General features: G+C 40.5%; 2 protein-coding genes and 1 long non-coding RNA gene across 4 annotated transcripts in view; 2 read left to right on the top strand and 1 right to left on the bottom strand.

Annotated features, from left to right (window-relative positions):
- CCT4 (chaperonin containing TCP1 subunit 4) overlaps positions 1-8331 on the top strand; it is a 14636-nt gene extending 6305 nt beyond the window's left edge. Inside the window, exons 5-14 of the mRNA XM_082672166.1 lie at positions 1-12; positions 1305-1426; positions 1776-1908; positions 2914-3053; positions 4077-4173; positions 4256-4366; positions 4459-4589; positions 4731-4965; positions 7038-7151; positions 7385-8331. The exon at positions 1-12 is cut by the window's left edge and continues 131 nt beyond it. Coding sequence (XP_082528292.1) covers positions 1-12; positions 1305-1426; positions 1776-1908; positions 2914-3053; positions 4077-4173; positions 4256-4366; positions 4459-4589; positions 4731-4965; positions 7038-7151; positions 7385-7399 — 1110 coding nt within the window. The 3' untranslated portion in view covers positions 7400-8331. The remainder of the gene's footprint in view (positions 13-1304; positions 1427-1775; positions 1909-2913; positions 3054-4076; positions 4174-4255; positions 4367-4458; positions 4590-4730; positions 4966-7037; positions 7152-7384) is intronic.
- Positions 8332-23769: 15438 nt separating this feature from the next.
- LOC309833841 lies at positions 23770-25778 on the bottom strand. Its single transcript, XR_014297821.1, has 4 exons — positions 25739-25778; positions 25025-25268; positions 24451-24542; positions 23770-23894 (listed from the first exon to the last, which is right to left on the bottom strand). It is a non-coding gene; the product is annotated as an uncharacterized lncRNA (long non-coding RNA).
- On the top strand, positions 25499-57123 carry FAM161A (FAM161 centrosomal protein A). Of its 2 annotated transcripts, XM_082672330.1 has the most exons (7): positions 25499-25833; positions 44018-44256; positions 46515-47681; positions 48023-48190; positions 49828-49927; positions 55808-55962; positions 56425-57123. In XM_082672330.1, exons 1-7 carry the CDS (start codon positions 25645-25647, stop codon positions 56558-56560), a joined length of 2154 nt encoding a protein of 717 aa, XP_082528456.1. In that variant the 5' UTR covers positions 25499-25644; the 3' UTR covers positions 56561-57123. The 2 variants fall into 2 exon arrangements, with proteins under 2 accessions (XP_082528456.1, XP_082528457.1); XM_082672331.1 differs by lacking the exon at positions 48023-48190 and having other exon boundaries at positions 25503-25833.
- The last annotated feature ends 14698 nt before the right edge of the window (positions 57124-71821 follow it).

The raw sequence follows: 71821 nt of genomic DNA, 5'->3' as shown, positions 1-71821 counted from the left end.
TTGAACTCAAAGGTGAGACAAGCACTATGGGATCATTGTAAAATTACAGTTTAAGGTTCATTAAGAAGCACAACTGTGATTTTTATTTTTATTTATTTATTTTGCGTTGGGTTGTCATTGCTGCCTGCTGGCTTTCTCTAGTTGCGGCGAGCAGGGGCTACTCTTCATTGCAGTGCACGGGCTTCTTATTACGGTGGCTTCTCTTGTTGAGGAGCGCGGGCTCTAGGCGCATAGGCTTCAATCGTTGCAGCACGTGGGCTCAGTTAACCACTGCGCCACCAGGGAAGTCCCTACACTGTGATTTTTGGTGCTGTACAGTTCATAAATGTTAACTCTCAAGAGTGACTAGGTAGCTAATTTGTATAACTGAATTAGTTCAAGTAAAATTTACTCCTTCAAGGCTTTCAGGTAAGTTGTAGTATCTTCATTTTACAGATGGGAAAAGAGGTCTAGTGAAGTTATATAACTTACCCAAGACCCACTAATAAGAGGTAGAGCTGTGATTTGAACCCAAGATAGGGCTGGCCATCATGGTCCATCTCTTACTAATATCTATGCTGCTTTTCTTACCAAACTTAAAGAAGTGATGTAAGTTTAAATTTCTTGGGAACTCATGTCACCTGTTTTCTGTTATGTTGTGTGTCACACCCCCACCCCATTCTTTTTCCTTTTCATCAGCATTATTTATATATTAAGTGGAAAGCTAGATAGTATTAGTGATATTAAGTAATATTATTGATAAATGTCCCCAGAACTAATATAGACAGAATATCATAGTGGTTACAAGCATTGGTCATAGAACCTAGACTGCTTGGGTTTAATGCTGGCTCCACTTAATTAAGCTGTTTCAGGTTTTTCGTGTGAAGGTTGAATGAATATATGAATGTACAGTGCTAAAACCACTGCCTGACATATAATACGTGCTCAATAAATGTTAACCATTAGTTATTTTTGTCAGCCCCTCAGTAATAGGGGTGCACATATATAACATCTGATCATAAATTCATTTTAGATAGGAAACCTCAGCAGAAAATTAACTTGTTCTTTTGGATTTCCTGTAGAATTACTAGTAATCTAGTCAGTCCTGACTACTATGTTAATAAAAGAGGAACACAGGCATATGTTTTTATATGGTGACTGACAAACCTAAGTGGAAAAGACAGTTTATATGGAATGTTTTCTCATATGCTCTCCACCCCAGCCAAAAAAATGATTGAGATTACTTCTTGAATACCTTTATCATTAAAAAACTAGGACTTTTTGTGTTACGACACTGACTTTATTTTCTTTTTTAATAATTCTAGGTTGTCTCTCAATATTCAAGTCTCCTTTCTCCAATGACTGTAAATGCAGTGATGAAAGTGATTGACCCAGCCACAGCTACTAGTGTAGATCTTAGAGATGTTAAAATAGTTAAGAAACTTGGGTAAGCATCTCTAATTATAACTTTAATAAAAATTAATTTTGAAAGTAAACATAAGCTCTTGCCAAAAATAAATAAGTTAAATGAAAAGTACATAGGTGAAAGTCACATACACTTGGTTGTTTTGTTTTCATGACAACTTGTGTTAATGTGGGAATTTCAAGAATTTATTTATATTCCCTAATGATGGCAGGGCAGTGGTGTGATTGGAGAGGTTCAGGAATGGGGCACTAATAAATGTGAGTGAGGCTGAAGCACATTTTATCAGACTGATGATTTTTAATCTGTTAGCAATGTATTAAACTTGAAGACTTCCGCCCCTTCATAACTATTTTGTTTTCTTTTTTCTTAGTGGGACAATTGATGACTGTGAGTTGGTGGAAGGTCTGGTTCTTACTCAAAAGGTGGCAAATTCTGGTATAACCAGGGTTGAAAAGGCTAAGATTGGGCTTATTCAGTTCTGCTTATCTGCTCCCAAAACAGATGTAAGTAAAACCAAATGAAATGATTCCTTAGGTGTTTGACTTTTTAATAATGAAATTTTTCTTTTTATAAAAATAGAAAATGCTGATACCAGTGATAAAAAGCAAGGATCTAAAAATAATTAGTAAAATTTAGATAAAAGTAGAAAATGTTGGATGCCACACATGATAAATCTATAATCTCAGTTGGCTATTTACTGAAATTGAGCATTCACTTCACAAATGAAGACAAATAATGATAGGGATGTCTATGAAACAATAAAAATAGGTTATGTGAAAGTGATAGTATAAATGGACTTTCCAGATTCTTTCTAGCTTTCTGAGAACAGAAACCTTTACCCATCCTTCCCTAGCAGGCAGATCTTTTGTCTTTATGTTTGCACAATGGAATTTTAAAACCAGTTTATTACCCACACTCCGAAAACCACCATTTTTTATTATTCCCATATCTATCAGTCATAAGTACCATCCCCTGAAGGAGTGGTTGATCTTTGTCATCTCATTCAGGTTTGCTCTCATTTTACATTGTGTTGGCATACAAGTTTCCTGTTGAGTCGTTTGTTTCCCAGATTTTAACCCACATAAAAACGTTGTTTTGTAGGTCTTTGTATAACAGTATTTGTCCTTCGTAGTTCCTTTCAGCATACCAGTTTTTTTAACAATTCATAGAGTAAAAAGGTTGCAACTGAAATTATTGATATTTCAGTAATGCGTAAATTCATATGAAAAGAACTGACATTCACGAAATAGGATAATCATTCTTATGTTTTATGATCCTCAAAAATGTACTTGTAAAAAATAAGACAGCAATTTGTATAGATGAAAGTAAAAAACCTGAGTTAAGTTTTGTGTATACTCCTTTTTCTGAATTTTTTCTGTGCGTGTCTATAATTTCTTGTATGATTTTGGTTGAATTTATACTATACATAATATTTTCATTAAAAGTCTCACTTTTTTGCTTAAGGACTCTTAAAATGCAAATTATTAATACGTTCTTTTTCTGAACAGATGGACAATCAAATAGTAGTTTCTGACTACGTCCAGATGGACCGAGTACTTCGAGAGGAGAGAGCCTATATTCTAAATTTAGTGAAGCAAATTAAGAAAACAGGATGTAACGTTCTTCTCATACAGAAGTCTATTCTAAGGTGTGGGGCTATTTATTTTGTTCACCTCTTAATGATAATTGATTTTGGATCCCTTCTAGCAATTTTTTAAGAAACATTCGAGGTGGGTAAACCACTAGAAATCTGGAATGAATCTGCATTTTAGGATATTGTTGTATTCTGGTAAATGATCTAAAGTGAGTTCTCTTCGTGTTATGATCATTTAAATGTGGGATATATTATCCTTCTAGACCAAGATCCTCACTCTCAAGTAAAAACCTAACTTTAGTCTAAAATTAATTAGCTAGCTAAAATTTTAGAGGCATTTATTTAAAGGTCCATGCAATAGCTTGCCTTGAAATTGTAGAAGTTCTTTTGGGGGGAATGCTGGATAGTCCATGGATTGGAAGAATTCTCCAAAGTTTGAACTGATCCCTTTTTTGTGTGTTTTCAGTGTTTTCTTGTAATAGGTAGACATATTCTCATGTACTATATTAATATGTTATGCCAGAAAGTATTATGGATGCTCTTGATATAGAAACCTTGATGAAGAGTTGGAATACCTGGTTCTAAATACAAGTTATGTAATAGCTAGTAACCTTGAATAAACTGTTCTCAAAGCTCAGTGTGCTTATTTGTAAAACAAGGATAGTAATATCTGCCCTTCAGTATCAAGGGTTGTCAGGAGGATCATTGCAGGTAATTAGTGTAAAAGTGTATAAATTTGTGGAGTCTTGAATTACATCATACTTAATTTCTAAATTCATAAAGCATCGATTGTTAATTATCAGTTATACTTATTTAGTATTAAGAAAAATAATTTTTATTGTGTGTTTTACAAATGGTGTCGTTGGGATATGTTTTAAATATTCATTAGAAATCTTATTTAAGAATTTTGAGGTCATAAACTTGGTAAGCTGTTTAAAGCATCTTCCTTCACAAATAATTTTTTAAATCATTGGCTATTTAAACAACAGTAAAATTACTAAAACCGTAAAAAAGGAGTTGAACAGCAAAGTTTTTTTCTAACCTAGTATTGACATAATCACTGATTTTGTATTTTAGAGATGCTCTTAGTGATCTTGCATTACATTTCCTGAACAAAATGAAGATTATGGTGGTTAAGGATATTGAAAGAGAAGATATTGAATTCATTTGTAAGGTAAAATATTCTTAGTATCTGTATGTGTGAAAATGTTCACTATTCAGACTTCTCAATTTGTGTATACCACTATTTTTCTCAGACTATTGGAACCAAACCAGTTGCTCATATTGACCAGTTCACTGCTGACATGCTGGGATCGGCTGAGTTAGCTGAGGAGGTCAGCTTAAATGGTTCTGGCAAACTGATCAAGGTAGCAATATTAAAATTAAGCTTCTATTTGCCTGGTTTTTTTTTATTTGTTTTAATCCTTCAAATACCTAATTAGGAGTTTGTTTACTAAAGATTACAGGCTGTGCAAGCCCTGGAAAAACAGTTACAATCGTTGTTCGTGGTTCTAACAAATTGGTGATTGAAGAAGCTGAGCGTTCCATTCATGATGCCCTATGTGTTATTCGCTGTTTAGTGAAGAAGAGGTAATATTAAATTACTGTGTAACATTTTGAACATAAAAACTTGGGTATTTTTATTATTAAGGTATAAATACTAAGTTATTACTTTTAAAAAATAGCTTTCTGTTGGATAAAATAAGCTAAAAATATATTTGTGAATTTCAGGGCTCTTATTGCAGGAGGTGGTGCTCCAGAAATAGAATTGGCCCTGCGGTTAACTGAATACTCACGAACATTGAGTGGTATGGAATCCTACTGCGTTCGTGCTTTTGCAGATGCTATGGAGGTCATTCCATCTACACTAGCTGAAAATGCTGGCCTGAATCCCATTTCTACAGTAACAGAACTAAGAAACAGGCATGCCCAAGGAGAAAAAACTACAGGCATTAATGTCCGAAAGGTAATAATTTAATCTTTAGTTACTGCAGAAAATGTTGATTATTATAAAATACTAAAAGCTTCATAATTGTCAAATGAAAGGCTTTGTAATCAAAAATAGAGTTAACCTTGGATTTAAGTATAAGACCTGCAGGTTAATTAATGTATGCCATCTAGTGAGAATGAAGATTATGCCTTAAGTGAGAAGTATTGTTCATTAAGTCTGCCGTCTAATGGTTGTACCATTTTTAACAAGTTACGTAGTCTGTGCTTCAGTTTTCTTGGTTGTAAAAACGGGGACTATTAATAGTTCCCTCATAGGCCTGTGAGGATTAAATGGATTACTAATTAGAAAGTTCTTACAAAGATGCCTGGTGTGTAGTCAACCATTGCTGCTGTTGTGGGCACTAGCCTAGTGTAGTTGTATAGGGTAAACACATAGAACAATAATAATTTCCCCTTTTGTATTAATGTTTTATGTCTCCTTTTATTGAGATGACAAATAATATGTAATGGAAAAAAATTGACAATCCAAGATGATATTTTTGGAATGGTTACAGAACTCAAAGGAGGGCACTACCTGGTTAGGGAAAGTTTCATGAAGCTGCAGCCTTGGTTGGTAGGGAATGAAAAAGTTTCAGATGGGGAAGCAGTGGTTTACAGGTAAGAGGGACCAAGAAGTTACTCATTTTGTCTAGAGCAGAGGTTATATGATGGTCATACAGTGGACTTTAAGATTGGAAAGATCAGATAAAAGCTAGAATGAGGAGTCCTTTAAGTTGTTGAGACAGGCATGGGTGTTTGTGTTTTTTTGTGTTTTAATTCCAGTAGTTGGGAGCCACTAAAGTTTTTTTAACCAAGAGGCTAAGGTGCTGAAAAGAGTATTTTAAGGAGGGAAGAATGGAGATAGGTTCACCTGTTACGACCATCACCAGTAATCCTAGGTTAAAGGTGACTAGGATAGTGGCAGTAGGAATCTAAAAGTGGGAAGTGAGAATGACGTAAAAGCAGGGTGTAGAGCAGACATGTCCAGATTCAGAATTGGGAATCAGATAATTTAAAATCTTATAACTTTTTTCTTTAACTGAAATATAGTTGATTTATAATATTGTGATTCAGGTGTACAGCAAACAAATCTCATAATTTTTAATAACTATGATCATCTACGTAATTTTTGCCAGGATACTCTTTATTTTTTTATATTTTAATAAATTTTTTTTTTAAGATGTTGGGGGTAGGAGTTTATTTATTTATTTTTGCTGTGTTGGGTCTTCGTTTCTGTGCGAGGGCTTTCTCTAGTTGTGGCAAGTGGTGACCACTCTTCATCGCGGTGCGCGGGCCTCTCACTATCGCGACCTCTCCTGTTGCGGAGCACAGGCTCCAGACACGCGTGCTCAGTAGTTGTGGTTCACGGGCCCAGTTGCTCGCGGCATGTGGGATCCTCCCAGACCAGGGCTTGAACCCGTGTCCCCTGCATTAGCAGGCAGATTCTCAACCACTGCGCCACCAGGGAAGCCCCTATTTTTTATTTACTTATTTTTGGCTGTGTTGGGTCTTCATTGCTGCACGTGGGCTTTCTCTGGTTGTGGCGAGTGAAGGCTATTCTTTGTTGCAGTGCGCGGGCTCATTGTGGTGGCTTTTCATTGCAGAGCATGGGTTCTAGGCGCGCGGGCCTGAGCAGTTGCAGCACGTGGGCTCAGTAGTTGTGGTTCACAGGCTCTAGAGCGCAGGCTCAGTAGTTGTAGTACACGGGCCGGCATGTGGGATCTTTCTGGACCAGGGATTGAACCCATGTTCCCTGCAATGGCAGGCAGATTCTTAACCACTGCGCCACCAGGGAAGGCCCTTTGCCAGGGTATTTTTAACTAAAAGATGCTTATAAGGAGTTGTTTTGGAGTTAGGCTTGGAATTCAATTTTTCCAAATTTTAGTTGAAATACAAGCTACAGTGTAGAGAAGAGCTTAGTAGAGAGTATCTGACTCTTGACTAGACTAAGGGAAAACTAAGTTTGAGAGGCCTTGAGGTTTACTGGTAACTGTAGTTGGTGATACGGATCAGTTACAAACACTAAAAGCAACTTGTACTGGTTTGCAGGGTGGTATTTCCAACATACTGGAGGAACTGGTTGTCCAGCCTCTGCTGGTTTCAGTCAGTGCACTGACTCTAGCAACTGAAACTGTCCGGAGCATTCTGAAAATTGATGATGTGGTAAGTATATACAGGTCGTGAATTTCCCTACAAGGTCAGAAAGGCATATTTTTGAAGAGTTGGGGTTGGGGGCAGTAAACGTTGTTAGTTTGCTAGTCTGGGTGAAAACAGTTCATACTTCTAGTCTTTTTTCACCTATAAAAATAGGGAGATTTGGATAACCACCTTAAACATCTTCCATCCTTAAAATTCTGTCCTTACAGGTTTTGAAATCTAAGTTTTTCTCTTTTCAGGTAAACAGTCGGTAACATGGATAACACTGGCTGACTGGTACCATCATGGCCACTAATAGCGCAGCTGGAGTGGAAGAGCACCTTGGCATTCCTTGTTGTTTGGAAGATTGTTTCCTTTATGAATTTCTGGGCCTGGTTTTCCAGCTGGCATTTGCTTCAAATTGTATTGACACAGTTTGATGAAAACATTAAAAATATGGTTTCAAAGGGCAGATTAATTGATTGCGCTCCTGCATTACCCCCACTGCCCTGCCCTCACAACCTCTGTTACCTCTGATCCTCTTGAGAAATCTGTATAGGAAGGGAAAGAAGACTTCGCACTTACCTGTTAACTTCCTTACGGGCTTAATCCTGGGTACTTTTAAGTTTTCGGTTAGTTTTTTAACAGAAGTATTGAGAAGGAAAAATGGCCCAGTATGCTCATCACCCTGATAAATCCCTGCTTACAATAATGTATATGCTGTTTGAAAAGTTAACAATACAGAAGAAAAGTGAAAAATGAAAGTCTTTCTCGTGCCAATCCCTTTCTCCAAGAATAACCACTGTTGTGTTAATTGGGATTCCTTCTAAAAATAAAAATGTAGCAGATCTTACTTGTACAAGAAGGATTCGTAACTAGTAAGTCTTTTTCCAGTGGTTTAAAACATCTTTATTGCCTCTACCCTGATCAACAAGCATTGTCTTGCACCGTGAGTGGTGTAAAATCTAACTAGTGTCCATCCTTGCTTTAGCCACCTTCCAGTCAGTTCTGCATATACTATATATATAGCTAGTGATCTTTTTAAGCTTGTCAGACACTCCTTTATAAAAGCTTTCATGACTTCTGATTGCCTTTGGAGGAAGGCCAAACCCTTAAGGTGGACCACAAATTGGGCCTCTGTAATCTGGTATCACACTCAACCATCTTTCTTTTGTGTATTTCACAAAAGTGTTATGAAAGCAGCTGGGGGGAGCTCCTTCACATCTGGAGAAAGAACTTCAGCAGACCAGCCTGAAGCTTGGTTGTGTCTGACAACTCCGGTAGTTAATTAAAATGACTAATTTGGTAAATGGTAAATTCAGATAACTCTTTGGATAGTCTGGAATTTAATAATTCAATGATTATCATTTTAGTGGGTATTAGGAGCTTGCTGTTAAAAAAATCATTTTATAGCTACCATAAAACAACTGAATTATGTATATACTAAATACTTTTATTTTTGGCTGTGTTGGGTCTTTGTTGCTGCACGCAGGCTTCCTCTAGTTGCAGCGAGTGGGGGCTACTCTTCGTCGTGGTGCACGGGCTTCTAATTGTGGTGGCTTCTGGTTGCGGAGCACGGGCTCTGAGCATGCGGGCTTCAGTAGTTGTGGCTCACAGGCTGTAGAATGCAAGCTCATTAGTTGTGGGGCGTGGGATTAGTTGCTCCGCAGCATGTGGGATCTTCCCAGACCAGGGATCGAACCTGTGTCCCCTGCATTGACAGGTGGATTCTTAACCACTGTGCCACCAGGGAAGCCCTATCCTAAATACTCTTAAGTGAAAATATTTTAACCAAAATTATTTATGTTGGAACTTTTAATTGAGTTATTCAGTATCCTTACGTGTGTCTGTGTCTTAGGGTATACCTATATATCTAAATATATGAGTAGTTTATATTTAAAGCCTTGTAAAGGGAACTCTAACAAGACAAACGTTTCCTAGTCATTTATTCTGTTAAGTTTGATATAAATTAAGCTACTAACTATTTAGGGTTTGACTCGGGTTTTACAACAGTTTATAAAGTAAGTTATGTTTTAGGAAAGGGAAGCCCAAATGACAAAATTCAAAATAGTTGTTTGATACAGTTAAATAATTCTAAAGTAATGAAGGGGAAATGTATCCTGTTAAATATTTAAAAGGTATGCTTTTAACAATGAGGCAGGATGACTATCCTAATGAGGCAAAGGTTTTGCATACTTTTTTCCTCTTGAGTGCTATTTATTCCTCACCCTCAGTTTTTCTTTCTTTTTTTTTTTTTTTTTTTGGCCACACACAGCAAGGCTTGCAGGATGTTAGTTCCCTGACCAGGGATTGAACCCCGGACCTAGGCAGTGAAAGCACCCAAGTTCTAACCACTGGACCACTAGGGAATTCCCACCCTCAGCTTTTCATTAAAATGAAAAAATTTTAGTACAGTGAAGTTCAAAGAATAGTATGAACACCGTATACCCTCCACCTAAATTTAACTACTTTGGCATACCATAAAATCAGTTCTGTAACATGTATAACTAAAAATCATGGTGTGCAGAATGGTGCAATAGAAATCACAGGACTTACAGAAATGCGGTTGAGGCGCAACCCCAAAACTTAATCAGCAACGCAAAAGGAACCTGATAAAACAGTTTTACAGATGCTAAAATGGTTAACAACTGCCTAGTATATTAAATATGCCACTTGGAAACACCTCAAGTTGTGGAAGTAGCTGTCGGAAGTAGGAGCTACTGTCATTGCAAAGTAGTAGAAGGAGGGTTATCTGAAACGTGACAAAGTTGTAATAACTGATGTGATGAATGTGGCTCATAAAAGTTAATTGATGTCTCAGTATTTTGAGGTATAAGTGTGTGGTTTTGTGTGTTATTGGGCAGTTTGATTCAGATGGATTCATTTTTCTGTCTTTGCTTTTTTAAAATTGTCATTTAATTTTTTTAAAAAGTGTTTATTTATTTAGGTTGTGCCAGTTCTTAGTCGTGGCACGTGGGATCTTTAGTTGCAGGATTGCGGCATGCATGTGGGATCTAGTTCCCCAACCAGGAATCAAACCCGAGCCCTGTGCATTGGGAGCACAGAGTTTTACCCACTGGACCACCAGGGAAGTAAGTCCCTGTGTTTGCTTTCTTATTTTGAGGAAATGACACAAATGTGAAACTGGGATTTTGCTCAGATTGTTCACTTGCTACTTAAAGATTCTTCGTATTTTGACAGTTTGACTATCGTGTCTTAAGTTTGGTCCCCTTCAGTTTTCTTGAGGTTTTTAGTGGTACAGATTAATATTTCTTCCATCGGTTTTGTTGAATTGAGTTAGGGATCAAAGTTCCAAAAGACTGAGTTGACTAGAAGTTGTGGGATGAAGTACTAGAAAACAGGAAGCTTTACAGAAATAGTTCCCAGACATGTAGAGGTGTCGCCTTGAGTATTTGGCTGAGTACTTATTTCTGTGTTGGGGGTAAAACTAGAGTTCAAGGAACAACCAATGAAAAGTAGCAGACTGAAGTTTACAACAGGCTAGGAATAGTTTAAATTCTCATTAGCCAAATTGGAGAAACCTTGCAATATACAAGGACTGAATAGAGCCTTCAGAAGTGTTCTGCCTTAGTAGCGAGGCTAAATTTGCCATAGAGTAAAGATTGCTGTGGACTCTTCATAGCAAAGGATTTCTTTAAAAGATCAAACCAATCCCAAGCAACATACCTGTGCATCTGAACAAAGCTTAAAACTCTTAAAGGATACAATAATATAAAATTCACAATGTCTGGTATTAAATCAAAAATCATCAGTAATGTGAATGGATAAAGAAGATGTATATGTATACAATGGAATACTACTCAGCCATTTAAAAAGGATGAAATTTTGCCATTTGCAGCAACATGGATAGACTTGGCATTATACTAAGTGAAATAAGTCCGAAAGACAAATACTGTCTGATGTCACTTATATGTGGAATCGACAAAATACAACAAACTAGTGAGTATAACAAAAAAGAAACAGTCACAGAACAAACCAGTGGTTACCGGTGGGGAGAGAGAAGAAGGGGGGACAATAGAGAGGTAGGGGAGTAAGAGGTACAAACTATTAGGTATAAAATAAGCTACAAAGGTATATTGTATAACACGGGGAATACAGCCAATATTTTATAATAACTATAAATGGAGTATAGCCTTTATAAAGATTTGTGAATCACTATATTGTACACATGTAACATAATATGGTATAGCAACTACATCTCAACTTTAAAAAGGGCATCAAAACGAAAAAAAATCAGTCATGCAAGTGAAAGCACAATAGAGAGTAACTCAAAGCCATATGGAGAAATATAAAGATCTCAAAGGTAATTACATGGGCAATATAAAAGCTAGTGTTTTTGTAACAGTTTCTACTTTTTGTCTTCTATATGATTTAAGAGAGTGATATATTTAAAGAAAATAATTAGTCTAGGGGCTTCCCTGGTGGCGCAGTGGTTGAGAGCCCGCCTGCTGATGCAGGGGACACGGGTTCGTGCCCCGGTCCGGGAAGATCCCACATGCTGCGGAGCGGCTAAGCCCGTGAGCCATGGCTGCTGAGCCTGTGCGTCCGGAGCCTGTGCGTCCGGAGCCTGTGCTCCGCAACGGGAGAGGTCACAACAGTGAGAGGCCCGCGGACCGCAAAAAAAAAAAAAAATTAGTCTAAGTTTTATAAACTTTGGTTTGTAACTTCGAATCTTGTTTTCTACATAGTTTAAGAGAGTAATGCACTTAAGAGAATTATTAGTTTATGTTTTGGGGCACATAGTCTATAAAGATGAAATTTTGTGACCTCAAAGCGGTATGAACAAAGCTATAAAGTAGCAGTTTTTGTATGCTGTTGAAGTTAGTTAAGCTGCTATAAATTCAAATTAGAGGGTTATAACTTTAGGATATTAAATGTTATCCCCGTGGTAACCACACGCACATACAAACTATAGAATATATACAAAAGGGAGTGAGAAAAGAATTTAAACAATTCGCTACAAAAAATTAAACACAAAAGACAGTAAATCACAAAATGAGGGATGAAAAAACCTATAAGTCATATAGAAAAGAAATAGGAAAAAGACAGTTGTAAGTTCCTCCTAACCAGTAATTAAATGTAAATAGATTAAACTCATCAAAACAGATTGGCAGAATGGATATAAACACATGATCCAACTATATGCTGTCTATAAAGACTAGATCCAAAGACAAATATATTGAAAGTGGAATGATGGAAAAAATATATTCCACGCACATAGTAACCAAAAGAAAGGAGTGGCTCTACTGATAACAGACAAAATAGAACCTAAAAAAAGTCAAAAGAAACAAAAGACATTGTGGAGATATAACAATTAGAAATGTTCATGCACCCAATGACAGGACATCAAAATACTGTGAAGCAAAAATCATCAGTCATGCAAGTGAAAGGACAGTAGACAGTAACTTGAGGCTGTATGGAGAAATAAAGATCTCAATAAAGGTAAATACATAAGCAGCATTACTGGCAATTGAAGGGAGATATAAAATTATAGTTGGAGACTTAAGTACCTCACTCACAATAATGGACAAAACAATCAAGAAAGTAAGGAAATAGAAGACAGCACAATAAACCAACTAGATATAACAGACATACAGAACACTGCTCCACAATAAGAGCATACCTATTCTTCTCAAGTACACATGGGACATTTTTCAGGATATGCCATATGTTAAGCCACAAATCGTTTCAATAGATTTTAAAAGGTAGATAGCACACAAAGTATCTTCTCTGACCACAACATGAACTTAGAAATCAATAACGGAGGGAAGAGTGGAAAATTCAAAAAATTGTGGAAACTAAACACACTTTTCAATAACCAATGGGTCAAAGAAGAAATCATAAATTAGAAAATACCTAGAGTTGAATGCAAATGAAAACACAACATACCAAAACTTATGGGACACAGCAAAAGCGGTGCTAAGAAGGAAATTTATAACTATAAAACGCTTACTTTAAAAAATAAAAAAACAACCTAACTGTACAACTTTAACTAGAAATAGAAAAAGAACAAATTAAATCCAAAGCTAGCAGAAGGAAGGAAATAAAGATTAGAACAGAGAGAAATGAAATAGAGGATAGAAAACAATAAAGAAAATTGATGAAACTAAAAGATGTTTGTTGGAAAAGATGAATAAAATTAACAACTTTTTAGCTAGATGGATTAAGAAAAAAAGAAAAATTACTAAAATCTACAAGAAATTAGAAAATACTTAGAGATGAATGCGTATGAAAACACAACATACCAAAACTATGGGACACAGCAAAAGCAGTGCTAAGAAAGTGAGGACATTACTACCGATTTTCCAGATTTGAAAAGCATTATAAGAAAATACAATGAACAATTTGTATGCTCACAAGTTAGATAACCTGGATCGAATGGACAAATCCTAGAAACACAGAACCTACCAAGTCTAAATCATGAAGAAACAGAAAATCTGAATATACCTATAGCCAGTAAGGACACTGAATCAATAATCAAAATCTCCCAACAAAGAAAAGCCCTGGACTCGACCCAGTGGCTTTACTGGTGAATTAAACCAAACATTTAAAGAACTAATACCAGGCCTCCTCAAACTTTTCAAAAAATTGGAGAGGAAGGAACACTTTCTAATTCATTCTATAAGGCCAGCATTACCCTGATACCAAAGCCAGACAAAGACACTACAAGAAAACTACAGACCAATATTCCTAATGAACAATGATACAAAAATTCTCACTAGTAGCAAACCAAATTTAGCAGCATAGTAAAAGTATTATGCACCATGACCAAGTGAAATTTTATTCCTAGACTGCAAGGATGTTTCAACATGTGAAAATTAATCAATGCAATATATCATTAAATTAATCAATGCAAAAAAAATTAAGGAAAAACACCTACATGGAACTTCCCTGGTGGTGCAGTGGTTAAGAATCTGCCTGCCAATGCAGGGAACATGGGTTTGAGCCCTGGTCTGGGAAGATCCCACACGCCATGGAGCAGCTAAGCCCATGTGTCACAACTACTGAGCCTGCACTCTAGAGCCCATGAGCCACAACTACTGAGCCCTCGTGCCACAACTACTGAAACCTGCGTGCCTAGAGCCCGTGACCTGCAACAAGAGAAGCCACCACAATGAGAAGTCCGCGCACAGCAACGAAGGTGCAATGCAGCCAAAAATAAATAAATAAATTTATTTTTAAAAAAAACAAGAGGGGCCTTCCCTGGTGGGCCAGTGGTTAAGAATCCGCCTTCCAATGCAGGGGACGCGGGTTCAAGCCCTGGTCAGGGAACTTAGGATCCCACATGCCGCAGAGCAACTAAGCCTGCACGACGCAACTAAGACCCGACGCAGCCAAATAAACAAATTAAAAAAAAAAAAAACCTACATGATCATCTCAATTTATGCAGAAAAAGCATTTGACAAATTGCAACAATTTCATGATAAAAAAAAAAAAAGGAATAGGAGGAAACTACCTCAACATAATGAAAAGCCATATATGAAAAACCCAAAACAAACATCAGACTCAATGGTGAAAGACTGAAAACTTTTTCTTTAAAAAAGCCAAGGATGCCCACTTTTACCACTTCTATTCAACATAGTATGGACGTTCTAGCCAGAGCAATTAGGCAAGATAAAGAAATGAGAGGCATACAGATTGGAAAGGAAGACGTAAAATTACATTTGCAGATGATATGATCTTACATGTAAAAAGCCCCAAAGATTACACACACACACACACACACACACACACACACACACACACAAAAGCTGTTAGAACTAATGATTTCAGCAAAGTAACAGGATACAAAGTCAACACACAAAAATCATTTGCATTTTTATACTAACAAGAATCTGAAAAGGAAATTACAAAAACAATTCAATTCATAATAGCATCAAAAATAAATAAAATATTTAAAAATTAACTTAACCAAGGAAATGAAAGATTTGCTCAGTGAAAATTACAAAACATTGTTGAAAGAAATTAAAGAAGACAAATAAATGGAAAAAGATCCCATGTTCATGGATTCAAAGGCTGAATATTGTTAAAATGTCAATATATCCAAAGTGAGCTACAGATTCCATGTAATCCCTATCAAAATACCAATGGCATTATTCACAGAACTGGAACGAATATCCTAAAATTTGTATGGAACTACAAAAGACCTTGAATGTCCAAAGCAATGTTAAGAAGAACAAAGCTGGAGGTATTATGCACCCTGATTTCAAGCTATACAGCAAGCTACAGTAATCAAAACAGTGTGGCACTGGCATAAAGACCCACATTTAGACCAGTAAAATAGAATAAATAAACACAAATATGTTCAAATGAGTTTTGACAAGCAAGCCAAGACCACTCAATGTGGAAAGGTCGGTCTTTTCAACAAATACTGCTGGGAAAAGTGGATGTCCACATGCAAAAGAATGAGGTTAGACCCTTACCTAACACCATATACGAAAATTAACTGAAAGTGGATCAAAGACCTAAGACAATAACACTCTTAGAAGAAAACATAGAACAAAATCTTCACAATATTGGATTTGGCAATGTCACTTCTTAGATATGACATAAAAGACACAGAAAACAAAAGAAAAAATAGACAAATTGGACTTCATGAATATTTTAAAGTTTTGTACATCAAAAGACACTATCAACAGAGGAAAAAGCAACCCACAGAAAGGGAAAAAAATATCTGCAAATCCCATATCTAATAGGGATTAGTACCTAGAATATATAGAGAGAACTACTAAAACTCAACAACAAAATAACAAACAACCCAATTTAAAAATGGGCAAAGAAAAAAAAAGGGCAAAGAACTTGAATAGATATTTCTTCAAAGAAGATATACAAATGGCCAATAAGCACATGAAAAGATGCTCAACATCACTAATAATTAGGGAAATGCAAATCAAAACTACAGGATATCACCTCATACCCTTTAGGATGGCTACTATCAGAAAAACAAAACAACGGGAATGCCCTGGTGGTCCAGCAGTTAGGACTCTGCACTTCCACTGCAGGGGGCATGGGTTCGATCCCTGATTGGGGAACTAAGATCTCGCAAGCCACGTGGCGCAGCAAAACAAAAAAAAAGAAAAGAGGGACTTCCCTGGTGGTGCAGTGGTTAAGAATCCGCCTGCCAATGCAGGGGACACAGATTCGATCCCTGGTCCGGGAAGATCCCACATGCCGCAGAGCAACTAAGCCCATGCACCACAACTACTGACCCTGTGCTCTAGGCCCCGTGTGCTCTAGGCCGCAACTACTGAGCCCACGTGCTGCAACTACTGAAACCCGTGTGCCTAGAGCCCGTGCTCTGCAACAAGAGAAGTCACTGCAAATGAGAAGCCCGTGCACCACAATGAAGAGTAGCCCCCACTAGCAGCAATTAGAGAAGGCCTGAGTGCAGCAACAAAGACCCAACGCAGCCAACAAAAAAAAAAAAAAAGAAAGAAAAGATAAACAAAACAAGATACTGGAACCCGTGGGTATTGTTGGTAGGAATGTAAAATGCTACAGCTGCTGTTGAAAACAGGATGACAGTTCCTCAAAAATTAAATTACCAGTTGATCCAGCAATTCCACTTCTGGGTATATACCCAAAAGAATTGAAAGCAGGGTCTCAAATAGGTATTTGTACACCCATGTTCATAGCAACATTATTCACAATAGCTGAAACGTGGAGGCAACCCAAGTGTCCACTGATGGATGAATGGATCAGCAAAATGTGATACACACACACACACACACACACACACACACACAATGGACTATTATTCAGCCTTTAAAAGAAAGGAATTTCTGGCATATGCCACAACATAAACAAACCTTGAGGACATTATGCTAAGTGAAATAAGTCAGTCACAAAAAAAAGACAAATACTATATGATTCTACTTATATGAGGCACTTAGAGTAGTCAAAATCATAGAGACAGAAAGTAGAATGGTGGCTAATTAAACTTAAAAGCTTTTGCACAGCAAAGGAAATCACCACCAAAACGAAAAGACAACCTACAGAATGGGAGAAAATATCTGCAAATGATATGGTCGTTAAGGGGTTAATGATGGTGGTGTCAAGGGCTACGTGAGCTGAGGAGAAGTGAGGTGTAAGAGAAGGAAAACCGTGCCTTCTGGTGGGTGGTGGGGAGGGACTTATCTAAAAGGGAAAATCTCTTTCTGGCACTTCTGTGGTGATAGAGAGGCATTCTGAATTGCTACCTGCCTACCTCACCATTTCTCATGTAGGACTTCTGGGTCTATCATCACCATCATCATCCGAGGAGGAGCTGGTTTTGTCGTCTGATTTGGTGTCTCTGCTGCACAGAAAATGCAGCAGCCATTTTGCCACCTTTGTCCTCTGATTCAGAGAACTCTACTTTTCTAGATGAGGGAGCCTCTTTTCTCAGTACTTTCTTTTTCTGTTTTATTTTCTACAATTTTTTTAAAAATATTTATTTATTTATTTGGCTGTGCCGGGTCTTAGTTGTGGCATGCGGGATCTTTTAGTTGTGGCATGTGAATTCTTATTATGAACTCTTATTTGCGGCTTGTGGGATCTAGTTCCCTGACCAGGGATCGAACCTGGGCCCCCTGCACTGGGAGCATGGAGTCTTAGCCACTGGCCCACCCGGGAAGTCCCTATTTTATACAATTTTTAAAGGTTACTTTCCATTTACAGTTATTACAAAATATTGGCTATATTCGCCATGTTGTGCAACATATCCTTGAGCCTATCTTACACCCAATAGCTTGTATCTTCTACTCCCCTACCCCTACATTGCCCCTCCTCCTCCCACTGGTAACCACTAGTTTGTTCTCTCTATCTGTGTCTACTTCTTTTTTGTTATATTCATTACTTTGTTGGTTTTTTTAGATTCTTTTTTATGGCTGAGTAGTATTCTATTTTATTCTCAGTACTCTTATCACTTTTTGTCACTTCTATCACTTTTTGTCACTTTACCTGAAGTTCTCCCTGGAGAAACAGAAATACAACTTTTTCTTGTAGGGCTTTGCTGCTGGGTGCTGGGGAATGATGAATTTCTGGTGGTAGAGTTGCTATAGGTGATGTTTGGTGCTTTTGCCTTGGAGGACTTGAAGGAGATAACCTGCTGAAACCATGCAACTCAGATTGGGACTTGAACCCACGGTCTTTTAACTGAGATCACATACCTGGTCTCAGGACTTAACGAAGCTCAGGTTCTTGATGTCTTGCTGCAGAAAGAATTCTGTGAGAGACAAAGTGATAGGTAAGAAGTGGGTTTATTTAGGGAGAAACACATTCCACAGATGGAGTGTAGGCCATCTCAGAAGGCAAGAGTGGCATCAGGGTATGGGGTTGTCAGTTTTTATAGGGGTGGGTAATTTCATAGGCTAATGAGTGGGAGGAGTGGTCCAGCTATTTTGGGGAAGGGGTGGGGATTTCCAGGAATTGGGCCACCTCCCATTCTTTGACCATTATGGTTGGCCTTAGAACTGTCATGGCACCTGTGGGTGTGTCATTTAGCTTGCTTATGTGTTACAATGAGCGTATACTGAGGCTCAAGGTCTAGTGGAAGGCGACTCATCCACCATCTTGGACCTATTTGGTTCTAATCAGTTTATGTCACGTCCTCGGGCTATGCCGTTCTTTTAAAGGTTGTGCCCTGCCTCCTTCCCTCCTGTTTCACTACCAGTTTTTCAAGGGGGCTGAAGGTCCTCTTGGGAGACTTCTTTGTCAGTGACCTGACACAAGACAAAGTGGACAATGAACTACTCCTAGACAAGAATGCTGATGAGTGCCTTTTTCATCTCACTGGAGATCTGCTCCGTCTATGCTTTGGTGGAGTTCTTCCTCCAGGTGATGGCTGCCTCCTTGGGCTTAGCTGTCTTCTAGGTGAATATGATCTTGATGGGATCTGTAGCGCCAGCAAGATCAAGTATGAGAAGAAGCGTGAGATTTTGGTTGATTCTTCTCCTATTCCTTTTGTTTTTTGGAATTTTTTTTTTTTCCAGAGAATGTCCTTTAGCTTTGGTACAGTTTCAGGCTGGGGAAATTTCAGGATATCACTAAGTGTCAGAAGTGGTCACTTGTACTGAAGGTTCCGGGAGTGCTGGAGTGTTCTCTTCTGGAGCAGAGGAAGGACTCTGGCTCTTGGTTCTTTGATGAGAAAGGCTGAACATGATTGTGCTTTCTCTCTGTCCTGACTGGGCAGGATTGTCTTTTAGGGTAGGAGATCTGGACTGGAGTCTTCTTAGACTTCAAGATCTCTACCTTTTCTCTCTACTGCTTTCTTTTTCTTCTTTATCTCTCTTTTCTTTATCTTGCTTTTTTCATAGGTGGCAATTTTTCTTCAATCTGTCTGTTTCCTTTCTTCTTTCTTCAGGTCTAGGAAAGTGAAAGGGATTCCAGCGATATTTTCTTGTGGAGGGGCCACAGTTCTCCCATAAATTCTGTAGAATTTTTTTTTCATTCAAAACGCCAGTTTGGTTGATTCGCATCATTTTAGAGCCTGGATTCTCCAAAAACAGCCAAGATAATTGGGCCAGAGCCACACTGGGTCACTCTGTTGTGACCTAATAAGGTGATGGTACTACACTTCAGATGCAAAGAATAATTTCCATCTTGGTTCAGCCCTTCACTTCCAGTTGGTTGACTAAACTCAGTCATAACATTCTCTTTATTTTTTAAAAAATAAATTTATTTTTGGCTGCGTTGGGTTTTCATTGTTGCGGCTAGCGGGGGCTACTGTTTGTTGCAGTGCATGGGCTTCTCATTGCGGTGGCTTCTCTTGTTGCGGAGCATGGGCTCTAGGCGTGTGGGCTTCAGTAGTTGCAGCGCATGTACTCAGTAGTGGTGCGTGGGCTTTAGAGCGCAGGCTCAGTAGTTGTGGTGCGTGGGCTTAGTTGCTGCAGCATGTGGGATCTTCCTGGACCAGGGCTCGAACCCATGTCCCCTGCATTGGCAGGTGGATTCTTAACCACTGCACCACCAAGGAAGTCCCATAACATTCTCTTTAAACCCAAGGATTTCTGTAACTCATTTTGTTATCCAAGGCTTTTGAACCTCAAAATTTATTTTTCCCATGTCTGCCTTATTTTTCTAAGCATTCTGCACATTTCAGCTACTTCAGTATTTTGTTGTTGAACCAATGATCTTATCCTGCACTTGTTCTGTGGAAGAATCCAGGAGTCATATTGCTCTGAGAACACTCCCTATCCCAAGGTGCATGGGAGATTATGTATATATATATGTATATATATATATATACACACTCACACACACACACATACATATATATATTTAATACATTTTAAGTGGTTTGAAGCCACCTGTATTATAATTATATTATAAAATTATATGTTAATTTATACATTATATAAATATGTTACATATATATTTTATGTAATATTATTTTTTATTTTATTATTTTTAAAAATCTACTAATATTTTATTGGGTCATTCAATCTCAGGACATCAAGAATGTAGAAGAAAGGGAAATGAGACAGCAAAAGATGGAAAACAAATACAAAGGTATGAATTACTAAGCTGGCCATTTCTTTAAAAAAAAAAAGATCTGTTTCTTGTCATCAGTGACTTGCCCAGACGTCTCCATAGAATCATCCTGCCTTAGAAGAGTCTATCAGGTAAAGGAAGGGAAAGAAATATATTTGCCAGTTTCATATCTCTCATTGGTCAAAGCTTATCCTAGCACGTTGATCCTTGCCCAGTGCCTCCAGTCAGCTGCTGGGGAAGCGCAAAAGCTCAGTGCTTCACCTGAGTCTGGAAGTGGTGTAAGTGGCGAGAGCCTCTGTGGGTGTAGGCAGTATTGCTTTAGCACAAGAGATGCTACTTTGCTACTACAGCAGCGAGCCAGAGGACCAGAGAGCAAATGGAACTGAGCAAATAGTTAGGTATCCTAGAGAAGAATTAGAGCCTTGGTTCTCCAACCTGTAAAAGATTAGAGTCATCTGAAGAATTTTGGAAGCTATCTGATAATCCAGTGTTCAAATTATCTATTTCTGCATTAAAAAAATTACTCCAGGGCATTCCCTGGACGTCTGGTGGTTAGGACTCTGTGCTCTCACTGCGGAGGGCTCCAGTTTGATCCCTGGCTGGGAAACGAAGATCCCACAGCCCATGCAGAGCAGCCCTCCCTCCCAAAAAATTACTCTAACACATGGCTTAAAAACCACTTAAAATATTTTATTAAATACATTAATATACTATCACAAATGAATATAATTATATAATATTACATTTTGTATATTAATATGTAAATTTAAATATAATTAATATATGGTTTCTATTTATTTAATATACATTTAAGTGGTTTCTAAGGAACATAATATTAATATATTAATAAATATATTTATTTCATATATAATTTACGTATATATACTTACTATATATTTTATAATTTCTGTCATTAATCCTTCTGTAACCCATAAATTGTTTTTTAGAAGTATTTTAGAGTTTCCAAACTGAAAGCCTTTTCTAGTTTTTAAAAAAAATTAATGTCTAACTTAATTGCATTAAGTGATCAGAGAATGTTAACTGTATAATATTAATGCTTTGAAGTCTGTTGAGGCTAGCTTTATGGCTGAGTGCTGTGGTTTCTTTTTATAATGTTCCTAAGATAATATATATTCTCCAATTGTTATATATATATTTATATAAATTTATTTCTATAATATAATATATAAAATATATTTATATACATATTAGAAAAAATATATTTTCTAATAGACATATGTTACCTAATTATAATTGTGCTGTTCAAATCTTCTATCCTTCCATGTATACACAAATGTATCAAAGACACTTACAGGACTTTTCATAGCTGCTTTATTCACAATAGCAAATGTGGCAGTCAACTAGCTGACCTGCTTAGATCTCCTTTAAAGACAGGCTCTGCTGTGAGGAGTGCAGTCAATTGACACAGCAGTGTGCAGGGGCCTGTTAGTACTGGCTTTAAAGACCTGACTGTAAAAATTTCAAGGTATTTGCAAACTGTTTGTTAAACACAGCCATTATTAAAAATTAAGTTTTGCTAAATTGTAATTAAATAAATTATATTCAAAACAAAGATAATTTCTCAAAACTCTTCACTTCCTCTTCTGTTACTACATTTTACTTATACTTAGGCTCTCAAGATTATTTGCATCTACTCTATCTGTATGGTGGAAAAACTATATAATGGTGTCCTATTGGGCATCATTCCCCAAGTTCATGTTCAGTGATGTCACACTGGTTACTTGAAATTGGCCTTGGCGAGGGTACTGACATCATGGAAATCAGCGAGTGCTACAGGTTGGCTTTTAAACTTAGAACAATGAGGAAAATGCTAATAATACAGAAAAAACTTAGTGTGTGGTGTCTGTAGCTGTCACACTGTGAACAGCACAAAAATTTAAGGAAAATTCTTTTAGTATTAGAAAAGTATTTATCTATTCTAGCAAAAAAGTTACTCACACATTGGCAGACAAGTGAAATTCTGACATACATGTTGGTTGTTTCACTTTCATCTTAGTCATTAATATAAACAAAAATATCAACCAGCATTCATGCTGGAACTACATTCACCAGTTGCAACCATAGGTTGGCTATAGATATGAGTTCAGCAAAAACCAATGAAAGTACTCTGGGAGAATCAATTGTGAGGGATTTACAGTAAAGAGTATGTTTTATTTATAAGTTGTGTGCTACAATTCTTTATATTACTAAAATTTATAAGTACAATCACATACACACACACTTTCTCCCAGAGAACCAGTCATCAAACATTTACCAGCATAACACTGGCCAACAGCCAGCAACCACAGCACTTCAGGGTTTTCTCACAGTGTTCCATTTGAGAACTTGCTCTTCAGAGGGAGTGCTAGCCAATGATTCAGATGGCAGGGCTGGTAGGGTCTGGCCATGTCTCCTCTATGAGCAATCTTTGTGCTGGAGTTCTCTTTTTACCTGGCTGAGACTTTCTCAGACCTTCACTGTAGTTTCAACCTTCACCTACACAATTATTCTCCTTTCCCTCTCTTTTCTAAGGTGTCAGAATATATCTTGTCCTGAAAACATTCCTACTCCCGTCCCTTTATCTTTCACAGGAACTTCCCCCAATAACTCTTTCACTTCTAACTCCTTCCTGGTATCATCTTCCTGAAGGACCCAAACTGACAGCTGAAAAAATGGAAACAATAGGTGAGTGAATAAACTTAAGAAAGTGATAAAGACAATGTTAATGGCACTGATTAAATTTAAGAGTATGCCTTGACTGTAACTGTTACATTATGAATAGCACAAAATAATGAGGAAAATTCTTCCAGTATTGGAAAACTATTATCTCAGCAAAGAATACTATTCAGCAATTAAAAAGGAACAGACTACTCATATATACAACATGGATGAATCCCCAAAAGACAGTATGCTGATCAAAAGAAGTTAAGAGCAAAAGGAGTACATACAGTATGATTCCATTTATATGAAGTTCTATAACAGCCAAGGGAATGTGGAATGGGGAACAGACTGGGAAGGGGCACAAGGGATTTTCCCGGGATGACTGAAATGTTCTATCTCTTAATATGATTTCATGAGTGTACGCATTTGTCAAAACGCATCCAGCAATATGTTTTTTTGTACACTTAAAAAAAATATCTGTTTATTTATTTGGCTGTGCTGGGTGCGGCACACGGGCTCTTCCTTGTGGCATGTGGGATCTTCAGTTGTGGCATGTGAATTCTTAGTTGCAGCATGTGGGATCTAGTTCCTTGACTAGGGATCAAACCGGGCCCCCTGCAATAGAAGCACAGAGTCTTAGCCACTGAACGTCCAGGGAGGTTTCCCAACTATACATTTAAGATCTATTCATTGCACTGTGTATGTTACATCTCAATACAAAAATAATTCTTCCTATGATGATGTAAGATTTGTCATTTTCTTCTTGTAGATCTGTCCATTTCTGCTGTATATATTTTGAGGCTATATTATTAGATATCTGCAAATTTATGTATATATAACTGAATGCTGTACATCTGAAACTAACACAACATTGTGAATCAACTATATTTCAATTAAAACAATTTTTAAAATATATCTGCAAATTTAGAATACTGCTGATGAGTGGAAGCTTTTCTGCTCTTCTATAAACACATACAATGTGTCCTCCACACTCATTCCTTCTATCGTATTCTAGCCTAATCTTCCATTTGCAGTGCTTCAGCACGTAGACCTGTCTTGCTGGTTTTGGGTCGGACTTAAAACGAATCCCAAGAGGGGGACGTGCAGCCACAGAACTAGCTGCATGCAAATGACTGGAAGTCCCTTCTCCGGTCACTTGGGGCATCCATACCTCATGGGCTTCCAACTCTGGCTTCTGCTCAGAATCCAGCCAGCATCTGTTCCAGTGGTCGAAGCAAATGCTCAGTCAAAACAAAGAGCAGCCTGAAGAAGGTGAGGGAATAGGGGATTTTGCAAGTTCTCACACTCCAGAACAGCGAACAAGAAAGACTTGGTATAAAGGGCTCAGATCTCAGAGAAGGGTTCTAGACATCGCACGCTGCATACTCTACTTTTGTGGTGGCGGTGGCAGGTTGTAGGGCAGGGAGCGGGAGGAAGCTGAAGAATAGGGAGGGGAAGGTTGCTGCAGCCTCAGCCTCAGGAGATAGGGGCTTTAGGTATCAGGTGCCTGGACTGCACCACGCCTGCTATTTTAAAGCTAGGCCTCTCTTCCAGGCGCGTGGTGTAGGGGGAAGGCGTCATTTGAAGCACCCACATCCCAGGTGGGAGATGTTGATGGGGGTGAAATGGAGATGACACTTGTCTGTGGCTACTGCTGGGCGCTCTCGCCCTCCGACCCCCACCACTATAAAGCTGAGCAACCCAAGGAGCAAACACGCGGTCCATACACTTGCACTTTCACTCACTGGTGGGTGGACCAGGCTCCACCCAACTCTGGGCTTTTATTGGTCAGCCGAGAAGAGATAGCTAGCAGCCTCCTCCGGATTGGTCGATTTCTGCTAGCTCTCAAGTCAATCAGAGTAGAAGGTACTGGACTCCCATTCTCTGGCTTCCGGGGGAGCCATGTTGGGTAGCGGCATGCAAACCTTCCAGTCCTGAGGCCGCAACGTGATAACATCCCCAGCTTTCCTCTGCCGCCGCCGTCTCCTCCTAACAGGTTATTTCAATGAATAAAAATGCGCTTTTTCACTCACAAAACGTGTCGTTTCATTAGTATAATGTGAGAAGCCTGCGTTCAGGCAGTGAAGCGCGAAGGAGGGGAAGAGGTGCCCTATTCTGCCCACCAGCCCTCTAAACCAGCAAAGATTCAATACTGATTCCCGCTATCCAGGAGGCCCCCACTTCGGGCCTCCCGCAGCGGGCGCCGGTTTTGAGTGACTTTTGGCCCCTAGCGGCACCTGTAGCGTCCCTAGTTACCGGACCCCTAGTAACCACCTCCCCAAGCAAGGAGCCATCGGGCGCCTACGGCCGCGCCGGCTTCCACGCCCCGGGCCAGCGCGGGCGCTCAGGCCTCGGTGGCGTGGTGATGGCCGCCTCGCACCGAGCAGCGAAGCTGGCGGCCAGCAGTCTCCAAACCCCGGTCAATCCCAGCACCGGAGCGCGGGTCACCCATTACGAACGCAAAGACCCCGTAGAGTCCCTGTCGGCGGCGGCAGCGGCCTTGGAGGAGACGGAAGAGGAGGAGGAAGAGGCAGCGGGGCTGGCGCGGGCGCCGGTAATGCAGGGGCGGGAAGTGGGCTGGGGCTAGGCCCCGGGGGGTGCAGCTGGAGGCTAGTCGGCGACCTCGCTGGTGAGGCGAGGGCTGGGAATCGCGCGCCCTGTCCAGATCCCTCCCTACCGGTGAGCCTGGCCCACCACGTTCTCTGTGCTCCCACGGAAAATACTCAAAACGAAGGCGTTGAGAAGTCTTTTAACTTTAACTAAAGAGATTGTTGTAAAAATTTCTTGGAGAGCATTTACGTTAGTCTGTTTCCAGAGAGTGAAAAGTACAGAACTTTACTCCTTATGCCCCAGCATCTGTTGGGAGTAGATATTTGCTTTTCTTTTTCTTTTCAACTTGAGGAAAACTGTTCTATCCATAGAGGATAACCCATAAAACGCAAGTGAATCAGCTGTGCTGTCGGGTGTGTTTTGTTGTCATCTTGATGTCTTGGTTATTAGTGCATTTTAATACAGAACATGAGAGATGATGTTCAAAACCAGCAAGAGTTCGCTGGGTAAATCAGACAAATATAGTTAAGCCTCCAGAGAAACAAATTACCGAGGTTCCAATGTTTCCACTCGGCTCTTAAGGGTGGGGTGAGACAGCTTTTTCACTGATCAATTTTCAGTGTCAAATGTGTTGTGACCACCTGTCTACCAGGTAGAGAGTCAAGTCTGCCATCGGCTCTATTCACTTAAAAGATGGGAACCTTGAATTTTAACTAGCAATCTGCAGACATAAACCTCCTTAACCCCAGTTAAAGATTCTTAATACCATTTGTCCAAAGCTTCTCAGATTCAAATCATTGTGGTCTAGGGCTAATAGAAATTACTGGATATTTTGGAATTCTAATCTCTTTAATCTACACTAAAACTGTTAATGAGAAAATCTGTAGCAACACCTTTTATGGGCAGTATTTTACCAACAGATAAACTACTTGAGGTTATCCAGAGTAAGGCAGATTGAGACCCTGAACATGAACCAGGGTCAGTGACCTAGGACCAGATTCATTCATGGTAAAGCTTCCCCTCAACACAAATTTCAGGAGCCAACGAAGGAGGCAAACTGATGTTGGAAAAAGATTTGAATGGAGAAAAAGGATTTGGAGTCCTGGGCTAGGATCTGTTCATTTGCTAGTTGATATTCAGAAGTAACTTCCTTCAATCTCAGTTTCCTTATCTGTAAAAGAACTATAATAACTGTCTCTCTTTCTTGTCTCACTGGGCTATTATGATAACCAAATGAGAGAGTATGTTATAGCTAAAGGACAGCTTGTATAAATTAGTAATAATAATAACAACTGCCAGTGGGACTGTTATTTGAACAACTCTCGCAAAGATTAAGTTCTACTTTGGCTTGCTGTGGTGGAGGAAGCAGTCAGTTCTGTAGTCACAGGTATACTTCCAGAGTGTCCTGGTAAACTGCAGATCTGTATGAGAAATGTCACCTTAGGAGAGGTTAGTTTAATGAGCTAATTTCCAAGGGGCATGGTCCTACTGAAAAAAAAAAAAAAAGGAAGCTAAGTTTGGAGTTTGACACTGTTTTGAGACCACTGTACTTGAAGGATCCAAAAGCAAATCTGGATAAGCTGCCACTGTAGAAGGCCTGATGGTCAGAGGACATGGGGTTGGCAGACAAAGCACTGAAAAGCCAAGGAGAGTGCAGGAGCCAAGCTTTGCCTTCTTCACAGTTTGGCTTGGTCTCCACCTTGGGTTTTTTATTTTTCTATTTATTTGTTTTATTTATTTATTTATTTTGGCTGCATTGGGTCTTTGTTGCAGTGTGCGGGCTTCTCGTGGTGTCTTCTCTTGTTGCAGAGCACAGGCTCTAGGTGCGCGGGTTTCAGTAGTTGCAGCACATGGGCTCAGTAGTTGTGGCGCACGGGCTTAGTTGCTCTGCAGCATGTGGGATCTTCCCGGACCAGGGCTCAAACCCGTGTCCCCTGCATTGGGAGCACAGAGTCTTAACCACTGCACCACCAGGGAAGTCCCTCCACCTTGGTTTTTTAAAGGTTAGTTTGTCTCAACTTCATCATCTATAAGATGGAGTAAACTCAGCTTACCAGAATCACCACACAAAATTGATTAGAGAACCAACTGTCACAGTAGGCCCCTTTAAGTCCTTTGGTTTGCCAAAGCAACCCCCGCCCCACCGCCGGCTCCATGCATACCCCTTGCAGGACTCTGTGCCCATATAGGGCACTAAGCCATATTTCTTGAATCTAGCCTCAGTTGGAGATAACAGTTCATAGACCTTTATGGGGTTGATGATGACATGGGTAAAGCACTATTCTATAATTCACAGTTAAAATTTCACTGACTTTCCTAATGGGATGGCCTTCTATTTTTCAACAAATATTGAGCATTTATTAAGTGCGAGTCACAGACTATTCAGTAGTAAATGAAGCAGACATAGCTCATGTCCTTAGAGTGCTTCCATTCTGATGGGGAAGTTAGACAATAAAAAATGAACAGTCAAATGATTATAAGACAGGAAATGTTGGGAAAGAAATGAACAGGTTACTATAATTAAAAAAAGAAATAGGAAGGAACCTATTTCAGTGAGTTAACATTTAAGCCAATGCCTGATTGATGAGAAAGAGCAGCCATTTGAAGAGTGGGGGAGGGAAAAGCATTCCAGGCAAAGGGAGTGGCATATGCAGAGGCCCAAAGATAGGAAGAGAGAGAGTTTTGTGTGATTAAGGATCTGAAAGAAAGCCAATGGGACTGGAGAAGAGAGAGGGGGAGAGGGGAGGGGATGAGGTTGGAGAGGTAAGGAGGGTCTTGTAGACCAAGGTAAGGAGTTTAGTGTTTATTGCAGGTGCAGTGAGAGGTCCTTGAAGACTTTTAAGAGATCTGACATGTTCCTATTTACATTTTAAAACGCTGACTCTGATGGCTTTGTGGAGAATGATTGGAGGGTTTGACAAAGAAAGGAGACTGGGTAGGAGGCTTTTGCAGTAATTCAGGTGCCAGAAGTGGTGGCTTGGACCTAGAGCCCAGGGGAGATGGCAAGAAATGGACAGATTGCATAGGACTTAGATTAGATTGGATGTGAAGGCCAAGGAAGAAGTCAAGAATGCTCATTCCCACGTTTCTGGTTTGACCAGCTGCACAGAAGATAACGTCATTTACTGAATTGTGGGTAACTTGGGGAGGAATAGATTCAGGGGCTGGGTGGGAATCAAGGTTTCAGTTTTGAACATGGTAAATTTGAGATACCTGTGAAACTACCAAGTGGAAAGATGTAGGAAGCAGTTGGGCCTATGAAACTGTAGTCCTGTTGGGTGTGGGATGGAGAATCTCCATCTGGGAGTTTTCAGCGTTTTTGAAGCACTGGATTAAGTCACTTAAGGGGAGACTTCAGAGAAGGAAGAGAAGGGGCCTAGTATAGAACTCTTAAAACCCTTGACATTTAACAGATAGAGAAAAAGGGGGCAAAAGAGATTAAGACCAGCTACAGTGGTAGAAGAATTATTGCAGGGGTGTGGAAGTTTCCAATTCATTGGTTTCAATGCTAAGGGAAAGGGGCAAATGCTGCTAAGAGAAGGACACTTCATCCCCGAAGCAGGAGGGAAGGAGCAAAGGGGCACAAAGGCAGGCAGTTTTGTAGATGGGAAGATGAGGGAACTTCCCTCTGACGGTTTTTTTTTTTTTACTGAAGAAATAAAGGAATTATCATGGGCAGTTGGGAGTCGGGGTGGGAGCAGGTAGAAGAGCAAGGGACAGGTAGGCAGGATCTCTGGGACAGTGTGAGAGCCACTTCCAGAAGGAGCACGGGAGGTACCAGGCAGACCAAGTAGCCATGAGAAATTGTTCATTTTTAAATTTAGTATTAATATTCACAAAACATTCTTTTTCTTTTTTTTAAGTTACATTTTAATTATAGAAGTAATACATGAACACATTCTCCTTTTAAAATTTCAAATGTTATATCGTGCTTGCTTCAGCAGCACATATACTAAAATTGGAACGATACAGAGAAGATTAGCACGGCTCCTGCGCAAGGATGACACGCAAATTAGTGAAGTGTTCCATATTTTTATAAAGATGTTAAAAAAAATGTTATAAATAAGGCTTAGGCCCTTTTAACACTTCTCCCCTCAAAAAGAAAATCTGGTTCCCCCCTCCCTCCTCATCAGTAGCCACTGTTTTGAAACTGATATATATTCTGGGCTTTTTCCTGTCTCCTGTGTACATAATATTTTAATATATGGTAGCATTTTATAGATACATATTGTTCTGCCACTTGCTTTTTTTCTCTTATGTACATTTAGATCTGCCTCATTCCTTACAAATCCCTTTAATGCAAAAAACTTTTTAAATAAAAATTCCATAATTGTAGATGATAGTAGATCGACTATAACACAAATAATTATGAGTGCTGATTACTAATGAAGCAACATGTGTTGGAAGGAGACATCATCTAACTGGGTCAAGCCAATCTAGGGAAGATTATCCTGTAATCTAGTGGCTGCATGTACAACAACATTCCACAGAAAGCTCAACAATTAAAGGGAAAGGGTGCTATTTTAGGCTCTTGGAAAATAATGTCCTTGGCCTAGATTATTTGAACTACTAAATGTTTCCTTCTGTGTGGAGACAATTTAAGATGAAATTAGAGTTGGAAGTTGCTTACTAACCATTTATGTTTTGGGTAAAACACTGTGATATCAGTTTATCCGAAAAGTTCAGGCTAGTGTTACCAGTATTAAGCTGAAATGGAATGGATACTGTGCAAAATCAGTGCGTAAGTATAATTATCATTTGCCACATCTCTTCAGAAGCTACTCATCCTTCTATATTTTTTTTTTTTTTTTTTTTTTTTTTTTTTTTGGCGGTACGCGGGCCTCTCACTGTTGTGGCCTTTCCCATTGCGGAGCACAGGCTCCGGATGCGCAGGCTCAGCGGCCATGGCTCACGGGCCCAGCCGCTCCGCGGCATGTGGGATTTTCCAGACTGGGGCACGAACCCGTGTCCCCTGCATCGGCAGGCGGACTCTCAACCACTGCGCCACCAGGGAAGCCCCCTTCTATATCTTTTTCAAACAGTTTTTCCAGGTTCAAATAAACTTCATCCTTTCTGTGAAAATGATTGTTATAAGGCCTTGTTTTAAGGAATGTTCTAAAAGAATGAATGGAGAGCACGTGGTTGCTTTTGCCTAAAAGCGAGTCTTTGGAATATCCACTCTGTTTCAATGGTAGTTTTTGGAAAATAAGCCCTTTCCTTAATACTCAGTAGGATATCACTCTTAAGCAGCCAATATTTCTTTGATTCAGTCTTTATGAGGGAATACCTGTCCTCTTCCCTTGGGAGAAACTTAATATTGTTTTAGCTGGACATTGGCTCATCCAACAAATACTTATTGAGCGTCTGCCATTGGCCAGGCACTTTTCTAGGCACTGGGGACACAACTGAACGAAGCACACAAACGCTTGCTTTTGTGATGCTCACTTTTTGGTGGGGGCAGGCATCCAGTACACAAATCAGCAGAGATATCAGTTGGTGGTGAGTACTTATGAGAGAAAGCAGCAAAGGGAGGCTGACAGTGAGTCAGGGGAGAGGCTGTAATTTCAAACAGGGTAGTCAATGAAGGCCTTGCTGAGAAGATGACATTTTGAGTGAAGGTCTGAAGGAGTGAGCAGGTGGGCTGTTCAGATATCTGGAGGCAGAGAGAGGGAACAGTAAGCCCTTGAAGTGATCTTGCTGATTCTGTGAGCTTCGGAAAAACTGCAAACTGGAATCCGCCGCTTCTGCTAGTACGAGCTCCTGCCGCCAGGATGGACGAGGAACCCTGCTGGGGCGGTACAAGCGATTAGCAGATGGAGAACTAACAGGAAGGAATAAGTCCCTGCTTCTTCCTCCAGCCTTGCAGTCTCCCTGTAGCCCCACTGTTAGCAGAGTCTAGCGGGAAGCAGCTGGCAAAGTGGAAATGCGGTTTGCAGAGTCCCAAGCCCAGCATCACATAGCACGGCTTTGGAGCTGAGACACCAGTTTAACACCTGGCTCACATACTTTATGTATCGTAAAGCTGAAGTTCAAAAGGCTAGGGCCCACGTCACATGGCTAAGAAGTGCAGAACCTGGGCATGAATGAGAATGCTGACACCACGTCTGTAATCTTTTCCCCACGCCACGAGAACGCTCCAAACTGAAAAGTTACTTAACTTTCATCAAACCCTTTCAGCGTTGAAGGGTTGTAAAGGGGCTGAAACCAGGTGACGCGTGAGTGGTCAGGAGCCAGTGGTAGACAAGAAACAGAAACCACCGCCTGCTTGCCCTAACTTCCCTTTCCAGGCTTGCTTCCCAAAATTGCTTTATGCATTTTTACTTTCCTTTTAGCCTGCAGCTGTGTGCACGTTGCTTTCCACCACGCACCACCGCCCCCATCCCCAACACTTTTGCTAACGTCATTTCCTTTGGAGTGCCTGTTCCCTCTTTCCCCATATATAATACTTTCCATGATCCTCCAGATTCTTCCATTCGTTGACTCAGCCCAAATATCACCTCCTCTAGGAAGCCTCCCCTTATCTTCCAAACTCAAACCAAACCAAAGCTCCCTTCTTTCTTTTTTTTTTTTGGCGGTACGCGGGCCTCTCACTGTTGTGGCCTCTCCCGTTGCGGAGCACAGGCTCCGGACGCACAGGCTCCGGACGCCCAGGCTCAGCAGCCATGGCTCACGGGCCCAGCTGCTCCGCGGCATGTGGGATCTTCCCGGACCGGGGCACAAACCCGTGTCCCCTGCATAGGCAGGCGGACTCTCAACCACTGCGCCACCAGGGAAGCCCAAAGCTCCCTTTTTTTAAATACCCTTATCACTTTGTTGCTGAACTCAAGTTTGTGTGCCCAATGCACAGTGAAGCCAAACAAACCAAAATAGTGGAGTTTGGAGCAGAGAAAGGTTTATTGCAGCCCCAAGCAAGGAGAATAGGCGGCTTGTGCTCAAAAAGCCCAAACTCCCCTGATGGGGAAGAGTTTTTATAGGCAGAATTAGGGGGGAGGGCTGCAGGGTGTGTAACCTTTCTCTGATTGGTTGATGGGGAGGTAACAGGGTGGTGTTCCAGGAATCTCAGTCGTCAGCCTTCTGGTTCCAGTCTGGGGCCATGTGCTTAGGCTTAGCCTAAAGTTACCATCCTCCACCTGGGTGGGGGTCTTAGTTCCTGTAGAAGAACTCAGAGATTCGTATCAGATTGTTATGTATATCCCTTGAGAAGGAACCAGGACCCTCCGCTTTCCTCCACTACTGTTTCTTGACTGTTTTTCCTTTGTTTCTGCATTCCCTCACTCCTCGAATTAGTTACTGTTTGAATCTGCCCTTTGAAATGGGGACACAGAAAGACTTCTGTGCCGAGGAGGACCCCACAGGGTTCTGCTCAGTTTCAACTAGACCTTTGTATCTCTCATGACCACTGTCCATTTCATGTTAGTCCTCCTGTCACTGCTTATTTAGATGCTGGTGTTTGCCAACATTTCCATCCTCAGGTTCTTGCCTCTCATTGCCCACAGGCAGCCTTATCCACACCCAAGGATGCACCTGCACTTCTGTGTGCATTGCTGGCTCCCATATCTCCATCTCCAGCCCAGCCTTCTTACCAGGTCTCCAGACCTATTTTCCCCCCTGTTTCCTATACATTTGGCTGCCCTACTATCCTCTCACACTTAGTGTGTCTAAAACAGAGATTAGTTTCCTTTCCCTAAAATACTCTTCCTCCCTGTATTCCCTATATTAATGAATGGAAGCCCCATCATCTACCTAGACATACAGCACTCCAAACAGAAACCTTTTCAATTTCTTGCCCACAGTCCAGGCTATTATCAAGTTGATGATTCAGCTTCTTAAATCTCCCAAGGTAGCCTCCTTTCTTGTGTTCCTGGTGCTGTTCCCTAATTCTGCCCTTAATACCTCTAACTCGGACTCTTGCAGTAGCCCATGAACTGCCGCCAACCTTGCTTCCCTTCACTACACCTCACTTGCTACCAGAGAGTCCTTCTGAGTGTTACTGACCATGTCTCTCCTCTGCTCACATCCTTTAAGGCTCCTGTTGCCTGTGGCTTGGCCCCCTGGACTCTTGGTTGGGCTTTTTTTTTTTTTTTTTAAATATTTATTTATTTTGGGCTGTGTCAGGTCTTTGTTGCAGCACTCAGGATCTTTCGTTGCAGTGCACAGGCTCTTCGTTGTGGCACGTGGGCTTCTCTCTAGTTGTAGTGCAGCACAGGCTCAGTAGTTGTGGCACGTGGGCTCACTAGTTGTGGTGCCCAGGCTTAGTTGCCCCATGGCATGTGGGATCTTAGTTTGACCAGGATCGAACCCACATCCTCTGCATTGGAAGGCAGATTCTCAACCACTGGACCACCAAGGAGGTCCCTTGGTTGGGGCTCTTGACATGCCTTTTTCACCTTGCTTCCCATCCTCCTGTGCTCCATATGCCCTATTCCCCACCCCCACTCAGACTATATACCTCTCTCCGAGCACAGCATGCCTGTTCCTTCCTCTTGTGGCTAAAAACCCTCCTGCCCTTGGGAGGAGTGTGGTGTGTCTTTGGAGCCTAATAGACTTGGGATTGGATCCCAGCTCTACTTACTAGCTGTGTGACTGTAGGCAGGTCACCTAACTCCTCTGAGCCTCAGTTTCCTCACCGAGGACAGAGTACCTGCCAGTTGCATCATCATGAAGTAACATGATGAATGTTCTAGCACTGTGCCTCAGTTTCCCTGTTTTTCACTGTTTCCCTGCTCTGGCAAACTTTGTCCTTATCCAGCCTTATGTCTCCCGTCTGGCTCACCTCTGCAAATTTTGTCTCTTCTTTCCCCCAGTCAGAATTAGGTATTCCTTCTGTGAGCTCTCATGGTCTCTGATATTGTAACATACATGGTCACTCATCTGTCTACCTGCTCAGCTGGGAGCAACTCGTGGGCAGGAATCAGGAGTTCTGTCTCATCCAGAGTCTGCTATCAATTATTTATCTACATGTCCTGTCCTAAACTAGCTGGAAGCTTCTCGAAGGTGGAGTTTTCATCTGATTTGTATCTTTCAGCAGCTAGCTGAGTGCTGGGTGTCTCTAAATATTGAATGAATGACAAAATTAACAAAGTACTTGTTCCCACAGCTAAGAAGGTAATGGTGAAGAACACATACAGGAACAGCAAAAGATATCAGAAAATTCTCTTAATTGAGTTGTATGACTCATAAAGCAATTCTCCAATTTATTTGGCAATAAATTTCTGCACACTGTTTCTACTGAAGGAAACTTGTTTTCCTTCGTTTTCTCTAAGTTATCCCAAGTGGTAAAACACTGGCCTCCTGTACACTGTTTTTAGCCCATTAAAATATTATATCTATAAATATTATTTACAACTGACTCTTCTGAATTTTCCTGGGAGACACTACTCAGATTTATTTTCTAGAGTCTTATCAGATTGGATCTCTAATTTTCCATTGGCAAATATGCTTTTTCCATTTTGAGTCTGTTTCAGGCACTAAGCTAAATTTAACGCCATGGTCAGCAGCCTTTTATGCATAGTATCATAAATAATTTCAGTTGTTTCTCACCTGAGAAAATATAATTTTTTTTTATTTGTGGAGAATATGGGGTTTTACCTCTTTAGCTGCCTCAGTTAAAAGAACTTTGAAAGGTATGCGAAAGGAATGAGGGGAAAAGATCAGTCATGCCCTTCTAGGCATGTATATAGAATACCCACCCTATGTGTTCTTGTTCTGTTGTCACCCCACAGTCCCCGTCACCGTGGGAGCTACTGCTCTTGGTGCCCACGGGAGCGGCTATTCCGGAAGTCCCTCCCACCTCCTCCCAGGCCTTCCTACTCCCTCCTGAGGTACCTGCCCTCCCCACCCCGCCTCCCATACCGTACCCCTGCGGACATCCTGGAGGGCTTTTCCCTGGCTCCTTGATGAGCCCCTGAGAACCTTGTTCCCTCCATTCTTGCATTCCCCTGACTTTTCTGTTCCCCGCTCTTCTCTCCATTGGAACACCCACCCTGGGGGCCCACAGTGCAGAGCCCAGCTGTGGGCTACGGTTGCTTGGTTTGCAGCCCGAGGAACTATGTTCTTCGTCTCAGGTAAACCTACACTCAGAAGGAGTTTTTTTTGTTTTTTTTTTTAACACCTTTATTGGAGTATAATTGCTTTACAATGGTGTGTCAGTTTCTGCTTTATAACAAACTGAATCAGTTATACATATACATATGTTCCCATATCTCTTCCCTCTTGCGTCTCCCTCCCTCCCACCCTCCCTATCCCACGACTCTAGGTGGTCACATAGCGCCAAGCTGATCTCCCTGTGCTATGCGGCTGCTTCCCACTAGCTATCTATTTTATGTTTGGTAGTGTATATATGTCCATGCCACACTCTCACTTTGTCACAGCTTACCCTTCCCCCTCCCCATATCCTCAAGTCCATTCTCTAGTAGGTCTGTGTCTTTATTGCCGTCTTGCCCCTAGGTTCTTCATGACCTTTTTTTTTTCTTAGATTCCATATATATGTGTTAGCATACGGTATTTGTTTTTCTCCTTCTGACTTACTTCACTCTGTATGACAGTCTCTAGGTCCATCCACCTCACTACAAATAACTGAATTTCGTTTCCTTTTATGGCTGAGTAATATTCCATTGTATATATGTGCCACATCTTCTTTATCCATTCAGTGTTGATGGACACTTAGGTTGCTTCCATGTCCTGGCTATTGTAAATAGAGCTGCAATGAACATTTTGGTACATGACTCTTTTTGAATTATGGTTTTCTCAGGGTATATGCCCAGTAGTGGGATTGCTGGGTTGTATGGTAGCTCTATTTTTAGTTTTTGTTTTGTTTTGTTTTGTTTTGTGGTACGTGGGCCTCTCACTGTTATGGCCTCTCCCATTGCGGAGCACAGGCTCTGGACGCGCAGGCTCACCGGCCATGGCTCATGGGCCTAGCCGCTCCGCGGCATGTGGGATCTTGCCGGACCGGGGCACGAACCCGTGTCCCCTGCATCGGCAGGCGGACTCTCAACCACTGCGCCACCAGGGAAGCCCTCTATTTTTAGTTTTTTAAGGAAACTCCATACTGTCCTCCATAGTGGCTGTATCAATTTACATTCCCACCAACAGTGCAAGAGGGTTCCCTTTTCTCCACACCTTCTCCAGCATTTATTATTTGTAGATTTTTTGATGATGGCCATTCTGACCGGTGTGAGATGATATCTCATTGTAGTTTTGATTTGCATTTCTCTAATGATTACTGATGTTGAGCATTCTTTCATGTGTTTGTTGGCAATCTGTATATCTTCTTTGGAGAAATGTCTATTTAGGTCTTCTGCCCATTTTCGGATTGGGTTGTTTGTTTTTTTGATATTTAGCTGCATGAGCTGCTTGTAAATTTTGGAGATTCTTTGTCAGTTGCTTCATTTGCAAATGTTTTCTCCCATTCTGAGGGTTGTCTTTGTTTTTTGGGTTTTTTTTTGCGGTACGTGGGCGTCTCACTGTTGTGGCCTCTCCCATTGTGGAGCACAGGCTCTGGACGCGCAGGCTCAGCAGCCATGGCTCACGGGCCCACTGCTCCGCGGCATGTGGGATCCTCCCGGACCTGGGCACGAACCCGCGTCCCCTGCATCGGCAGGCGGGCTCTCAACCACTGCGCCACCAGGGAAGCCCCTGAGGGTTGTCTTTTTGTCTTGTTTATGGTTTCCTTTGCTGTGCAAAAGCTTTTAAGTTTCATTAGGTCCCATCTGTTTATTTTTGTTTTTATTTCCATTTCTCTAGGAGGTGGATCAAAAATGATCTTGCTGTGATTTATGTCGTAGAGTGTTCTGCCTACGTTTTCCTCTGAGAGTTTGATAGTGTCTGGCCTTACATTTAGGTCTTTAATCCATTTTGAGTTTATTTTTGTGTATGGTGTTAGGGAGTGTTCTAATTTCATACTTTTATATGTACCTGTCCAGTTTTCCCAGCACCACTTATTGAAGAGGCTGTCTTTTCTCCACTGTATATTCTTGCCTCCTTTATCAAAGATAAGGTGAACATATGTGCATGGGTTTATCTCTGGGCTTTGTATCCTGTTGCATTGACCTGTATTTCTGTTTTTGTGCCAGTACCATACTGTCTTGATTACTGTAGGTTTGTAGTATAGTCTGAAGACAGGGAGTCTGATTCCTCCAGCTCCATTTTTCTTTCTCAAGATTGCTTTGGCTATTCGGGGTCTTCTGTGTTTCCACACAAATTGTGTAATTTTTTCTTCTAGTTCTGTGAAAAATGCCAGTGGTAGTTTGATAGGGATTGCATTGAATCTGTAGATTGCTTTGGGTAGTAGAGTCATTTTCACAATGTTGATTCTTCCAATCCAAGAACATGGTATATCTCTCCATCTGTTTGTATCATCTTTAATTTCTTTCATCAGTGTCTTATAATTTTCTGCATACAGGTCTTTTGTCTCCTTAGGTAGGTTTATTCCTAGATATTTTATTCTTTTTGTTGCAGTGGTAAATGGGAGTGTTTCCTTAATTTCACTTTCAGATATTTCATCATTAGTGTATAGGAATGCTAGAGATTTCTGTGCATTAATTTTGTATCCTGCTACTTTACCAAATTCATTGATTAGCTCTAGTAGTTTTCTGGTAGCTTTTCTAGGATTCTCTATGTATAGTATCATGTCATCTGCAAACAGTGACAGCTTTACTTCTTCTTTTCTGATTTGGATTCCTTTTATTTCTTTTTCTTCTCTGATTGCTGTGGCTAAAACTTCCAAAACTATGTTGAATAATAGTGGTGAGAGTGGGCAACCATGTCTTGTTTGTTCCTGATCTTAGTGGATATGGTTTCAGTTTTTCACCACTGAGGATGATGTTGGCTGTGGGTTTGTCATATATGGCCTTTATTATGTTGAGGAAAGTTCCCTCTATGCCTACTTTCTGCAGGGTTTTTATCATAAATGGGTGTTGAATTTTGTCAAAGCTTTTTCTGCGTCTATTGAGATGATTATATGGTTTTCCTCCTTCAATTTGTTAAAATGGTATATCACATTGACTGATTTACGTATATTGAAGAATCCTTGCATTCCTGGAATAAACCCCACTTGATCATGGTATATGATCCTTTTAACGTGCTGTTGGATTCTGTTTGCTAGTATTTTGTTGAGGATTTTTGCATCTATGTTCATAAGCGATATTGGCCTGTAGTTTTCTTTCTTTGTGACATCTTTGTCTGGTTTTGGTATCAGGGTGATGGTGGCCTCGTAGAATGAATTTGGGAGTGTTCCTCCCTCTGCTATATTTTGGAAGAGTTTGAGAAGGATAGGTGTTAGCTCTTCTCTAAATGTTTGATTGAATTCGCCTGTGAATCCATCTGGTCCTAGGCTTTTGTTTGTTGGAAGATTTTTAATCACAGTTTCAATTTCAGTGCTTGTGATTGGACTGTTCATATTTTCTATTTCTTCCTGATTCAGTCTTGGAAGTTTATACGTTTCTAAGAATTTGTCCATTTCTTCCAGGTTGTCCATTTTATTGGCATAGAGTTGCTTGTAGTAATCTCTCATGATCCTTTGTATTTCTGCAGTGTCAGTTGTTATTTCTCCTTTTTCATTTCTAATTCTATTGATTTGAGTCTTCTCCCTGTTTTTCTTGATGAGTCTGGCTAATGGTTTATCAATTTTGTTTATCTTCTCAAAGAACCAGCTTTTAGTTTTATTGATCTTTGCTATCATTTCCTTCATTTCTTTTTATTACTGATCTGATCTTTATGATATCTTTTCTTCTGCTAACTTTGGAGTTTTTTTGTTCTTCTTTCTCTAATTGCTTTAGGTGTAAGGTTAGGTTGTTTATTTGAGTTGTTTCTTGTTTCTTAAGGTAGGATTGTATTGTTATAAACTTCCCTCTTAGAACTGCTTTTGCTGCATCCCAAAGGTTTTGGGTCGTCGTGTTTTCATTGCCATTTGCTTCTAGGTATTTTTTGATTTCCTCTTTGATTTCTTCAGTGATCTCTTGGTTATTAAGTAGTGTATTGTTTAGCCTCCATGTGTTTGTATTTTTTGCAGATTTCTTCCTGTAATTGATATCTAGCCTCATAGCGTTGTGGTCAGAAAAGATACTTGATATGATTTCAATTTTCTTAAATTTACCAAGGCTTGATTTGTGACCCAAGATATGACCTATCCTGGAGAATGTTCCATGAGCACTTGAGAAGAATGTGTATTCTGTTGTTTTTGGATGGAATATCCTATAAATATCAATTAAGTTCATTTTGTTTAATGTATCATTTAAAGCTTGTGTTTCCTTATTTATTTTCATTTTGGATGATCTGTCCGTTGGTGAAAGTGGGGTGTTAAAGTCCCCTACTATGATAGTGTTACTGTTGATTTCCCCTTTTATGGCCGTTAGTATTTGCCTTATGTATTGAGGTGCTCCTATGTTGGGTGCATAAATATTTACAATTGTTATATCTTCTTCTTGGATCAATCCCTTCATCATTATGTAGTGTCCTTCTTTGTCTCTTGTAATAGTCTTTGTTTTAAAGTCTATTTTGTCAGATATGAGAATTGCCACTCCAGGTTTCTTTTGATTTCAATTTGCATGGAATATCTTTTTCCATCCCCTGACTTTCAGTCTGTATGTGTCCCTAGGACTGAAGTGGGTCTCTTGTAGACAGCATATATACGGGTCTTGTTTTTGTATCCATTCAGCCAGTCTATGTCTTTTGGTTGGAAAATTTAATCCATTTACATTTAAGGTAATTATCGATATGCATGTTCCTATTACCATTTTCTTAATTGTTTTGGGTTTGTTATTGTAGGTGTTTTCCTTCTCTTGTGTTTCCTTCCTAGAGAAGTTCCTTTAGCATTTGTTGTAAAGCTGGTTTGGTGGTGCTGAATTCTCTTAGCTTTTGCTTGTCTGTAAAGGTTTTAATTTCTCCATCAAATCTAAATGAGGGGGCTTCCCTGGTGGCACAGTGGTTGGGAGTCCACCTGCCGATGCAGGGGACATGGGTTCATGCCCCAGTCCGGGAGGATCCCACATGCCACGGAGCGGCTGGGCCTGTGAGTCATGGCCACTGAGCCTGCGCGTCCAGAGCCTGTGCTCCGCAACGGGAGAGGCCATAGTAGTGAGAGGCCTGTGTACCGCAAAAAAAAAAAAAAAAAAAAAGTTTGAAATCTGAATGAGATCCTTGCTGGGTAGAATAATCTTGGTTGTAGGTTTTTCTCCTTATCACTTTATATATGTCCTGCCACTCCCTTCTGGCTTGCAGAGTTTCTGCTGAAAGATCAGCTGTTAACCTTATGGGGATTCCCTTGTGTGTTATTTGTTGTTTTTCCTTGCTGCTTTTAATATTTTTTCTTTGTATTTAATTTTTGATAGTTTGATTAATATGTGTCTTGGCGTGTTTATCCTGTATGGGACTCTCTGTGCCTCCTGGACTTGATTAACTATTTCATTTCCCATATTAGGGAAATTTTCAACTATAATCTCTTCAAATATTTTCTCAGTCCCTTTCTTTTTCTCTTTTTCTTCTGAGACCCCTATGATTCGAATATTGGTCCATTTAATGTTGTCCCAGAGGTCTCTAAGACTGTCTTCAATTATTTTCATTCTTTTTCCTTCATTCTGCTCTGCAGTAGTTATTTCCACTATTTTATCTTCCAGGTCACTTATCCGTTCTTCTGCCTCAGTTATTCTGCTATCGATCCCATCTAGAGAATTTTTAATTTCATTTATTGTGTTGTTCATCACTGTTTGTTTGCTCTTTAGTTCTTCTAGGTCCTTGTTAAACATATCTTGTAATTTCTCTATTCTATTTCCAAGATTTTGGATCATCTTTACTATCATTATTCTGAATTCTTTTTTAGGTAGACTGCCTATTTCCTCTTCATTTGTTAGGTCTGGTGGGTTTTTGCCTTGCTCCTTCATCTGCTGTGTATTTTTCTGTCTTCTCATTTTGCTTACCTTACTGTGTTTGGGGTCTCCTTCTCGCAGGCTGCAGGTTCGTAGTTCCTGTTGTTTTTGGTGTCTGTCCCCAGTGGCTAAGGTTGGTTCAGTGGGTTGTGTAGGCTTTCTGGTGGAGGGGACTAGTGCCTGTGTTCTGGTGGATGAGGCTGGATCTTGTCTTTCTGGTGGGCAGGTCCACGTCTGGTGGTGTGTTTTGGGGTGTCTGTAGCCTTATTTTGATTTTAGGCAGCCTCTCTGCTAATGGATGGGGTTGTGTTCCTGTCTTGCTAGTTGTTTAGCATCGGGTGTCCAGCATTGTAGCTTGCTGGTCATTGAGTGAAGCTGGGTCTTGGTGTTGAGATGGAGATCTCTGGGAGATTTTTGCCATTTGATATTACGTGGAACTGGGAGGTGTCTTGTGGACCAGTGTCCTGAACTTGGCTCTCCCACCTCAGAGGCACAGCCCTGATGCCTGGCTGGAGCACCAAGAGCCTTCCATCCATACGGCTCAGAATAAAAGGGAGAAAAAGTAGAAAGAAAGAGAGAAAGAAGATAAAATAAAATAAAATAAAGTTATTAAAATAATTATTAAGAAAAATTTTTTAAAAAGTAATTTTAGAAAAACACAAAAAATGGACAGACGGAACCCTAGGACAAATGGTAAAAGTAAAGCTATAAAGACAAAATCACACACAGACGCATACACATACACACTCACAAAAAGAGAAAAAGGTTAAAAAATATATATATCTTTGCTCCCAAAGGCCACCTCCTCAATTTGGGATGATTCGTTGTCTATTCAGGTATTCCACAGATGCAGGGTACATCAAGTTGATTGTGGAGATTTAATCCGCTGCTCCTGAGGCTGCTGAGAGAAATTTCCCTTTCTCTTCTTTGTTCTCACAGCTCGCGGGGTTCAGCTTTGGATTTGGCCCCGCCTCTGCGTGTAGGTCGCCTGAAGGCGTCTGTTCTTCGCTCAGACAGGACAGGGTTAAAGAAGCAGCTGCTTTGGGGGCTCTGGCTCACTCAGGCCGGGGGGAGGGGTACGGAGTGCGGGGCGAGCCTGCGGCGGCAGAGGCCAGCGTGACGTTGCACCAGCACGAGGCGTGCCGTGCGTTCTCCCGGGGAAGTTGTCCCTGGATCATGGGACCCTGGCAGTGGCGGGCTGCACAGGTTCCCGGGAGGGGAGGCGTGGAGTAACCTGTGCTTGCACACAGGCTTCTTGGTGGCTGCAGGAGCAGCCTCAGCGTCTCATGCTTGTCTCTGGGGTCTGCGCTCAGAGCGTGGCTCACGCCCGTCTCTGGAGCTCCTTTAAGCGGCGCTCTTAATCCCCTCTCCTCATGCACCAGGAAACAAAGAGGCAAGAAAAAGTCTCTTGCCTCTTCGGCGGGTCCGGACTTTTTCCCCGGACTCCCTTGCGGCTAGCTGTGGCACACTAACCCCTTCAGGCTGTGTTCACGCCGCCAACCCCAGTCCTCTCCCTGGGATCCGACCTCCGAAGCCCGAGCCTCAGCTCCCAGCCCCGCCCGCCCCGGCGGGTGAGCGCACAAGCCTCTCGGGCTGGTGAATGCTGGTCGCCACCGGTTCTCTGTGCTGGAATCTCTCCGCTTTGCCCTCCGCACCCCTGTTGCTGCGCTCTCCGCTGTGGCTCCGAGGCTTCCCCCTCCACCACCCGCAGTCTCCGCCCGCGAAGGGCCTTACTAGTGTGTGGATACCTTTCCTCCTTCACAGCTCCCTCCCACTGGTGCAGGTCCCATCCCTATTTTTTTGTCTCTGTTTTTTCTTTTGCCCTACCCAGGTACATGGGGAGTTTCTTGCCTTTTGGGCGGTCTGAGGTCTTCTGCCAGCGTTCAGTAGGTGTTATGTAGGAGCTGTTCCACATGTAGATGTATTTCTGATGTATTTGTGGAGAGGAAGGTGATCTCCGCGTCTTACTCTTCCGCCATCTTGAAGCTCCTCCAGAAGGAGGCTCTTTACAAAGGGTGGTTTGGCTTGATCCTACTGTAGTGTATGGGTTAGTACATGATCTGGGAATCTAACCATCCTTTATAAAATGGATTAAACATTTATTTTCTGGCAACTCGGTCTCTCTCTCTTGTTCTTAATAAAATGTCATTAGGAGAAAATGTGCATAGGCCACAAGTAACTTATAATCTGTTATATGTACATAGTCCACAAATAACATATAACCTATTTAAGTGGACTTTTTAAAAAGCAGCATTGGGAACCAGTGTCAACTTAATTTGTCTTTCAATTCTAGACATCATATAACAGGTTTTTTCCTCCTACCAGGCTGATTTTAACACCAACATTTCTGGGGTAAATGAACAAAAACGTATAAGCTGTGAAGATTTTGTGGACCTTTCTGATATTTACCACTCTAATGAAGAGTACTTCAGGAAACTAGAAGAGCTGAAGGCAGCCCACATGGAAACTATGGCAAAGTTAGAGAAAATGTACCAGAATAAATTAAATTTAAAGGAAGTTCAGCTAGCAATCACCATGGAAGAAGCTGCTAGTGTCTCTTCCAGGTAAGTTTGTACATAATGTTATTTGTGGACTGTAAAGTAAAATGTATACTTAAAAGTGCAGAACAAAATTATTTCAGAATATTTTCTTTCAAATATCCCTTTGTGCTTTTAATGATATACAGAGGTGAGATTTTATTCAGATTGTTTGATGGCTTATCAACCTGTTAGGTGGCTTCTTGCCTTGTGGGTCATTTGGTGGCCCTTTGTTCTTTTCTCTCTGACCCACCATTCTTAGACATGTATCAGAATATTTAGTCTGGGCCATTTTCAAATGATGAATATTAAAATTTAACTTTAAAAGCCCTTTTTTAATAATATGTGGATTAATATGAGCTCAGTAAAGATATAGTATAGAAGTTTCAGAGCTAAGACATAGATCCGATTTAAGTTTTCAAAATAGTCATTTTTGCCATAAACTTGCTTCTTTTGAAAATTGAGTTGGTCAGCTCTGATTGTGCATCTCCTGTGTGCCAGACCTTGTCTGGGCACCGGGGAGTCAAAATCAAGATGCCCTTAAGGAGGTCAAAGACTAGCTGAGATCCAAACACACAACATGGTGTAACAGAGTGTCATAGAGACAGAGGAAGAGCAGTTGATCATGTCAAGGTGTCAGTGGAGGGATACAGGCATATCGAGTGTCGTATCTGAGTTCAGTCTTGAAGGAGAAATAGCTGAAGCAGATGTAGGAAGCAAGGAGTGGCCTTCTAGGCAGCAGGAACCATGTGTGCCAAGGCATGGCACCGTGCGAAATCACCGTGTGTGTGTGAGGAACTTCCCGTGATTGGATCTTTTTTTTTTCCTTGTGCTGGGTCTCCGTTGTGGCACACAGGTTCTTCTTCATGGCAGGTGTGCGGGCTTCTCTAGGTATGGCGCGAGGGCTCCAGAGCCCGCAAACTCAGTAGTTGTGGTGCACGGGTTCCCTAGTTGCAGTGCGTAGGCTTAGTTGCCACGAGGCATGTGGGGTCTTAGTTCCCCCACCAGGGATCAAACTCGCATTCTCCTGTATTGGAAGGCAGATTCTTAACCACTGGACCACCAGGGAAGTCCCCTGTGGTTGGATTTTTTTTTTTTTTTTTTTTTTTTTGGCTGCATTGGGTCTTTGTTGCTGCGCACGGGCTTTCTCTAGTTGCGGCGAGTGGGGGCTACTCTTCGTTGTGGTGTGCAGGCTTCTCATTGCAGTGGCTTCTCTTGTTTTGGAGCACAGTCTCTAGGTGTGCAGGCTTCAGTAGTTGTGGCTCACGGGCTCTAGAGTGCAAGCTCAGTAGTTGTGGCGCACAGGCTTAGTTGCTCCGTGGCATGTGGGGTCTTCCCAGACCAGGGCTCAAACCCGTGTCCCCTGCATTGGCAGGTGGATTCTTAACCACTCTGCGCCACCAGGGAAGCCCCCTGTGATTGGATCTCACTTAAGAATGGTGACGGGGTAGGGAGAGGCAAGAGGTGAAACTGGAAAGGAAGGCAGGGGCTAGTCTTGAAGGGCTTTAAAATCTAGACTTTTCTTTTTTCAATTAAAAAAAAATTTGGTGGGGCTGCATTGGGTCTTCGTTGCTACGCACAGGCTTTCTCTAGTTGCAGCGAGCGGCGGCTATTCTTCGTTGCGGTGCACGGGCTTCTCATTGCAGTGGCTTCTCTTGTTGTGGAGCACGGGCTCTAGGGCGTGTGGGCTTCAGTAGTTGTGGCACGTGGGCTCAGTAGTTGTGACTCGTGGGCTCTAGAGCGCAGGCTCAGTAGTTGCAGCACACAGGCTTCAGTAGTTGTGGCACACGGGCTTCAGTAGTTGTCACGTATGGGCTTAGTTGCTCCGTGGCATATGGGATCTTCCCGGACCAGGGCTTGAACCCGTGTCCCTTGCATTGGCAGGCGGATTCTTAACCACTGCGCCACCAGGGAAGTCCCTATAATTTAGACTTTGTAACAATGACAAATCATGGGAAAGTTTCAGGAAGGAGAGTGATTTGATCAGATGTATGTTTTAAGATGGTGACTCTGGAAAATGTGTGGAGAATTCAATAGTGATTAGACCCAAGGAGCCTCTGCTGTCTTAGGTTCCTGCCCTGTAAAATGAGGGAGTAAAATTAGATCATTTATCGGCATCTCCCAGGCTCTGTTCTAAAAAAAAATTGATAATTTTCACAAGCCCTATCTAGCTCCTATTTTCTAACTGATTTTGCCTTGATCTTAGAAATTATGTAGTTCTTAATCTTTATATTTGGTCACATGCAGCTGAAAGAGTAACCTAATTATTCTTCTCATTTACTTAGGTCTGTATCAGAAAAGAGCTCCCATCATCCTGTTTCATTAATGACATCAATTTCAGAGCCTGATTTAGGTCAGTCTTCCTCTTTGATTGTGTCTTCCTCTGAAGATGAGTTGCCCAACGTAGAAAAAGAGTATTCTGAGAAAAGCAGAATGATGACCTATGCTAAGGAGCTCATCAACAACATGTGGACAAACTTCTCTGTTGAAGATTATATTCAGTTTGAAGATGCTGACTTGCCAGCACTCGAAAAAAAAAAAAAGAAGGCAAAAGAATGGGTGCCAAAGATTACAGTACCTGAGCCTTTTCAAATGATGATTAGAGAGCAGAAGAAAAAAGAAGAGAACATGAAATCTAAATCAGATATTGAAATGGCACGCAAACAGCTCAAGAAACAAGAAGAAGAATCAGAGTGTAAGAAAAAATTCCGAGCCAACCCAGTTCCAGCGTTCGTCTTTCTCCCCCTTTATCATGATATAGTCAAGCAAAATGAAGAACGGAGGAGGTCTATGAAGGAGAAAAACAAAGAAGCTCTTTTGGCCTCGCAAAAGCCGTTTAAGTTTATTGCAAGGGAGGAACAGAAGCAAATTCGGGAAAAGCAGCTGAAAGACTTTTTTAAGTCTAAGAAGAAAACAAACCAATTTAAAGCCAGACCGATACCTCGATCTACTTATGGTTCAACTGTCAATGACACATTAACAGAAGAAGAGCTCTATAGAAACATTAGGACGCAGCAGAGAACCCAAGACTTTTTACAGAATTCATCCCCTCTGCCTTGTAGTCCAGCTCGCAGAAGTTATGCTACAAGGAAGCCCAAGTGTCCTGAACAGGCTGAAAAGTCCAAGTGTAAACACAAGTTTAGGTGCCAGACTGCTGATACTGAAGACCTTCCTGAGAGATATAAGAAACATCACTCAGAACAGAAGTGTCCAAAACCCCTGACAGTCTGTGAACCATCTGACCTTCATGCAGCCTCACATGCATCCACTGAAAGAGAGAAAATCTTGGCAGATATTGAAGCAGATGAAGAAAATTTAAAAGAAACACGTTGGCCTTATCTGTCTCCAAGGCGCAGGTCACCAGTAAGAAGTAGAAATGCAAAACCTGTGCCTTGTAGCTGCAACCCTCCCATGCCCACGGTGTCCTCCAGAGGAAGAGAACAAGCCACAAGGTAAATAACTGATGCAGCACTGATTGACTCGTGGTTGCTCCATTGATTTTGTATTGGGGAATTTGAAACTATGACGTTATTTTATCTGGTAACATATTTTACTATATAATATAGAACATTTTGCCAGAGGGTGTTCTTCTAAGAAATGAATGTATTTTCCATTTTATGAATCTTTGGGGATAGAAAAGGTTACAGTCACCCTATTGATTTTCTAATTACAACTCAGATCCTTCTCAGAAGGTTGCCCCTTGTTTTCAACCGTTGAATTATCCCGTGTTGTCTTTGCTAAACAACATTCTCATTGGCTTAAAGTGAATTAAGCCTTAGTTTGTTGCCCTCAGGAGATCACTTGAGGAAAAGAAAATGTTGGAAGAAGAGAGAAATCGGATCCTAACTAAGCAGAAGCAAAGAATGAAAGAATTGCAGAAACTCTTGACAACCCGGGCTAAGGCTTATGACTCACATCAGAGTTTAGCTCAAATGTCTAAACCCAGAGTAAAATCTCTCAGGTATCATGAGAGAATCCTGACCCTCCAGATCATTGGTTTTCAAACTTTTTTTGAATCAGTGGACCCCTCAATATATGAAAAAATTAAGAATAGTATTAGTATTTCAGTTTCTGGATTCAAGTTACTATCAGTTACTTATAGTTAACTTACACACACACACACACACACACACACACACACACACACAAACACACACACACACACACACTCATACTCACTCACTCACTTCGTGGTGAGAACCAACATGTATACTGACTCCAGGACCATGATGCCATGTTGATGAACAGAAAAACATGTGGCCATGGTTCACAGTTGTAATCTTACATCAGCATCTAAACTTTTTCTTTATATTATTTTTTATTGCACAGTGCAATATTGAGAAAAATCTTGATTCACACAGATAAAGCTCTTTTTAACAGCTTGCCGTGTAATCTCAGAATATTCTTCAACAAACAGATATGTCAGAGAGCTTTGTTCTAAGGTCTGCATGATATCTGATAGCACAAATTAACACATTGATGTTAACATCAGTTATGTGGTGTGTCAGTTAACACCTGTGTTAAGGTTTAGTAGTATGTATTACATGCTGCAATTCTGCAGTACAAAGTTTGAAAATCAGTGTTCCAGAGGAACATTTTTATGTTGCGACATAAAAATGTTCATGTTTAAGTAGTAAAATATCTCCCTCAAAGCTGGGTAAGTAATATGATTTATTAATTTTTAATCTGATTTATAAGTATCCCCAAATCTATATTTGCTTTTAATTATGAGTGTTCCTTTTTAAATGTATATTATGTATAATAATTATTATATTCCTTTGTAACAGATGTTATGTATACATTCCTTATAATGTGTATCAATGTAATTCATTGATAAAAGGAGCTTGATTTGATGAACTTGAGCAAAATATTTGTTAGAAATATACTAGTCATCCTTAGAAAGTAAACGGGATTTTCCATAATGCTAAATTGTGTATAGTTAAGCATAATTATCATTTTATGGTATAATTATTTTTTCTAATCCATGAAGTCTTATGATCTTGGTAGAATTAGTGTATTTTACATAGAGAAAGTCACATAATTTAATTTATTATAGGATCTGGTTCAAATAGTAAGTATACTTACAGTGAATTTGTGTATTTTGGTTCCTGTTCCTCTCTATGTGGTATTCCCATAATCCCCATTTCTCCCCTGCCCTGCTCCCATTTAATTCACCGTGCCATCAACCTATAGGAGATATCATTTAGGGGAAAAAAGAAGAGCAAGGTCTTGTTTTCAGAAGAAATTCCTTAAAGAGAAGATACCAAATTTGGACCAAACTTTTTTGGTTTATAAATACTTATAAATGAGATAAGAGGGCATTCATTTATCTCCTCAGGCCAGTTTGAAGCCACTGAATCCATTATGCTTTGAAGATTTCAGGAACCTCAAAGTACCCAGACTGTTCCCGGCATGTAAAATGTGTGCTCTCAGAACCTAGAACTTTTATCCTGCATTCCATAAAAATTTACCAGTCTGGGAAAGAAATTGTGATAAACTGTGCTCATGACTTAATTTCTGATTTGTCATCTACGCTAAATGTTATATGTGCAAATTCTTATTTCTTTTAAAAATTCCATTCCTTTTATTTGATTTTAGAAAGAGTGAAAAAGAAAGGATGAGAGAATACCGACGAGAACTAGAAGAAAGAGAAGAAAAATTAAAAAACAGGCCGCTGCTATTTGAAAGAGTTGCTCAGGTTGTGTTTGTTGGAATTTGAGAGCTATTGTCAGCTTTGTTTCTTTTTTTTTTAACATCTCTATCTCCTAATTTTTATGGTCCATTTTTCTTATGTGTTATATAATTTACTGAGATAGTATTATTTCTGTGACAGCTTCATCACATCAGTCAAGTAAGTAGTTTTGCTTAAATCTGAGCATTGAATCTTGATGAGGCTCGTAAGCTTGATAAAGAACATGCTGCTAATCCAATCATTTTCAAAATAATAGTTTCACAACCTGTTTTTAATGGCTAGTACCAACTTGGCCAAATACTAAGGTGAGTTTTGGAAGTCTTTGAAAAATTAAAAAATGAAACAAAATGGCTAATTGAATCAGATTTATTCCTGCCAGTTTTTTTTTTGTTTGTTTTCTTGGGATAAAATTGACATATAGCAGGTATAAGTTTAAGGTATACAGCATAATGACATACGTATATTAGGAAATGATTACTACAATACGTTTAGTTAACATCTATCACCTCGTATTGTTACCAAAAAAATTATTTTTCCTTGTGATGAGAACTTTTAGGACCTACTCTCTTAGCAGCTTTCAAATATGCCACACAGCAGTGTTAGCTGTAGTCACCATGCTGAACGTCACACCCTCAGTACTTATTTATCTTATAACTGGAAGTTTGTACCTTTTGACACCTTCATCCAATTCCTCCAGTAACCACAAATCTGATCTCCTTTTCTATGAGTTGTGTGTGTGTGTATTTAGATTCCACGCATAAATCAGATCATATAGTATTTGTCCTTCTCTGTCTGACTTACTTCCCTTAGCATAATGCCCTCAAGGTCCATCTGTATTGTCACAAATGGCAGGATTTCCTTTTTTATGGCCGAATAATATTCCATTGTGTGTGTGTGTGTGTGTGTGTGTGTATCACATTTTCTTTATCCATTCGTCTTTTGGTGGCCATTTGGGTTGTTGCCACGTCTTAACTATTGTCTATAATGCTTCAGTGAATCGACATAGTGATTTCATTTTCTTTAGATAAATACCTGGGAGTGGAATTGCTGGATTGTGCAGTAGTTCTATTTTTAAGTTTTTGAGGAACCGCTATACTTTTTTCCATAATGGCTGCACCAATTTACTTTCCCACGAACAGCACACAAGGGTTCCCTTTTCTCTACATCCTGACCAGCATTTGTTATGTCTTGTCTTTTTGAGACTAGCCATTGTAACAGGTATGAGGTGATATCTCAGTGTGGTTTTGATTTCATTTCCCTAATGATTAGTGATGTTGAGCACCTTTTTACGTGCCTGTTGGTCATTTGAATATCCTCTTTGGAAAAATGTCTATTCAGATCTCTTGCCCATTTTTAAATTTGATTATTTGGTTTTTGCTAATCACTTGTATGAGTTCTTTATGTATTTTGGATAGTAACCCCTTATCAGGTAGATGATTTGCAAATATTTTTTCCCATTCAGTAGGTTGCCTTTTCATTTTAAAATTTTTGCCTTTTCATTTTGTTGATCAGTTTTTTTAAGTGAGTCTATAATTTTTAGTCTTATCTACAATTACTGAAAGGACTTCCTTTTTTTAAAAATTGAAGTATAGTTGATTTACAATGTGGTATTAGTTTCTGGTATATAGCAAAATGATTCAGTTATATATGTATATGTGTGTGTATATGTATACTCTTTTTCAGATTCTTTTCCATTATAGGTTATTACAAGATATTGAATATAGTTCCCTGTGCTATACAGTAGGACCTTGTTGTTTATCTGTTTTATATAAAGTAGTGTGTATCTGTTAATCCCATCTCCTAATTTATCACTCCTCACCCAATTTGGTAACCATAAGTTTGTTTTCTATGTCTGTGAGAAGCACTTCCTTTTTATCAGAAAAAATACTTTGATCCTATGGACGATGAATTCTGATTTTACTAGATTTATACTCAGTTTTACAGTCTTTCCCTTAAGAGAAATTTGTCAATTTCAGATGATCTTCCCCTTTGTGTCCATGAGGGAGGGGCTCCTATGGGCGACATGGTTTAACAATGGACAAAATCACTGGAGGTTACAGGTGCTGTGTTGTGAATTTCAAGCTGTTACATTTGGAGCTTCCTGCCAGCAAGTGTCTGGGACAGATGAGTGTCCTTATAGGACTGCCCATGTCAGTGACTCACTGAGGACAAAGGACGTGTGTTATGGGTAAATCTACATATTACAGCCTCTCAAAGTTATGGGAACCCTTTACTGACTGATTTGGATATAATTTTATGTAATGCTTTTCATTTTAAGGGATGGTGTTTTTTTTCATATCTCAGTTTCAACTTTAGGGGAAAAAATTATCTTAAGCTGTTCTGTGTTACTCAGCATAAAGTGATTGACTTTCGTCTCAAAGTAGTTATCTCCAGCTCCCAACTGCAGGCTTTTTTTTTTTTTTTTGCGGTACGCGGGTCTCTCACTGTTGTGGCCTCTCCCGTTGCGGAGCACAGGCTCCAGACGCGCAGGCTCAGCGGCCATGGCTCACGGGCCCAGCCGCTCCGCGGCATGTGGGATCTTCCCAGACCAGGGCACGAACCTGTGTCCCCTGCATCGGCAGGCGGACTCTCAACCACTGTGCCACCAGGGAAGCCCCCTTTTTTTTTTTTTAAAGTAAGTATTTTAGTCTTTTTATTTATTTATTTTTGGCTGCGTTGGGTCTTTGTTGCTGTGCGCGGGCTTTCTCTACTTGTGGTGAGCAGGGGCTGCTCTTTGTTGTGGTGCGCAGGCTTCTCATTGCGGTGGCTTCTCGTTGCAGAGCACGGGCTCTAGGTGCACGGGCTTCAGTAGTTGTGGCTCGTGGGCTCAGTAGTTGTGGTACACAGACTTAGTGGATCCGCGGCATGTGGGATCTTCCTGGACCAGGGATTGAACCTGTGTCCCCTGCATTGGCAGGCAGATTCTTAACCACTGCGCCACCAGGGAAGTCCTCTTCTGTGTTCTCTTATTACTCTTTTGTGCATCTCTGTCTTTGCTCCTGCATGTTGTGTGGAAATTATCTGTTCAATGCTCTCTTCTCTTTCAGCTAGTTACTTTTAAAGGTGTTGGTCAAATCTTTGTATTCCTAGCACTTAGCACCTAAGACAATGTATGGCACAAAGGGGATGTTAAGAAACATTTGTTGAACCCAAACTGAACTGTTTCTTCCTGGGATTAGTCCAGGCTGAGAGCACTACCCTGACAATACTAGTGATGAGCCTCAGTATTAACAAGCAGTTTTACCATGCTGTGAATTCCCACTCTTTCTAAGCACCAGAGAAAATGTGGTAAAATAAGTGGTGTGTGTGAAATTAAACCCATAAAGAAATGTTAAATATTGAAAACATAGGTTAGTTTCATAGCTGATATTTCTTCCACCACCCTTGGCCCACACATATGCTGTTCTCTTTCCCCATATAGCCTCTACCTCCCGTGAGGGCTTGTCACAAAATAAGTATTCAGTTATTATTAAATAAAGGAAAGAATTACTATAAACTAAACTTAGGCTCATAAAAATTAAGTATTTTTCCCCTTCAAACTAGGGCAGTGATTGTAGACAGACTTTCATCATTCCTCATTATTTTGGTTTCCTCAAGAAACAAAGTTAATTTGTTTTTTTTGCAGTCTTAGATAGAAAAACAAAATAACCATACAGTTATTTTAACTACTTTTTATTTCATGGTCTTTACAATTCTTTTGCATTGTGAAATTCAAGGGGGAAATGTTTGTTTCAATTAGGAACAATTATACACTATTCACCTTGATATAAAATATTAAAAGGTAATAAATTCTATATACAGGGTGACTGAGGGTGACTCACCATTGTTTTGGTTTTGTTAACATAAATTAGAACTTCTTTTTTTCTTGCAGTGACTATTGCTGCTAATTAACAGCTGTTATTTAATAAATTCACTCACAACTTTATGCATTACCCGTTTATAAGTGTTAATTGTGGTCTTGCTGCTGTTGAGTTATCCCCTAGCAGAGTAAGCCTGTGATCCAGGACAGAGCAAACCATGTTTTCCTGTTTCTTGAAAATCACAGGATTTATTAACTGAATAGATGTTAAATTGGATTTTAAGCCAAATTCAGATGAAGGCTTACAAGCACTAACATTGATTAGTATCATTTAAATCTTTTATATTTCATTTGCTTAAAATTAGAATATATTTTTCTTAATACATTGGGTTACGTTTGGGGTTTCTTTATTCTGCTTTACAGTCTTTGGGGCATAGTTCTCATCTCACTTTGCTGTGCCTGTCAGTTCCCCAAGTCTTGTCTGTTTGTGTTCATAGCCTCTGGTTGCATTTTTACTTACTTTTCTGAAATTTATTATTATTCACAGTGGGTGCATTTTAGCAGCAGTTTGAGTGCTTCTTTTTTCAGTTTTCTAGCATGTCAGGAAATGCACTGGTGATAGTTTTATCCATTGTAATCAGTCTTTGCCATTTTGGTTTCTCCAATGGGACACTAGACTCCATGGTCCTTCCTTATGCTGGAATCCCTGGGTTAGGAAAATATCTGACACTGATTTGCTGAAGTCAGGCTTTAGGCTACCTTCAAACTCCAGGATAACCACTTCCACTTAGAAAGCAGCATGGTGGAGTGGAGAAGACTCAGGAAAGGATTAAGAGACTTGGTTTTCCTTCTCACTATATCCTGTGACCTTAAGCAAACAGCTTAACCTCAGCAAGAGTGGAGGGAATATCTTACTTATTTGTTGAATTTGGGGTGAGACTGGGTGCTCTTCCACACCCTTTCCAGGATGGGATGCCATTGGTGCATTGGGGCTGGGCCATTCCTCGGGCCTTTCCTTTAGTTTGAGGTCCAGATGACGATTTTTGGCCCTATACTAGTTCATGTCCACTCATAGGAGATAAAATTGGAGTAAAGCCAAGGCACTAATGAGAACCCCAGTCATCTTATGTCTCTGTAAATCCTGTGGCCTCAGGAACTGTGACAACTGACTTGCTTTAGGTATGAGAGTGTCATCACAACTCCCACAAAGCCAGGAAGTAACATTCCGGAGAGTTGAACCCAGTTCTAAATTCATGTTTTTCTTGCTGTATCTCTTGCTTCCTCTACAGAATTAAGGTAACAACATAGATGATTTTATCATCTTTGGTGGATTAGAGATATGGCGTGTAAATAGGCACATAAAGAACTCTCTGACAACTATCACAGGAACTTATTTTCTTACTGATTTTTTTCAGATATCCTTGAACAGTCATGAAACAGTATAAAGAATAATTATAGATCAAAACTCATGTGGCCACTACCCAGGTTAAAAGCATTAGAGCACTGCCAGTACCCCAGAAACCCTGTGTGCCCCTCCCAGATCAAAACCCTCTCACCTAGAGGTAGCCACCCTTCTAACTTTTGACATAAGCATTTCCTTGTTTTTCTTTACAGTTTTACCACTGCTGTACCTATCCCTAAACAACATAGTTTAGTTTTGCCTGTTTTTGGACTTTATGTAAATGAATCATACTACGTGTACTCTTTTGCGGTATGCTGCTTGTGAGATCCGTCCATGTTGTGGCATATAGCTAGAGTTCATTTTCGTTGCTTTATTTTAGTCTGTTACATGAATACGTCACAATTTATTTATCCATCCTACTGCTGATAGATATTTAGGTTGTTTCCAGTTTGGGGTTGTTACAAACAGTACTGTTCTGAACATTTTGGTATGTCTCCTTGGGCAGATATGTAGGAGTTTCTCTGGGCATATACCTAGGAGTGGAATTGCTGGTCAGAGGGTATGCATATTTTTCAACCAACTGTGATTATTGAATTTAATTTTCACAGGAGCTTTTAACCCGTACATTTGTAACGGAAACTTAAAGTCTTTTGTTCTTATCTAAAAAGGTTTGTCTTTCCTATAGAAAAATGCAAGAATGGCAGCAGAAAAGCATTATTCTAACACCTTAAAAGCACTAGGAATATCTGATGAGTTTGTTTCAAAGAAAGGCCAAAGTGGAAAAATTTTTGAGTACTTCAGCAATCAAGAGATGAAAAGTTTCACTGAAGATAAAGAAAGGTAACATATATAAGATGTCTGAATGGTTTACCTTTGAAAAAATTCTTACTTGCAGGAAAGCTAAAATTCTGTTCTATGATATTTTAAAAGGCCTTTTACCTAATGGAATACATGTGAACTACTGTAAAATATACTGACATTTTAACATGTTTGACACTTCAAAATATTACAAGGTGATGAAGTATCTTGTTTTTAAAGTAAAATAATTTAAATTTCTGACATAAATAATGAAAATAATAACATGCTTTCAAATGAAGTTTGAGTCAATCAAGTTTTGAAATAAATTACTTCTCAGAAGAATATCTACTTTCCCAATTGGTACTTTTATAGACTTCTCTTGATAAATCGGAGCTTATACACTTGAGGAAGACTAACTGCAGGATGGCGTACATTACAGAGGGTTTGTTTACCTTTAAACCAAATTATTTTTCCTTTGAAAGATTGATAAATTTCTTCCTCTAGCTTTAATGAAGAGAAAATAGAAGAAAGAGAGAATGGGGAAGAAAATTATCTTACTGATACCAACAGCCAAGATTCTTGCAAGGAAACAGGTAAAGCTGATGAAGAGAGTGGAGAAGAGAATTGTGTTGAAGAATAAAACTGAATCAGTCGACAGGGTCTCCTCTCTGTTCCGCTGATGTTGTTGGCAGCATTGGGTGTCAGAAGCCGCGCCTGTGGTGTTAAGGACATCCATGGGAACCCGTCTGATAACGTGCAGGTCTCTTTTTGCTCCGGATGCGCAGGCTCAGCGGCCATGGCTCACGGGCCCAGCCGCTCCGTGGCATGTGGGATCTTCCCGCACCGGGGCCCGAACCCTTGTCCCCTGCATCGGCAGGCGGACTCTCAACCACTGCGCCACCAGGGAAGCCCCGTGCAGGTCTCTTGAGCAAAGTCCTCGTGTAGCCTGAAAAGGCCGAATCCAGCTGATGGGTCATTTGCTCAGAGTCAGGCTTTGCCTATACAGTTTTTAAAAGTACTACATATGGTCTGTTTGCAACTTTGATCTTACTTCTATTTTTAAAAAGTGTTTGAGAATCACAGCTGTCACAAACTGATTAGGTATAAAAATATACATAATTTTATCATTTTGGGTGGAAAAAAATGCTTAGCATTGAGAGCAGAGGGGAGTATTGGCCTTTGGTTTGAAAAAAAAGTTCTGGAAAGCATGAATCAATAAATATTTTTAAATTATACTACTTGCTCCTTTTTCTCTGCAGTACATCTCACAAAATGAATCCTCAAACTTATTTTACTAGGTATTTTAAATTTCTTATCTGAGCCATTTTTAAAAAGTAATAAAACAGGAAAAAATAGATAATTTGCACATTTACATTCATTTATGCACTGAGAGTTACTGGGTTTTTTTTTGAAAAATCCAAGTCTATTGTTTCGTATGCCCTTAGGGAGCTGCCATTAAACTAAATAACGGAGGATGTCAGAATATAGAGGCCAACGAATAAAACTCAAGAGTTTTCAAATGTAAAAATAAAAAAGAAAAGGAAGAAAAGTTGTTATTTGGGTAAGTTTAACATCAAATTGAGTGTGGATAAATATACACCTGAAGGCTTCTAAAAGTTTGATGGGACTGGACTGCTAAAGAAACTCTAAGCCTGGTCTGCAACCGTTAAGGCAACACCAGACCTGCTGCACCAGTCAGAAGCCAGCTGTGAAAGGTATGCAGAACCCAGGGAGGGCACATGCTTCAAAGTCCGTTTTATTATTTATTTATTTAGGCCACACTGTGCAGCATGCAGGATCTTAGTTCCCCGACCAGGGATTGAACTCATGCCCCCTGCATTGGGAGGGTAGAGTCCTAACCATTGGACCGCCAGGGAAGTCCCAAAGCCCATTTTAAAATGGAGAAAAATTAATCTCCAAGTGGCAATTCCAAGGCCAAAGAGAGAGTTACTGTTAAATTAGCCACACCATCATCACTTTTTCTCTTTTATCCCTACTTTTATTCCAATTTATTTTTGATACATAAATTATTAGAAAAGCTTTTATACTAGTTTTTTTAACCCTGTGTATTAAGACAGGTGGAAATAATTATAGCATCTGAGTTTTAACCTTAATTGGAATTAAATATCACCCCTGTTTTATATATGATGAAATTGTGTATAATAACTTTTTCAAGGCAAGTCTCCAGAATAATTCAAATTTGACCCTTTAATACGGGACCCAGTTGTGCTCAACTCTTTACACATTATTGCAGACACACTTGTCTTTCTGTGCATGACGTTAATTTGATTATATGAATCCATCATTTTGCTCTTTGAGCAAATTTTTGTTTTAAAAACTCAAACCAGTCATAAAGATGTGATTGAGTAAGAGTTCTCTTTTCCTAGAAACAATAAACCTTTAAAAACGAAGAACTAATAAAGGTGTATATAATAGCAGTGTCTTCCAACTGGCAATTTACGCCTTAAATTAAAACATGAGGTGATTTTTCTCAATTAAGAGCAAATGTCCACTCATAAACTCCTTTCCTAAGTTTGTGTTAAACTGTTTGTCACTATCATTAGATTGTAAACTCCTTGTGAGTTGGCACAACTTAAAATTTCATCTTTCTATTCCTTAATATTTTGCACAGGATTGTACATACAGTAGGTATTTAATAAAGACTTGGATGAGTAAGTAGATGAATATGGTTTTTAATTTTACTTATAATTACTTCAAAATGAGTACACATGGATTAAAAACATTTCTCTTCCAATTTATTGAGAACCTGTGAAACACAATCCACAAATTGTAACGTTCAAAACGTAACTTGCTTCCTAAGGATTTACTCCCCATTCTGTTTCTTCTCAGTTTCATGGGCAGTGTGTGGGACTTGCTTTCAGGACCAATCTCCAGTTTTCTTTAAAAATGGGAATAGTACCCATCTTGGGTGGCTGTAGGAAGAACTGGTGTAATCGTATATGGAAAGGCTCTTTGTAAACTAGGGTATTCAAGTGATAGTGTCAGAGGACAGGATATTACTCAAGAAACTTTTAACTTTAAACATTCTTTTATTTAAGTGAGATATGAAATGGTTTAAGTATTATTTTGTTAGAAATAATATTTGAACTACTTATTTACTACTTATATTACTACTAATTTATTATTTTTAAAATTATAGTCGATTTACAATATTATATTCATTTCAGGTATACAATGTAATGATTCAATATTTTTATAGATTCTACTCCATTTAAAGTTATTACAATATAATGGCTATATTTCCCTGTGCTATACAGTATATCCTTGTTGCTTATTTATTTAATAAATTTATTTATTTTTGGCTGCGTTGGGTCTTCATTGCTGCACGCGGGCTTTCTCTAGTTGCAGCGAGCCAGGGTCACTCTTCGTTGCAGTGTGCAAGCTTTTTATTGTGGTGGCTTCTCTTGTTGCGGAGCACGGGCTCTAGGCACGTGGGCTTCAGTAGTTGTGACGTGCGGGCTCAGTAGTTGTGGCTCGTGGGCTCTAGAGCGCAGGCTCAGTAGTTGTGGTGCACGGGCTTAGTTGCTTTGCGGCATGTGGGATCTTCCGGGACCAGGACTCTAACCCGTGTCCCCTGCATTGGCAGGTGGATTCTTAACCACTGCACCACCAGGGAGGTCCCTCCAATTCTTTTCTATTTCTCACATTTTCCTCATTTTAAGACATTATTTGTTGTATTTATTCACTCTAGTCTTCATTTTTGAGATGACTTTTTCTTTCTGATGTTTCCTGGGTTTTTTACTCCTCTTTTAAAATCTTTTTTCAGTCACTTTATTTCAGAGTTTTTCAGTCACTTTATTTCAGTCACTTTTTTCAGTCACTTTATTTCAGAGTTTTTCACATTGTAATTTACATTTCCCTTTACAGTTTTTATCATTTTCTTTTAGCTAATTCTGAAGTATTATGATAGCTATAGTTTTCTTTCCTTTTGTGGGTATGTTTTTCTGATATGGTTTCATTGTCCAAACAGATATTATTCTTCTCTGGTTCTCCTGTTTAAAAAACAAAACGAAACAAACAAGAAAAACACTTTGAATGAGATTCAATTGTGATCCTTTTTCTTTGCTCATATTTTAAGTGGAATGAGTTGTACTGTACTCCTACAAGGGAGAAGCAGCCCAGGACAGATTTTCTAGATTCTGTCAAGAACTGTGCAGGGTCTAGGATTTTACCATATTTATAAGTTAACAAGTTAGCATGCCACAGTTTCATGGATGTTGACAGAAGACATGAGACTCCTATATCAAAGACAAAGGACTTTGTTACTAATGGTAAAAGCAGTAGTTGAAGTGTCAGCATGCTCTTCATTTGTGCTGGCTCCAAGTTCCTTGGGGGAGATGCAGAGGGACCCCCATGGATGCCTTCACACCCAGTGGGCTATGTTATAGGAGGGAAACACTGAGCTTGGGGGAGTCCCCACTTTCATAGTATTTGGGAACAAGACTGTAATTTGGGGTGGAGGTGGGGAAGACATTACTTCACCCTGCAAGGTGAAGCAAGCAAGGTTGCTTGCTGCAGACAAAACCCTGAGAAAATGGCCCAGCTAAAGAGTGGTCAGTACATTGCCTTCTGGCCTACCTAGCAAGAATGTGCATGGACTCTCAGGGCCTGGGTCAGATGGCCTCCCCCAACAGCTTTCAACTCTGTTGTTTGTATGATGTGATTTTTTAAAAATATGGGCTTGAACTTTCTGAGATTTTCTACGTTGCTCACCCACCACCTTTTTTCTGGATCTCCTATTTTCTTTGCCTCTGCTATCCCTACTCATAGAAGTTTCTCCTCAATGTGGGACTTTTTTTTTTTTATATTTATTTTATTTATTTATTTTTATTTTTTGGCTGTGTCGGGTGTTCGTTCTGGTACGTGGGATCTTCATTGCAGCACGCAGGATCTTTCATTGCGGCGCGCAGCCTTCTCTCTAGTTGTGGTGTGTGGGTTTTCTCTCTCTAGTTGTGGTGTGCAGGCTCTGGAGTGTGTTGCACACAGACTCTCTAGTTGAGGCGTATGGCTCAGTAGTCGTGGTGCGTGGGCTCAGTTGCCCCGTAGCAATGTGGGATCTTAGTTCCTGGACCAGGTATCGAACCTGCATTCCCCTGCATTGGAAGGTGGATTCTTTACCACTGGACCACCAGGGAAGGTGGGACTTTTTTGGGAGGAGGGTGCTTTGGTCATTTCAGGGCCCCCAGACCACTTCAGCATTATCAGACCTTTCTGTAGTCTCATACTCAACTGCATATTGGAGCCTGCAGAGTCTGTCTTGATTTCTGCTGCTGTTCTCAGAACAGCCTGCTCAATTGTCAATTCTCAGAACATCTGATGGTAGTTTTAGGGTTCTGGGATTCCCAGGGCCTTCAAAATTGCCTTTGGCTTCTGTACTTCCTTTCATATTTTTCCTGACACCACGAGGGTCTTGTTTTCTCATTTTGGAATCTGTGGCTCTTTATATCGCCTGATTTTATTATAGGTGTTAGCTGAGGGTTTTGAGTTTTGTTCTTGTCATTAAATGGGAGGATACAGGATGATTCAAACACTAGACTGCTACCATTACCATCTTCCCAGAAAATTCTCAAGACTTAGTTTTCCTGTGTACTTTTTGAACTGTTTGAATTTTTTTTTACCGTATTACTTAGAAAAATAATTTAAAAGAAAATATTGGACTAGGAGTAAAGATTTTACCCCCCTTCTACCACCGAAATGAAATGAAATAAAAAGATGGTGGTGATAAATGCAGCTGATACAGAAAATTAAGGGAGATGAGGGAAAGCTTGTGCTGCTAATTTAAAGGACCTTGTTAGAAAAGGTGACCTTCAAAAAAGCCCTGAAAGGGTGAGGGGTGGGCCCTGTGGATATCAGGGGGGAAGGGCTACAGGCAGAGAAGAGCCAGTGCTGAGTTCTCGGCCGCGGCGGTGGGGCGGGGGAGGGGGGCGAAGTGTGCTCAGATGTTTGAGGAACAGCAAGGAGGCCAGGGTGGCTGGAAGAGAGAGAAGAGGAGGAAAAGACACAGGAATGAGGTCAGAAAGACATGGCGGGGGGAGGTGGGTACAGAGAAGGAGAGGATCTTGGAGGCCATTGTAAGGATTTTGGCTTCTTTGACTAAGATGGGGAGCCACTGGGGGTTTTGAGAAGGGTGACGTGATCTGACATCACTTAGTGTCTTTCTGCAGCTGGGTGAGAATGGTCGGTAAATGGCAAGGGCAGAAACAGGCAGGTCACTTCAGAGACTTTTTTTTTTTTTTTTTTTTTTTTTTTGCGGTACGCTGGCCTCACACTGTTGTGGCCTCTCCCGTTGCGGGGCACAGGCTCCGGACGCGCAGGCTCAGCAGCCATGGCTCACGGGCCCAGCCGCTCCGCAGCATGTGGGATCCTCCCGGACCCGGGCACGAACCCATGTCCCCTGCATTGGCAGGTGGACTCTCAACCACTGCGCCACCAGGGAAGCCCCTCAGAGACTTTTTTAATTACCCATATTGCAAATACAGGTGTGTCTAATTTCAAAGCCATTTCTCCTACCACTATACCTTATGCACTGAAGTGGTCATAAGGGTGATTTACTTCTAATGTATGGGTAGTTATTTTTTCCCCAAAACTGCTGTATTACAAATGAGCCGTGAAAATATACTTTAAAAAAATCATCTTAAGACCCACTCACTACAGTTTTGCATATGTAGTGTCTTAAGTTCTTTTATTTTTCCATTAGAAGCTATTCCCCCAAGAGAAGAAAAACTGACTAGCTTTAGTAATATAATAGCATTGAGAAATTCAAACCAGCACTTATGACTCAGTCCATTAGGGACTGAAAGCAGCAGTGGGGCAATTTTGTAAAGGTTCTTCTTTATTGATCTTATAATTAAGAAATAACCATTGGGTTGCAGACATGATCTTGAAATAAAGTAATATTTTTCCAGGAAAAGGATGTGGTAGAGACTGCCAGTTGTTTGACCAGTAACTATTTTTCCTTTCTTCCTTCCTGCTTTTGCTGGAGGTGGCAATATACCCAGCTGGAAACAAAAACAAAAACCTGTATTTCCCAATTTCCTTGCAGCTAGGAGGTCACGTGATACCATCCTGGCCAGAGAGAAGTAAATGGGGTTTTCAGGAAAGGTCTTTAGAAGGGAAAGATTTGGCTGGCTTGGCCTTTTGGTCTTTGCCTTTTCTCTTTTCCTCCTTCATCCTTCCTGGAACTTGAATGTGATGGTTAGAGTCACAGCATTCATCTTATAATCATGAGAGAAAGGCCAAGGAAAATCTGAGAAACTTTGGCCCTCACACCTTTGAGCCACAGAAATAATACTAGAAACTGCCAACCTCCAGACTCAGTGTTATCTTGTTTAAGCCTCAGCCATTTGAGTTGTTATTAAATGTAGGAAAACACAGTTTCTAATTCAAGAGATCTATGCAACCCATCATTAAACATAGTTTGGAAAGAAGTAACATTTCTGAATTTTCACAGACTACATGTGCCTGTTATGCTAAACATGTACACTGAGGTCTATCTTTTACTTGTCTTTGAAGAATGCTCACTTTTTCCAAGAAGAAAAATATTCCTTGTATTTATCTGTGAGGAAGGAAATGCAAGATAGGAAATTAACATTCTAAAGAAAAACAACAGTGGCGCTCTACTCAAACAAATAACAATATTTCTGTTCATCTTGAATTATTAATAAAAAGAAGCATGGTACATTTTATTATGGAAATAAGTGATATTGTGGCATCATAATCATGTTCAGATGGATAGGGTGTGGTACAGTATCCTTTTGCCAACCTTAAAAGTTATGTTCCTGAAAACCATGCCAAGAGAACATGTGGCTGACAAACTGAAACACTTCATGAGGAATGTGGAGGCAGGAACAAAAATATGGCAGGATGAAGCCGAAAAAAGTACATTTTAAAAAAAATTATTTATTTTATTTTTGGCTGCGTTGGGTCTTCGTTGCAGTGTGCAGCCTTCTCCTTGTGGTGGCTTATCTTGTTGCCGAGCATGGGCTCTAGAGCACAGGCTCAGTAGTTGTGGCGCATGGGCTTACTTGCTCTGTGGCATGTGGGATCTTCCCGGACCAGGGATCGAACCCGTGTCCCCTGCATTGGCAGGCAGATTCTTAACCACTGTGCCACCAGGGAAGCTCAAAAAAGTACATTTTAAAAAATGTTCACTAATATAAAACAGCCTGTAACAGAGAAGAACAAACCTGACTTCGTATTGGACCTATTCCTTTAGTTCTAACCCTGGTGCTCTGTTGCCTGTGCTTAGTCATGCTGGCTCTGCACCTTTGTAAAAGAATGTTGCCTATAGCTGGAAATGGTAGCCCATTCTCAAGGCTCTGACCTTTAAAGGTATAACACTTTTTCCATCATTTCAAGATAAGAAGTTGCAGAAGAGAGAATAACATTTGTCTTGTTAGAAGTTTATAGGAACATTGTGACCAGGCCTACATGGACAGCTGCAAGAACAAAGGATTCCAGCTCCAAGAAGTTTACAACAAACAGCCACACCCCCTCCCCTTCTAGTATAAAAGGTGCATGAATTCTAAGTCAGGTAAGATGGTTCTTTGGGACACTAGTCCACCATCTTCTTGGTCTGCTGTCTTTCCGAATAAGGGCACTACTCCTTGCCCCAGCACCTCATCTCTTGGTTTACTGGCCTGTTGTGGGGTGAGCAGTATGAGCTTGGACTCTGTAACAAGCTCACTAAATAAAGGTCATATCAATGACATTATGGACATACATATACATAATTAATAATGAGTGCCATACAATTCATTTTCTTTGTTATTCCTTACTCACCAAGAAATTTTCAGAACTTGTTTATCTCTCATTGTTTTAATGAGATCTTGTAAATTTGTTTTACTCTTATGGGAGTGAAGAGAAATTGCATTTTGCCTCAGTTTTTCTTTCTCTCACAAGGAGACTCTGAACCAATATTTCCTTGTTAGTTCTTCTGTGCTCCGCTGTTAGTTCTACCTCTCTCTAACTTCCCCAGTTTCTTATCTCAGACCAACTGGGTAGCTGGACTAGCTCAGAAGGCTCTCTGACCTGCCATCACTTCTGGAACCATTAGGAAAGTATGAATTTTAAGAAAAGGGGAAAGGAGGAGAGTTTAAAAGCAGCAAATAAAAATAAGATCCTTGAAGGCAGAACTTTCTTTTTTTAAGCTATTGCATTATTTATTTATTTATTTATGGCTGTGTTGGGTCTTCGTTGCTGCACGCAGATGTTCTCTAGTTGCAGTGAGCAGGGGCTACTCTTCATTGCGGTGCGCGGGCTTCTCATTGCGGTGGCTTCTCTTGTTGTGGAGCACATGCTCTAGGCACGTGGGCTCAGTAGTTGTGGCTCACGGGTTCTGGAGTGCGGGCTCAGTAGTTGTGGCGCATGGGCTTAGTTGCTCCGTGGCATGTGGGATCTTCCCGGACCAGGCATCAAACCCCTGTTTTCTGCATCGGCAGGCAGATTCTTAACCACTGGGCCACGAGGGAAGTCCCTTCTTTCAACTGTCGATCCCCAGGGCTGGCCCAGCAGCCAACATACAGGAAAGGCTCAGTCTGTGTTTTTGAATGACTGATTAATGAATAGATCTATAATCATAGAGCACAATATGTTTCAATAAACAATCTCTACTGTATGACTCTAAGAATAACATTTTTCTAATATTGTTACACTAATCTTTATATGAGCATAGCTCAAGAGTTTTCACTACCATCTTCTTAAAGTATGGGATTTAAGCATTCTTCTTTAAATATGCGATGTTTTACTGGAAGCTTTTGATTCTTTTATTTTAACCAGAGATCTAACCTATAAATAATCCATACAAAATAATCAGAATGCCCCATAATACATAGTAATTTATTCAGTCAGCAAGAGCTTAATCTAGGTACTGAGAACATATCAGCAAACAAAAAAGAGTCCCTGCTCTCCTGGAACTTACATTTTAGTGGGAGGTGATAAAAACTTACATTCTAGTGGGAGGTGATAAAAATTATATGTCAGCTGATGAATAAAGAAAAATAAAGCAAGGTAAGGCAGTAAAGAGTGACTGGGGAGAATTTGCATAATTAGAATCAAGGAAGGCTTTTCCAATAAGAGGACACTTGAGCAAAGACATGAAGAAAGTAAGGGCTATAGGTGTGTGGATAACTGGGAAGGGCATCTCAGATATAGGAACAGCAAGTACAGTGGCCCTGATGTGGGAGTGAGCCTGGGGTTTTGAAGAACTACAAGGAAACCAGTGAGGCCAGAATGAGAGACAGGGAGAGTTGTAAGATGTGAGGTTAGGAAAATAGCAGGGGCCAGATTCCATGGAACTTTCTGGGACATAGTAAGGACTTTGGTACTTTATTCTAAATGAGATGGGGAGCTCTGGGAATGCTGAGAGCTGAAGAGGGACTTGAGCTTGAAATGGTCACTCTGGCTGCTGCATAGGAGACCAGTGAAGGTGGTTTCAATGACCCAGTAATCCAAGAGAGAGATGATGGTGGCTTGGACCAGTGTTATAGTAGACGGGATAATGAGAAATACTCAGATTCTGCATATATTTTAAAGGTGACATTAAAAGGATTTTAAGGTGGAGTGTGAAAGAAATTGATGAGTCCAAGGATGAAGTTTCTAACTTGAGCCACTAGAAGATGGAGTTGCCACTTGCTGAACTGGGGAAGATTTGGGAAGAAATGGGTTTAGGGAGTTAGCAGAAGCTATTGATGCGCTGTCCCACCTCCCCTGGGCATACTTCTGAGCTTACTTACGAGCCTGGCCTCCTTGTAAGTAGCAGTGGACAGTTCCCATGCACTCTGACACCTTCCACCCCGTGCTTATCCTCATCCCTCTACTTCCCTGCCTCAGGAACCTCTCCATTGCTGGGTAACTTGTTCAGCTTGGCTGCAGAGCAGCCCCAAGTGCTGGGGACCTAAATACTCCAGGAATCCCTCTACCAGTGAGAAATGGGGGAGGGAGTTATTGGATAAATAACCCAGCTTCTCTCCCTGGGTGGGACAGTCCTGAGATGCCTTCTACAAGATTCCTCAGAGGGTATCCAGTACGAAGGAACTTCAATTCCCACAGTAGTGACCCGCTCCTTAAAACACCCTTTGTTAACTTTTCTCCCTTCTCTTTCTTTCTCCCCGTTTCCTCACTTGTACTTCCTGGGGTAACCTCCTGCATAAATTAGCTTTTGCTGCATAACAAACCGCTCCAAAATTTAGTGGCTTAAAACAACTATTATTTTTGCTCATGATTCTGTGGGTTAGCAATTTGGGCTGGATTCAGCTGGGTGACTCTTCTGCTGGTCTTGCCTGGGGTCACTTAGCGGCTACAACCATCTGGCAGCTTGACTGGTGGTGGATGGTTTATGAGAACCTCTGCTGATAGATGGTAGAGGCTAGCTGTCAGCTGGCTGATTTAAGAGACTTCAGATGGGAAGGCTCATCTGCTTCCCATGCTCTCTCATCCTCCACTAGGCTAGACTGGGACTCATCACATGGCAGTCCTCAGGGTAGTGTTCTCAGGGCACAAAGGGAAACACAAAGCCACCAAAGCATCATGAGGCCTGGAGTCAGAAGTCTCACAGTGTCACTTCTATGCACTCTTTTGGTCAAAGCAAGTCATAACCCCAGGCCAGATTCAAAGGGTGAAAGAAATTCCACTTCTTCATGGGAGTGATGTCCAAGTCACACTGCAGGCACACAGGAAGGGAAGAATGTTGAGGACATCTTTGCAAACAATCTCCCCATCTCCCTGGCTCCCCAAGGTAGCTACTGGTCTAAGTCCTTGTTTTAGAGTCTGCTTTGGGGGAATCCAGACTAAGATGGGGGTGGCTGGGAATCAAGGCTCTGGTTTGGACATGCAAAGTCTGAGTTGCTTATTGGAGAAATACAAGGAGGGATTTTGAATTAGCAGTGGGATAGGAGATTGCAATTCAGAACCGAGGTCTGGGCTAGAGATACTCCATTTGGGAGTCGAGGAGATATACCTAGGTATGTAAAGTAGTAAGCGTGGATCCGAGCACATAGGGAATGGATGTGGAGAGAGAAAAGGTCAGAAGCCTGAGCTCTGGCCCACTCTAGTGCTGAGAGGTCAAGGAGAGGAAGAGGAGCCAGCAAAGGACACTGATAAGGAGCAGCCAGTGCAGTCCTGGGGTGACTGTGGTGTCCTGGAGACCAAGAGTGATAAACTGACAGGAAAGAGCATTCCCTATACTCTCCAGGTAAAGTGATGTGGAGATCATTGCTTCATATGTGCCAGCATTTTGTAATCATCTTCATTGTTTTCTCATTAATTCACTTGTAAGAATTATTTTACAACTCAAGGGCAGAGGTAAGTAAAACATTTACTGTTGGGTGGGTCTTTTAACATGGAAGATGCTGAGAAGGAAGCCAAGGAGAGGCAACGGCCCTCAGGTTCAGCACACTAACAAGGTTAACCAGTCTCTGCAGCCCTGGGGAGTTTTCACGATTTTTATACAGTTTAGACCTGGATATGGGAGTTACCATGGTTCTTACAAAGGAACTAGAGGATCAGCCATTTATAAATTCATATTTAATGGGACTTCTCTTGTGGTCCAGTGGTTAAGACTCCATGCTCCCACTGAAGGGGGCGCAGGTTCAATCCCTGGTTGGGGAGCTAAGATCCCACATGCTGCACAGCATGGCCAAAAAAAAAAAAACTTATTTTAAAGGAAGTCAACATGATATCGCTTATTTACAATTAGCTTGTGATCAGGCATTATCCAGCCTCCCGCCCACCCCATCTATTCTGTTGTGCTCTTCACGCCTTTTTTTTTTTTTTTTTTGGCAGCACCTCGGGGCTTGCAGGATCTTAGAACCCAGACTGGCAGTGAAAGTGCCGATCCTAACCACTGGACTACCAGGATATTCCCTTTTATGCCTCATTTTAATGGTTTGGTCCCCTCCCCTCCCCCAGGAGTAACAACTAACCTTTCCCCTCCAAGCCTTCCTGAACTTTTACTTGTCATGCATCCCAAGTATAGTAATGCTATAATTTACTGGATAGTACATCCTATGCCTAAAAGAAAGAAAAAGAGCCTACCTTAAAAGCTGGGTTCCACTCATAACTAGAAAATTTTTTCTATTCCCTGTAAATAATTACTAAGAAGATTTAAATATGTTTACTGTTAATAACTAAAATCTCAAAATACTTCTTTTGAAAAGATAAGGCAATTTTCCTTTTCTCTCCATGCAGTGGTTGCCAGATGGCAACTGCCCGCCCCTTCAGTGAGCATCCTGAGAAGGGTTACCGGGTCTGTTACAGGAAAGGCAAGTGTTCAACGGCACTTCTTCTCTTCTCCAGTAGGTGGCAATGAGTAAGTGACAAAACCCCAAGGAGAACCATTCAGAGCCAAAGCCAGAAGGGCACTGAATATTTAAAATTCTTAATTAAATGCCAACTTTTAAAATATTTAAATTTCGTTTAAATTGGCATAAAACGAAAGGCCTACAAAAGGTTCTCAGGATTACAAACAATTGTGGGGAATTCCCTGGCGGTCCAGTGGTTAGAACTCTGAGTTCTCACTACGGAGGGCCTGGGTTCAATCCCTGGTCGGGGAATTAAGATTCCACCGTGCGGCCAAAAAAAATAAAAATAAAAACAAACAATTGTGGCAGAAACAGACATTTTTAATGAAAACAGAGCCCTAAATTCTGTGTCTTTTTATGTAAAAAGATGATGTCAGACCAGTACCAGGGGTGAAATAGAATAGTCTGCAGATGACCCCAGGACATCACTCTGGGTTACCTGGACAATGGACCAGCTGTGACCAACAGCCTCCCTATTTCTTCCAAATTCCCCTTTCTTTGGCACAGGTGGCTTCCTGCCTCCCATCAGGAGGGGTTGCAACTTCCCAATGGACACCCAAGGAGTCCTGATACAGGCAGCTGACTCTCTCAGATAATTCTTTTTTAAAAAATAAATAAATAAATTTATTTATTTATTTAGGCTGCTTTGGGTCTTTGTTGCTGTGCACGGGCTTTCTCTAGTTGCAGTGAGCGAGGGCTACTCTTCGTTGTGGCGCAGGCTTCTCATTGTGGTGGCTTCCCTTGTTGTGGAGCATGGGCTCTAGGCTCGCAGGCTTCAGTGGTTGCAGCACGTGGGCTCAGTAGTTGTGGCTTGCGGGCTGTAGAGCGCAGGTTCAGTAGTTGTGGCGGTACACGGGCTTAGTTGCTGTGTGGCATGTGGGATCTTCCTGGACCAGGGCTCGAACCCGTGTCCCCTGTGTTGGCAGGCGGATTCTTAACCACTGTGCCACCAGGAAGCCCCCCCTCAGATAATTCTTGACAGTTGACATCTAAACAGTCTGATACCAAGTAATCTGTGTGAACCCCACTGACAAGGACGTTTACAACTTTGGTCTTGAATAAGAGAGAGCACGAGAAGAAGAGAGAGAATGCCCCTTCACTGGAATGCTCACTTATGACATGTCCAACAGAGAACCCTGCCCCTTGTGCGACCCCTGTTCCGTCTCTTGCTGACTCTTGGCTCGTAAAGTTCCTAGCTAAGCCCATTCCTTTGTCTATGACGTTGTGAATTTGCCCGAGCTCTGTTGCATGAAAACCTATGCTTTAAGTTGCTTTCCAGATGATGAGCACTCCTTATGCCTTCCATGGTCTCACCATTGTGATCTCTCTGGGGATCAACAAAGTATAGAGTGAGACAGCAATTTTCCTACTTAGAAGAAGGCAAGTAAAACCATGATCTGTTTTCTAGGGGACTGTCTCTAAAGGGCTTACAAAGCACTGTTAGAATTTGGAATGAGACTTAAGAAATTTATAATTCTCATTTCTCTGTTTTTATTTTTGGCACTGTCGGTTTCATTGATTTGTAAAATTTACCCTGACATTTTCTGCCCCACATGTCTATGGAAACATCCAGTGTACTGAACATCCTTTCTTCTGTGGATTGCTCTGATGGAGGTATTGAGGCTGAGGTCAACTGGAGGAAAGGAAGCTCTCCACTGTTAAATCCACTTTTTACTTTTCCATGCTTCAAAATTAATGCATAAAAGACTTGATCACACATACAACAACAAACTAAGTCTCATGATTTCACAATTCCTTGTGATATGTTTGTATGAGCAAAATCTGTTATCTTTGGCCTACCCAACTCATGACTGAAAAATGAAGAGAGAACAGCTCTCTAAAGCTGAATTATGGAAATCCCTATTGCACCAACATGCAAAAATCATTACTCTCTTGAATGTGATTAAAATATTGTGTTTGTGAGGGCTTGAGGGTTCAACTTTTTTTTTGTCACATCATGCAACAAAATTCCATAAGTAGATGCTGAGAATCTTAACATGTAAAATTACACAAAATCTTTACAAGTTATTTTTTTCACTCTCTAAAACCCATCATACTATAAGTTTAATTAATCACTTTTTCAGAACAAGAAATTAGAATTTCAAACCAGAGTAATCATGGAAAACAGTTCCAAAGTTGAATAAAGATAACCTTGTACTTAAATAAGAAAAGATCATGCCAATGATACAGAAACTAAAACAATTCAACCTATGAATTTCAGTAATAATTTTAAGAAGTAAAGTAATAGCCATCTATTTGCATATGTCAAGGTAATGGTTTTCTTTTCTTTATTGACATTATTTGACTTACAAATGGAACCATACTGTTTTATAACTTGCCTTTTCTGCTTAATATATCTTGGACATCTTTCTATCTCATTCTTTCAAAAGACTGTGTAATATCCCAATACACGAATATCATTATGCTAACCAATTCCGTATGTATAAATATCTGCATTGTTTTCAATCTTTTGCTATATGAACAACGCTGCAGTAAATATCCTGTACATATATCCTTTTAACCTTGAGTGATTACTTGTATAGGATCAATTGCTAGAGGAAAATTGCTGAGTCACACAGTAT

Source organism: Grampus griseus (genome assembly GCF_964374135.1).
Source record: "Grampus griseus genome assembly, chromosome: 15".
Lineage (NCBI taxonomy): Eukaryota > Metazoa > Chordata > Mammalia > Artiodactyla > Delphinidae > Grampus > Grampus griseus.
The sequence above is the reverse complement of the archived record's forward strand: the minus strand, read 5'-3'. Positions and strand labels throughout refer to the sequence as shown.

Bases quoted from the DNA above. Each gene is read 5' to 3' on its own strand.
- FAM161A (XM_082672330.1), top strand. From the start codon at position 25,645: ATGGCCGCCTCGCACCGAGCAGCGAAGCTGGCGGCCAGCAGTCTCCAA. The intron at 47,682-48,022 runs GTAAATAACTGA...TGTTGCCCTCAG, and splicing joins GGAAGAGAACAAGCCACAAG to GAGATCACTTGAGGAAAAGA. The intron at 55,963-56,424 runs GTAACATATATA...TTCTTCCTCTAG, and splicing joins TTCACTGAAGATAAAGAAAG to CTTTAATGAAGAGAAAATAG.